At 45.8% G+C, this 71,848-nt stretch overlaps 1 protein-coding gene across 2 annotated transcripts; it reads right to left on the bottom strand.

Moving 5' to 3' along the window:
- Positions 1-27,398: 27,398 nt before the first annotated feature.
- Positions 27,399-57,531, bottom strand: PXDC1 (PX domain containing 1). Of its 2 annotated transcripts, XM_058733155.1 has the most exons (5): positions 56,249-56,617; positions 41,507-41,598; positions 40,687-40,804; positions 32,669-32,780; positions 27,399-28,626 (listed from the first exon to the last, which is right to left on the bottom strand). In XM_058733155.1, exons 1-5 carry the CDS (start codon positions 56,502-56,504, stop codon positions 28,509-28,511), a joined length of 696 nt encoding a protein of 231 aa, XP_058589138.1. In that variant the 5' UTR covers positions 56,505-56,617; the 3' UTR covers positions 27,399-28,508. The 2 variants fall into 2 exon arrangements, 1 of the variants encoding a protein (XP_058589138.1); XR_009262848.1 differs by lacking the exons at positions 27,399-28,626; positions 32,669-32,780; positions 40,687-40,804; positions 41,507-41,598 and adding an exon at positions 42,537-42,644 and having other exon boundaries at positions 56,249-57,531.
- Positions 57,532-71,848: the final 14,317 nt, after the last annotated feature.

The raw sequence follows: 71,848 nt of genomic DNA, 5'->3' as shown, positions 1-71,848 counted from the left end.
GTTGTATCTACCTAATATTCAAACATCAAATTGTGGCCTACGTGTCTTTCTCTACCTCCAGCAGAAAACCCCAAAGGTTAAGGACCTTTTCCTTTTTTTAAATTTTTAAATGTTTTTTTTTTAATTTATTTTTTAGACAGAGACAGAGCATGAGCAGGGAAGGGGCATAGAGAGAGGGATACACAGTTTCTGAAGCAGGCTCCAGGCTCTGAGCTGTAAACACAGAGCTTGACGTGGGGCTCGAACTCACGGACAGTGAGATCATGATCTGAGCCAAAGTTGAATGCTTAATCTACTGAGCCACCCAGGTGTCCCTATTTTTTAACTATTTTTCACATTCATCATTTAATATCAGAAATTTTTAAACTTCTTTAGCAGCAGGTAGTGGGCTGAATATATGTCCAGTCCACATCCTAATTGCCAGAATGAGTGAATGTGATTTTATTTGGAAAGAGACTTTACTAAAGAGTCTTTCCAGCTATTATTAAATTAATTAATTAAACTACATTAAACTGATCTTTTTAAAAATATATTTATTGTTAAATTGGCTAACATACAGTGTGTACACAAAAATAAACTCAAAATGGATGAAATACCTAAATGTGAGAAAGGAAACCATCAAAACCCTAGAGGAGAAAGCAGACAACAACCTCTTTGATGTCAGCCACAGCAATTTCTTGCTCAACGCATGTCCAAAGGTAAGGGAATTAAAAGCAAAAATGAACTATTGGGACTTCATCAATATAAAAAGCTTCCGCACTGCAAAGGAAACAATCAACAAAACTAAAAGGCAACTGATGGAATTGGAAAAGATATTTGCAAATGATATATTGGATAAAGGGTTATCCAAAGTCTATAAAGAACTTACCAAACTCAACACCCTAGAAACAAATAATCCAGTGAAGAAATGGGCAGAAGACTGAATAGACACTTTTCCAAAGAAGAATCCACATGGCCAAGAGACACATGAAAAGCTGCTCAACGTCACTCATCATCAGGGAAATGCAAATCAATACCACACTGAGATACCACCTCACACCAGTCAGAGTGGCTAAAATTAACAACTCAGGAAACAACAGATGCTGGCCAGGATTTGGAGAAAAAGAAACCTTCTTGCACTTTTGGTGGTAATGCAAACTGGCCCAGCCACTATGGAAAATAGTGTGGAGGTTCCTCAAAAAATTAAAAGTAGAACTACCCTACAACCCAGCAATAGCACTACTAGGAATTTATCCAAAGGATACAGGAGTGCTGATTCATAGGGGCACATGTACCCCAATGTTTATAGCAGTGCTTTCAACAGTAGTCAAATTGTGGAAAGAGCCTAAATGTCCATCAAATGATGAATAGATAAAGAAGATGTGATTTTTACATACAATGGAATACTACTTGGCAATGAGAAAGAATGAAATCATGCCATTTGCAGCAATGTAGATGGAACTGGAAGGTATTATACCAAATGAAATAAGTCAGTCAGAGAAAGACAGAGATCCTATGTGGACCTTGAGAAACTTAACAAAAGACCATGGGGGAAGGAAGGAGGAAAAATAGTTACAAACAGACAGGGAGGGAAGCAAACCATAAGAGACTCTTAAATAGACAACAAACTGAGGATTGATGGGGGTGGGGGAGAGGGGAAAATGGGTGATGGACATTGAGGAGGGCATTTGTTTGGATGAGCACTGGGTGTTGTATGGAAGCAATGAATCCCAGGAATATACCCCAAATACTAAGAGCATACTTCTTCCATAATTTTTAAAGTTAAACACTCAATTTCTATTCTTCTTTTGATTATCTTATTTTTGATATGAATTTATAATTTATATTTTAAAAAGGCAAAAAGCTAATCAATATGTTTGTCTTATTCTTCAAAAAGTCAAGGACATCTAACCTTTCTTCCATTTCCTACATTATTATTATCTAGTATTAAAGCTTCAGCATGTTTTTAATTGTCTCTCCAGAGTAAGTTATGATTAAAATTTTAAGAGCTACTTTTTTCTAGTTCTACCAGCAGGTCATTCTAATATTTTTGCTCAACATTGCTTCCTGCATCCTACTCTAGTTCACTTTTCTTCTTGCTAAAGCACTGCCTTCATGGGTCTTTGAGCAAGAGACCAGTAGATAGTAAAATCTCTTAGATGTTGTTCATCAGAAAATGTATTTATTTTAGTTTCTCACTTGAATGAGAGATTTGCTAATCATAAAAATCTAGGTTTTCAGTTATTCTTTTCTATCACTTTGAAGATATCATTCTGTGGTCTTCTGACATTTGTCACTGTTAATGAGGAATCTGAATACTATTCCTTTGTAGATAATCTGTACTTTTCCTTCAGTAATCTGTATTGCCTGCAGTAATTTTTAAGATATTTCTTTGCCTTGGTTTTGTGTTATTTTTTTTGTAAATTCATCTATTTTTTTTATATTTGTTTTCCTTGAGATATGGCACAGTTTCAATATAAAAAGTCATCCAAATTACATTATTAGAGATAATCTGATGAACCTGGAGTTGCAAAATCATAGAATTAAGTTGTCTAAGCACATAAATTTAGAGGCATGTTTTAAAAAACATAAACACACAGCTACAAAAAGATAGCCTATAACAGAGAGCAGAATCCTGAGCAGATAGGAGAGTTTGCTGTCCATTTAATCATGAAAAAGATTCTGCTCTTTACCTTTCTATGATTTTGTTTGCTCATGCTGAAGGGTGCAAAGAAGAGGACAGAGGTAATCTTGTGGTTGCAAAGGAAATGGCTAGATATATATTTAATTAATACAAAGCTGCTGAACAGGAAGGATCAGTTATAATGATAATTTTTAGAGGGTTACAAATAAGGAAAATGACAAGGCAAGAATAAACCCTCTAGTGCCGGATTTATAGGAAGTATCATTAGGAACTCATGGTTTTCAATATAAAGGTAGATAGGTAGGTAGGTAGGTAGATAGATAATAGAACTCATGATCTTCAATATAAAGATAGATAATAGATGATGATGATAGATGATAGATAGATACAAATATGTGTCTATGTATGGGTTAGTATAAAAAATACATTTATTTTCTAGTCCTGTTTGCTTAAAGGGTCTAGAAACTATGATACACCAATAGCAATGAACGCACATAGTGCCCAGATCTTCATTTCTAAATACCAGTCTTCAGTAAAAGGAACCAAAGATCCATGAAGGACTGACTGATTCCAGGGCTAGGATAGGATAAACGCAATAAAAAGTGCCAAGGACATATTGCAGTACCAGAAAGTGAGGAAATGTTCAAAAAGGGTGGAGCTTGTCAAAAGGGCATGGAGAAACCAATTGCCAAAGCTGACACAATTTTAGCAACAAAATAAATAGCAAGAGCATTAGTTATAACCTACAGAATAAAGCCAATATTTATGAGTCCATATTAATAAATATGTAGTTGAGTAAATAAATATTATGGGGAGAAAAGACAGCTCTTCCTTACAGAAAAATTCTAATTAGTAAAGGTACAAAGAATGAAGAAAGTAGAAAATGGCCATTAGAAATCACAGAAATAGTTATTGCAGACAAGATCCTCTGATGGGTGTCAACATTAGTGAGCCAAAGTTTGAGGAGAAATGGGACATTTGCATAGTCTCAAAGTATCTCCCCCAAGATAGTATTAATTATAAACGGAAAGATAGTAACTTTAGAGTGGAGAAACCCAACTGACATTACTTTAACCAAGTGCTCAAGGTCAACAGCAGTAGTAAGAGATAGCGACATAATTTTTCCCTTGATATCATGCGCTGAGGAGGGCACATCACTTTTATGATATTCTTACCAAAAAGGTAAAACCTTAATCTAATTATCAGACAACACCAACCTGAGGGGATATGCGACAAAAATAACTGACTGGTATTCTTCAAAGTGAAAGATTATGAAAGATAAGGAAAGACTGAGGAATCACCAGAGATTGGAGGAGACCAAGGAGCCATGATGTCTAACACAAGGGGAGCCTGAGCTAAGTGATTTGGGGCAGCTCTTCAAAGGTGGAGGAAGGTAGGAAGATAAAGGCATACTTGAGAAAATATGATTAAACCACTTGGTAATTCTTCAATTATGTATAATAATGTAGGATGTTTGAGGTAACTGTCCGTATTTTAGCATTCAGTTTTTTTTTTAAAAAATCCTGCTCTAAAATGAATTCTATATTTTTATTTAACAGCATAAAATGTTCATGTTTCATTATTGCACTAAAACCTTCTGCTTTTAGTTTATAATAAAAATATGATTGAACTGAAAAGCACATGAGGCTTAGTTAACTGTCCCTCCTTGATGAGCCACGGCCTCCTCACCATTCACCTGGCGGGGGCTTATCCTAACATCTGGCAAAACATCACAGAAAATGAGCCATTATATGCAGGTGTGTGTTCTTTTTTTTAAGTTTATTTATTTATTTTGAAAGAGAAAGATCAAGCAAGCAGGGGAGAGTCAGAGAGAGCCAGAGAGATAGAATCCCAAGCAGGCTCCGCACTGGCAGTGCAGAGCTCGATGCGGAGCCCAGATTCACAAACCATGAGATCATGACCCAAGCTGAGATCTAGAGTCAAATGCTTAACCAACTGAGCCATGCAGGTGCCCAGATGCAGGTTGGTTTTGTAAACCTGCAGCTTTAAAAAGGCATCCAACAGTACAGACCAGAAGCCTGAGCAGAAAAGAGTTTGCTGTTTATGTAGTCAAGGAAAAAATTTCTGCTCTTCCCTCTCTACAATTTTGTTTGTTCACACTGAGGGTAGCAGAATCCTGAGGAAAGAAGCAGCAGAGAGTTCAATCATATCTTAAGAGCATTAGCAGCCTGAGAGGATGAGGCCTCACCTAGAATTTCCCTACTTTACCAAGGATTCTTGGGGCAGGCTCTTCAACCCCCTGAAATCCTATAGAAGATCTCCTCCCAAAGTAAGACATGTATACATGTAGACAGCAGGTCCTCTTCATGATTCCAGAAAAGAATGGTCCCTCCACCCAATGGAGAGAGCTCCCAAGGACAGAAAAAATGTCTCTTTTTTTTTTTTCATAGAAATGTCTCATAGACATTGTTTGTAGAAATGTCTCATCTTTTTTCCCCTAGAATAAAATAAGTAATTCATGGGTCCGTGAGATGCAGATAGTCTTCTGGTGACTTTGGAAGAGTGGAATCTTATGAGAAAAACCTTGTAGTCCTTCATCCATCAAGGTTTAAGTACTGCCTGTGCCATGCCCAGCACTGAGACAACTTCTTAAGAGAGTAACTAGATAGTTTTGTTCACCAGAAATACTGAGTAAGAATTTCTTAGAGGAAAGTTTTCAGTGTTAATGAAGGCCAATGCGCAAGAAAGCCAGCAGCAGAATTCCTGAGGGGACCCTGCAGTAGGGGTGAGTTGAAGGCAGGATGGAAGAAAAACAGGAAGTGGGTGGGGAAGCAGCATGGCAGTGTGAAACCAGGAGATGGGAGAAGGAGAAAGATCTAGTGGCTGCTCCCAGTATGGAACTTTGGAGGGGAATAACATATAAGGTTTCTGAGAGGCTTACTCTATGGTACACTCTGGTACACTGTTTAAACCCCTAGAAGGAGCCTCATTAAAACAACAAGTCTACTGCATTTCTTTATTATTCCTCTGGGCTAAAGTTCTTTGTTTTTTGTTTTTGTTTTTTACATATATATATATATATTTTTTTTTTCTTTTTTTGGAGACAAAGAGAGAGACAGAGAGAGTGTGAGTGGGGGAGGGACAGAGAGAGAGGCAAACACAGAATCAGAAGCAGGCTCCAGGCTCTGAGCTGTCAGCACAGAGCCTGATGTGAGGCTTGAACCCATGAACCGTGAGATCACCACCTGATCTGAAGTAGGACACTTAACTGACTGAGCCACCCAGGTGTCCCTGGGCTTATGGTTTTTAGTTGCAATCCATATGGAGACTGGGCCTGGGTGTCCCTGGCAATTTACTATGGCTCCAAATGATGGATTCTGAGATTTCTTCCAAATCTAATAGTCAATTATTGTATGCTTTCTAGAAAACAAAGCTAAGACCGCACAAGCAGACAAAGTGAAGAACGAAGACTTTATCTGAATATTAAAATCACTCAAATTCTGCTCTGAAAGGGGGGGGGGTGCATTCAACAGTCTGGATTAGAACAGTAGCGCAACTCTACATCATGATGTCATCAGTCTCTCACTTTGTTCTTTTGCTATTTTTATGAATAGACATTATATATATTTTTTCCTTTGGCTTGGCCGTTAGCAGGAGACGATGGAAGCTTGTGAACTGAGCCTTTAAGGCATCTGTCAGGTCCTCCTAGGGAACCTGGATTCCTTCCTGCAGAGGCTTTCCTCCCCCCCACCATGTCTATTGACGCTTAGTAGGAACCAGACCTTGTCTCCCCATTTCCCTGTCCAATGGGCTATGGCACTTCTCCCTTCTTTTTTTTTTTTCTTCTTTTTCTTTTGTTGAAAATCACTTCTCAGGCTGTTAAACATGAGAGAGACTAATCTTTCCACTTTTTGTATTTTTGGCTATTTTCCCTCAACTTAGAGATAAGTTCACACCCCGTACTGTGATTACATGCTGAGTCATTCATTCCTGCCACCCTCTCCTTCCCAGACTTCATAAGATTCATGTTGCAGAGGAACATCATGGAGCCAGAGTAGGCTGGATGAGTTCATAAACCTTCCCAGCAATGTTTTCCCAGAAGTTGCTTCAATGAAATGTGAGAAATGCTGAAAACATTTAAGGCCGCAGAGCAGGCAGACTTTCTGCAATCCGGTCCCCATATAACTTTCTAATCTTATTCCCCACTACACATCCACTTTGTCAATATCTATTAAGCCATTGTAGGTGCTGGGAATTGAGCTACATGCTGAGGCTATAGGGGAACAAGAACTAAATCCCTGCCTTCATGAGGCTCATAGTCTAGTGGGAGAAAGGAATATTCAACACTGAATTGCACAAATAATCCATTTTAGCTGGGAAAAGTGCTGTAGCTATTGTCGGTACAATGAAAAACTGTATCTGGTTTTTGTCTCAGTTCCTGGCACAGAGTTGCAGAAAGCTTTAGTATTTCCTGGGTGACAGGAGTGTCCTTGTTATACTAGTGAGGTAACCTTGGTGGCTCCTAGAGAGCTTCAGGATGGGACCGGTCACCAGAAAGACCAACCACGTGATTTGGAAGTTGGAATGTTTAGCTGCCCAACCCTCAGGGAAGGCAATGGGGCTGCACATTGAGTTCAGTTGCCTGGCCAAAGATTTAATCAGCAATACCCATGTAATGACACCCCAATGGACGTGAAGGCAGCGAAGCTCAGTGGAGCTTCCTGGTTGGTGAATACACTGATGTGCTTTGAGAGTGATATGCCCGGATTCCACAGAGAGGGCATGGAAGTTCTGTGTTCCCTCCTTCCCCCATCCTTGCCCTGTGCTGGTCCTGATTTGTATCCCTTACAATAAAATCATAATCATAAAGATAGCACTTTCCTGAGTTTTGTGGGTCTCTCTAGGAAATTATCAAACCTAAAGGGAGGTGTGGGAACCCCTGAATTTGTAGTCAAGCCAGAAAAAAAGAATGTATGTGGCCTGGGAACCCCCAAAGTGCAGCTCCCATGTAAAGTGAGGATAGTCCTGACGAGACTGTGCCTTTTGATGTGTGCAATTTGATGCTGACACCAGGTAGTTAAACTGAGCTGCAGGACACCCACTTGGCATTGGAGAATTGGCATCAGAATACAGCAGCACGTGACAAGAGGAATGGGCCTGCTGAAAGGGTCCAGGAATGCTTGAGTCATGGCACTTAAGCTGAGAGCCATGGATGTGTTGAAGAGGTGAGGGGAATACTTAGTCTTTGATGCTCACTCATTTGGCTCTTGCATCTGGAATTCCTCCTCCCCCGTCCCTCCAGATCTGACTCAGAGTCACCTTCCATATGCTTCTCCCTGCCCCGCTTGAGTCCCAAAGCTCCCACCCTCATGTCAGCTACCACAGCCCTCCTTGTCTGCTTCACACCTTTGGGACTGATGGGATGTTGTTCCTTTGCTGATGTGTCTGTTTTGTTCAGAGTCTAAGCAACTTGGATTCAACGGCCATGCTCTCCACACAGTAATAATGATAATGATTAGGGGGGTCTGGATAGTTCAGTCAACTGAGTGTCCGACTTCAGCTCATGTCATGATCTCGTGGCTCATGGGTTCCATCCCTGGGTTGGGCTCTGTGCTGACAGCTCACAGCCTGGAGCCTGCTTCAGATTCTGTGTCTCCCTCTCTCTCAGCTCTTCCTCCACTCATGCTCTATCTCTCTCTCCTTCAAAAATAAATAAACATTAAAAAAAATTTTAAATAATAATATATGTATGTATAGTCCTATACATTGCTAACGTATATTGAGTAGGTAATTTGTACCAGCCTCTATACTAAACCCTCCCCAGGAATGCCTCATTTAAACAGCATAACAAATTTATGAGGTAGACATTAGTGTTCCCATTTCAGAAATAAGGAAACTGAGGCTGGAAGAGGCTGAATGATGTGACCAGGTTTCCATAGCTAGTAAGAAGAGAGCTGAGCTACTAAGACCTCTGCACACTTGTCTCATCCTTGCAGTACTTTTCTTGATGATAATAAAACCTGCGTGAAGGCAGTTGATGAAAATCTAAAACTTTTGATAATTGTGGTAATTGCTACAAGATGGTAATTATGGGGTGCTAATGCAAGAGCTCCTTAGCCTATATGGTGCCTTCGTGTGAATTAAAAAGATGTGTCCCTCTAAGTGGGCCCAGGGCTTGACTGGCAGGACTTGTGGAGTGAAGAGGCACCTTACCTTTGGGAGGCGCCTGCCTCTGCTCACCAGGCCATAGAATGCTGAATGTTAGTCTCAGTCAGGCACTCGGCTGCCTGCCTTGGAGCAGAGCATTGGTTCTCCAGAGCATGGAGGCATCTCCAGCCCAGACAAGCCAAAGTGTGGGGGCGGGGACAGCAGAGTGAAGGAGCCAATAGCATGTCTCTAGGATCGGAGCTAGGCTCAGAGCCAAATCTCATTCCCTGTGTGACCTGGAGTGAACCAATTCACTACTGAGCTCATTTTCTTCATCTAAAAATTAAAAGGAAGGAAAAAATGGTGATGATGGTGATGATAATGATGGTGGTGGTGATGATGATGAGATAGCTTTATTTTGATGATTAAATGAGAAAATGCTTGTAAAGCCCATGGCACAGGACACACTCTTAATAAACGTGAGTTCTTCTTATTTTCAATAAGCCAAGACCTGAAGGATCAATGACACCTGAAGGATCCCTAGGAGAAGAATGGGACAGTGCAAAAGGGACTCTAAGGAGCTGAGTGTGGACTGCTCTCACCCACATGTTTGCTATAAGCTGTCCCTGGATCTGGTACATGGTCTGCTGGCACTTCTGGGAGCTGCTTGCCCCGTCCAGACACCAGCTCTTCCAGGAGAGGATGGAGCTACAGCACTGTTGTCCTGTCTTCCAGCAACTGCTGGGAAATTCATCCCTCTCCCTCTCCACCCCAACACGAGGACAGCCAGTGAATTCTGAGGTCTGCAGTGGATGGATTAAGTGCCATGGATTAATGGATTAAGCTGGTTGAGCTCAACTGTCTGCTAGTGGCCAAAATGGCAGGGACTAAGTAGTAACAAGGAAAGCCTGCTCCCAACCACCTGGCCGGTTCCTCTGGCCATAGTCAGAACTCTGTCCAGGCTCCTGAATTAAAACAAAGACAAAGAGAGACTTCAATAACACATCTGCTGAGTGTGTGTGTGTGTGTATGTGTGTGTGTGTGTGTGTGTATGTGAGTTTGTGTGTGTGTGTGTGTATGTGTGTGTGCATGTTAAAAGAAATGGCAAGGTCAGAGGTGAGGTGGGAGCCATTTATTTAGTCACATTCTCCCCCAGCTGTTTCAGGAGCTACCACCTCTGGAGAAATAGTGCACTCACAACCCAGCATGCAGGGTGACTGCAGCCCATAGCTGAATTAGCCCTTCAGATTCTCCCATTTCTCCTTTCATGCACATGGTTATGGAAACAGAATCTATAAGTAACTGCTCCTTAAGGATTTCTCTATGCCACCTGGAGGACTAAAGCCCCAGGAGACCTAGCCTCTCAGATCAAGAGAATGTGAGTTTGGAAGTATATATAGAACCCTGGGTTGAAAACTTGATTTTATTCAGATACAACAATCCATAGGTTCCCAGAGAAGAAAAATCTGCTCTATTACAGCTTCTTTTTTTTTTAGTTTATTTATTTATGTTGAGAGAGAGAGAGCACATGTACACGCAAGGGAAGGGCAGAGAGAGAGGGAGAGAGAATCCCAAGCAGGCTCTGTGCTCACAGCACAGAGCCTGACACTGGGCTTGATCTCATGAACCATGAAATCATGACCTGAACCGAAATCAAGAGCCAGATGCTTAACCGACTGAGCCACTCAGGTGCCCCTGCTTTATTACAGTTTGTGAGACCAGGATGGATCTTAGAACTTCACTTCCCTCTCTGGAATCATGACAGACTTCTGCCATGATTTGAGGAGGTGTTGTCGATGTTTGCCCTTTATGAGATGCAGTGAGCAGATTGCTATAGTTGTCTGGAAAAGAGATGGTGGTGAATGGGACTAGCCAGTGGCAGGTGGCAGTGGAAAAGAAGAGAGGTGAATGCATGTGAAATCTAATTTGGAAGTAGAATCTACAGGATTTCTTGATGGCATGAGTGTGGGGTAGGAAAATTTTGGGGCTGTGTCAAGAATGGTTCCCAAGTTTCTGGATGGGTAGATGAAAGTGCCATTCACCAAGATGGAGATTGCTTGGGGGAAAGTAGGTTTGGAGAAAGAATAAAGAAAGAGAGAAAGGAGAAATAAATAAAGAAAGAAGGAGAGAAAGAAAGAAAGAAAGAAAGAAAGAAAGAAAAGAAAGAAAGGAAGGAAGGAAGGAAGAATGGAGAGATAAGTTGCTTTGGACATGTTAACCAGAAGAATATGAAAGGAGGATTTTTTTTTTTGTGGTAGTAAACACTACACCATATCTGCACCCAGTAGATAGAGAGGTTGAAGAGGATATAAGAGGAAACAGCAAGGGAGTAAGATTCTTGAAAGATTGAGAATGGATGGGATCAGGAATTCCATGTTGAGAGACTCTGGCCCACAAAGAATAAAGAAGAGGAGAGTAGATGCAAATAGGTCTGTGGATTTGGCAGCAGGAGCTCCCATCTGATGGCTTTTTTTTTTCCATTGGAGTGTGAAGCAAGGTCATCAGCTGAGAAAGAATGTGGAGAGGTGAGGTTTTGGAAAACATGAAGGTAAGAAATAATCGTTTTGGAGAGTGGAAAGTTCAGCTTAGCAGAAAAAATAGTAAGACTACAGGGCAGTGCTAGGTATTCATTTGGGAGAATGATTATGAATTTATAGTGATGTGAGTCTGCTCTGCTGTCTCCAGAAACATCTTACTGAAGTAAGAGGACTGAATGAGTTAATTCACATAAAGTGCTTAGAACTGTGTGTGGCTCACAGTGAGCACTCAGTGTGTGTTTGGCTGTTATTATTGTAATATTCACAGCAGCAGCGGTGGCGATCAGAATAGTAGTAGTGCATCAGTTCAGGCAGGGAGAAGGCAGATGGTTGGGCACCCAAGCTTACGTGAAGAGGAGAGGGAGAAGCCAGGGAGTTGAGAATGTTTGCAAGAAACCAGTGATAATGATGGGCCATGGAAGAGGGACTGAATGAAAGCGTTGATAGACTGGAAGAGCTCCAAAGTAAAAAAAAAATTCACAAATAGAAAAATTCATCTTAAAATTTATATGGAATCTTAAGGGACCCTGAATAGTAAAGATAATATTGAAGAACAAAAGAAAAAAGAAAAAAAGTAGAAGGTTCATACTTCCTAATTTCAAAATTTGCACAACTACAATAACCAAAATAATATGGTGCTGGCATAGAGACAGACACATAGATTAATGGAAAGGAGAGTCCAGGAATAAACCTCACATATATGGCCAAATGACTTTTGGCAAGTGTACCAAGACCATCCAATGGGGAAAGGACAATTTTTCCAACAAATAGGTCTGAGACAACTAGATATTCACATGCAAAAGAATGAGGTTGAGCCCTTACCTTATACCATATATAAAAATCAACTCAAAATATTTCAGTGATCTAAACATAAGAGGTAAACTCTAAAACTCTAAAACTCATAGAGCAAAAGCTTCAGGACATTGGATCTGGCAATCATTTCTTGGGTATGACACTAAAAGCACAGGCAACTAAAGTAAACAGGTAAGTTGGACTTGATCAAAATTTTAAAACTTTGTGCATCAAGGAACACAGTCAACAGAATGAAGAGGCAACCCACAAAAGGGGCAAAAATATTTGCAGATCATATATCTGATGAGGGATTCATATCCAGAATATGTATGTTTAAAAACCATACAACCCAACAACAAAACAACCTGCCTGAAAAATTGGCAAAGGACTTGAATAGATATTTCTCCAAAGAATGTATACAAACAAATGGCCCGTAAACACATAAAGACATAGATGTTCAGCGTCATTGGCCAGTAGGGAAATGCAAATCAAAACCGTAATGAGAGACTGCTTCACACCCATGAGGGTGGCTATTATAAACAAACAAACATGTAAGTAAGTAAATAAGTAAGTAAAGAAATAAACAAAAATAACAAGTGCTTGTGAGGATGTGGAGAAACTGAAATTCTCGTGCATTAGTGGTAGGAATGTAAAATGGTACAGCAGTTATGGGAAACATTTTGGTAGCTCTTCAAAAAGCCAAACTATATGACCCAGCAGTGCCATCTTTGGATATATGCCCAAAATAACTGAAAGCAGGGACTCAAAAAGGTATTTGTATAGTCATGTTCATAGCAGCATCATTCACAGTAGCCAAAAAGGTAGAAACAACCCATCAACATATGATGGATGATCATATCCATCAACATGTGAATGGATAAACAAAATGTGGTCCAAACACGTAGTAGAATATGATTGAGTCCTAAAAAGGAAAGACAGTCTGACAAGTGCTACGACACAGAGGAATCTTAACGACATTGTGCTGAGTGAACTAAGCCAGTCAAAAAAGGACAAATACTGTATGACTGCACCTATAGAATAGTCAAACTCACAAAGAGAGGAAATAAGATGGTGTGTGCCAGGGGCTAGGAGGAGGGGGTGGGAATAGGGAGATAGTATTCAATGGGGACAGAGTTTCAGAAGATGAAAAAGTTGTGGAGATGGATGTGGTGATTGGATGCACTACAATGTGACTGTACTTAGCGCCATAGCACTGTGCACCTGAAATGGTTTAAGTGGTAAATTTTACGTTGTGTATGTTTTACCACAAATTTTTTTTAAAATGAGAATCAGTGAGCCAGCGAGCTAGAAAGAACAGGAAGTTGTGGCCAGAGACTGACGTGTTTGGTTTTATTATTTTGGAGCTGGTAATTATATCATTAAAGTCTAGAGTGTGGCCATGACAGTGGGTGGCTTAGGGGGAGCAGGATGAGATGTTACTGGGAGGAAAGAGATCAAGGAGCTAAGGCTGCAAAGTCACCATCCCTGTGAGTGAGGAGAGGGACTTTGAACAGTGCTGCCCCCTGGAGGTCAGGCATGACTGGGGGTAGAGAGGCACCAGCCTCCTTCATAAGGGGAGGGAGCTTTTGATCAGCCTGGGATAAGATGCAAAGTTTGGAATGACCGGGCTGTAGGAAAATGAGCATTCTCCACTGCAGTGGGTGCAGGGAAAGGGGTCCTGGGGCAGAACCAGGGCTCTGCTGCATGAGGTGAAGTCAGGCAGGGAAGGGGCGCAGGGGTCCTGAGAGGCTGCTCTGGCCATCTGGATGGGGTATCTCGGAAAATCTCAGCCACCTCATCAGCAGTAAGAGTCCATATCTGTCTTAGGATTGAGCTCCATGTCCTTGGCTCTGTTGGTTTCCAATTTCATGCACTCCAGGCTGGGAGGAGAATTTGTGCCAAAGATCTGTTTCATGAACACATTTTACAACAAACGATCAAGAATGCAAACACATAAGAAATCTTGGCAGAGCTATCACCAGTTGAAGATCAAATATAATCTGGCCCCAGGAGCCATGGCCCAGAGACAGGGTCTAAGCACATTTCTCCTCCCTGTCCAGAAAGTATAGGCAAAGTTGCTTTTCACACCAGCAGACAGCTGCATCCTGAAGTCAGCATAAGTCATCACTGAATAAACCCTTCTTTCCATACACGAATGAAATCATCAAGAGGCCTTGTCTCCCCTGCCAAACGCTGTTCACATAGCCTCTTGTTTACTAGTAAACCCGCACTGCACACGCCAATTCGTCGTCTTCAATAATTAATCCAGCACATATGAATAATTAAGGCTCAGTTGAGACCTATAGCTGAGAAATCCTACGGTCATTAGGCTTTCTCACGCAGTGTAATGGAAGGAACCAAGAATTCTTTGACAAAGGTACAGTGACAGAGTAGGAAATACTCATGCAGGTGGCCAGTCCCACAGGGAGCCAGATGAGGCATCAACCACCTGCTGCCCAGCCCTGAGGCAAAGTTACACAGTCTCACCCCCTTATCATTTTACAGCCCAGTCCTTCTGGAGCTGGTGTTTCCTTGTGCTGTGTGAGACTTCCGGGCTTCCTCGATCCCTGTGGTGGCAAAATTTTCTAAACTCCAGAACATTCACTTTTCGTGAGGGGAAAAAATTGTACTAGCATTTTAATAATAAGAATATGGTACCCCCCCCCCCCTCCCCACCTGCCGGTGGCTCAGTCGGTTAAGCATCCAACTGTTGATCTTGGGCCAGGTGCTGATCTCACAGTTCATTAGATCAAGTCCTGTGTTGGGCTCTGCACTGACAGGGTGGAGCCTCCTTGGGATTCTCTCTTTCTCTTTCTCCCTGCCCCTCCCTAATTCTCTATCTCTCTCAAAATGACTAAATAAACATTTTTTAAAAATAAGGAGAAGATAGGCATTCACAGTTCTTAGAAAAAAGAGAGTACTGGGGGAAAGGCAGCCAGTCCCACAGGGTAGCGGGCCAACACTGTGCAAGACACTTCATATTCACCGTAGCCTTTCACTTGTCCTCTTGAACAATTTTGGGGAAAAGCTGGTAAACAAAAGTGTGCCCAAACACTCAGGGTCAAGATCCTTCCTACTCAGGGGCTGTGGTCTTACCATTCCCTCTCTGGAGCTGTTCTTTCCTACCACCACCCCCTCACTAATCTTCCCTCTTCATTTCAGTTTACCTGTCACTCCCTCAGGAAAGCCCACTCAGACCCTTGTGCCACACCAGCTTCCTCGATTTACATAAGCTCCTGCTCAACTCTGCTTCCCTGTTGTGATTAAACACTGCCTGATGTGTCCCCGTGTCGCTGTTCCTCCTGCTAGAATGCAAGCTATCTCAGGATGAGGGTCTTCTTCTGTCCTTTTATGCTTGCAGCCCCGGGGCCTGGTCCAGCTGAAATGCCCTTCACATACTTACAGGATGACTCAGCCCAGGTAGGAATGAAGATTTAAACATGCATGGCTCGGATTCCAAAGCTCAGGTGCTTTTGACCACACCAAATGGCAGCAGAAGCGGGGGAGGGGAGGAAGGACTTTAGTGCTCATGATCACAGCTATAATATGTAAGTGGCTTAATATAAACTAAAATCGTAGTGTCCTCCTGAACACTTGTAGAAGCTGCCAGCTGGAGGTGGCAGTGGTAGAGCAAGGGCTTGCCTAACGCGCTTGCCCCAGGGTCAAGTCCAGTCATTGGGGAATATGGCTCCTCACAGTCCTGAGGCAACACCTGGCACTTCATCACAGTGTGCTAAGACAATTCAGGGTCCATGCCCAACACTATTTCAGTGTCCGCCTCTGGGTGTTATTGTGATACTGAATCCCCTATTCGTCCCTTGTGCACAGAGACCAAGCCCTGAAGTCCCACCCTCTATCTGCCCTTTGGTTTGAGATTTTGATCCCCTGGTAAAACTTTTAATACCCAGAGGAGGGATGACTCCCTATACTTTAGTCAAGCTTTGGTGCTCCAGGAGAAATAAGCAGTCTGGGAGCTGTGAGAGGCTGTATGTGAGGACATGTGGGGGGGACTCAGGGCCAGACAACAGATACATGATTGACATGGGGAGAGAGATTGCAGATCTACATGGCGCCTAACACCTTTCCTCTCTGAGTTTGCATAGTGATAACAAAAGATGGTCAAAGCACAATACAGAGTCCTTCACCCTTTGTCTTCACCCTATTTTCCTCTTGTTCCTTGAGCATATTCCTCAGATGCATGCTGAGTGTTTTCAGCCGAATTATCCATGAAAACATCAGACATGAGTCCGTTGGATGATCTGTCCAGTTCACAGTCACCAGCATGGAGCATGAGATGCCCACGAGAAGGCAGCATTTGTACCAACCTCAAAGCCAACAGGTCCCTGTGCCCACTTCCTCAGTTTCCCCCTGCCACAGCTGTAGATATGCAAACTGCAAGTCACTTAATCCTTCTGGTACTCACTTAGAAATAGAAATTTGTATATATAAATATGAACAGTGTGCTTCATCTTTAAGAAAGCAAACAGAAGTTGTTCTAGACCAAATTCCAATATACATTGCTTCCAAAATAGATGCATAGAGCAGAATCTATCATCTATTGCCCACATATTATTTCCTAGACTCTAGAGTTTCACATTCCTTATTTCATTAAAATTATTTAACAAATCTATGAAGAAATTACCATTGTCCATGTTTCCAGCTGAGTAAACTCAGACTCAGAGAGGTCATGCAGCCAGGTGAATTTATGGCCATTCAGTGGTGTGGTGAGATTTGAACCAGGTCTATCTGGTTCCAAGGACTGTACTACAACTATGATGTTATACTGCTGGCTTTGTAAGTTATCACAGCAACTTTGAACCTTGTCCTTAATACATAACTATAAAAGAAGAATTATAGTTACTATTTCCCCACTAAAGGGTAACAATTATGAACTACGATGACCTAACAAGAGACTGGCACTTGAACCCAGTCTACTTAGGATAATCAGAGAGGGAAAGTAATAAATTATGGTTTACAGAAAAGGTTTGGTGGAAAAAGCCAGGTCATAGGAAGAAGAGGTGATACCTACCACCAACAATCAGGCCACCCCAAACCCACCGACACCAACCTAATCTTGGCCCTGCTTGTATTGATTTTCAAAATTAATTTTTCTAAGTTTATTTATTTATTTTGAAAGAGAGAGAGAGAGCATATGTGCGAGTGAGGGAGGGACAGAGAGAGAGTGAGAGAGAAAGAATCCCAAGCAGGCTTCCCACTGTCAAGCCCATGAACTGTGAGATCATGACCTGAGCCAAAATCCGACTGAGCCACCCTGATGCCCCAAAATTAATTTTCAAGCTGATAATAAACCGTGAAATCTAATCAAGCTCTTAGATTTTTAGAAAATATTGGAGAAAATAAAACTTCTTAGGAGTTCTCCATTTAATTCATCATCGAAACTCATTTTTATCTCACTGTGACAGAGCCAGCAACACAGAATGGATTGTGTGGGTTCTAGGCAGTGTATTTGGGGGTTTTGGGGGGGAAGGTTTAAAATTTTTTTTTATCGTTTTATTTATTTTTGAGACAGAGAGAGACAGAGCATGAACAGGGGAGGGGCAGAGAGAGAGGGAGACACAGAATCGGAAGCAGGCTCCAGGCTCTGAGCCATCAGCCCAGAGCCCGACGCGGGGCTCGAACTCACGGACCGCGAGATCGTGACCTGAGCCGAAGTCGGCCGCTTAACCGACTGAGCCACGCAGGCGCCCCAATGGCGGGGGGGGGGGGGGGAGGTTTTAAACAAAACATGCCAAGTGATAAATCTACTGGAAGTCAGAAGCCCCACTCATGGTGGTGCAAGGCTCTGCTGTTGGCGGATGATGGGATGGTGGACCGTGGGCCACAGGGTTGTGGCCACAGCTGAACTGCAGAAGCAGGGTGCCTTGGCAGGTGATGGGCAGGCTGTCAGAGCTCCACACAGAACAAATTGGATTCAGGAAAGGCCCCACCCCTCAGGCACCTGGATACTTCAGCAAACCCAGACTAAAGTCCTGCCTTTCCAGCGAGCAGATGCGTCAGGGGCTGGATCAAAGGCAGCAGCTCCTGAGCACCCAGACCACAGCCCACCTGCTGGTGGGGAGTAGTTTGGACTACCCAGCTGCTACCTGCTGTAAGAGCTGGGACCTTTGGAATCCAAACTTGTATGTTGCTTCTAGTGATCCAAGCAGCTAAGTAACCCATCATCCACAGCCCAGGAGAGCACACCCAGGGTCTTTGTCATCCTCAGGTGCCAGTCACAAGGATTTTCCCATAGCAGATAAGCCAGACACAGAGAAAGTATGGTTTATGCTTCCTCATTCTTTCTTCTTATTTTCTTTGTGGTGAGCAAGAGGAGAAATCCCTTCTGGTGAGGGACACGTACAAGCCAGGGCCCATGCTCCCACCCCCACCAGGACTACTGAAGATCAAGTTGAACCAGATTCCCAGAGAGAATAAATAACTCCCCAGGGCACTGTGGGTGTTTGGGGAAAAAGTATTAACCCATTCCGGCCATAATGACATGCTCTCACGACATGCCACCACTTAGTGCCTCCCTGTGTGCAAGGCATCTTTCTAGGGCTGGGATGATGAGGTGAGCAAGACACACTGGGTCGCCGGTCTCACTCAATCAGATCCCAGGCACCCTGAAGGAATTCCCGAGATTTTCAAAGTGCTCGGCTCTTGTCTGCATGCCGATCTCATACCAGCGGAGTCTAGTTCTAAAGAAAGAAGTTCCTGGGCTTGTGACTCTAACTCGCAAATCCTAGCTCAGAGTGCAGACCAGACTCAAGCATAAAGACCACACAGGCTGTGGACACTGTGCACCCGGCCCCACACTCAGAGGTAGATTGAAAGCTCAAACTGTTCTGTGAGTTGACTAGTATCTTGAAACTAAGCAGAGGTTGAAGGAGTCGGGGCCCATCTACAATGGTTAAAGAGCACCTTCAAATGCCCTACCAGGCAGTTAGTCAGTACACACCTTCTCACTATCCTTGCTTTTCTGGAATTCTTTTTCTTTCTTGTTTTTCTTCTTACTTATCTCCTCCTTCTTCTCCCTTTCCTCCTTCCTACTATGTTTTGTTTCATGTTTTCACAGGCTAGCTGCTGTCAACTCGAGACTTAGCATCTTAGACACCTCTGGACACTTAATGTGTTGAGCAGTGCCTGAGACATAATAGATGCTCAACAAATGTTCCTTCTCTTCCTCCTCTTCCCACTCCCTGTCAAGGGCCTTCCGTGGTTTCCCAGGCCTGGATGTGGATGACAACAGTCATGTCACACCAACCCTCATGCCTCAGGGGTTGGGAAGTCATTGTCAGCTGTTGGCCTAAATTCTCAGAGGACTAATTTCATGGATTTTATTGCATGCTTCTCTCTCCCAAACAGGAGGCTCCTGGACTGACTTAATCAAGTCAACACCACTCACAATATGAAAAGAAATAAATTGGGTGGAGAAGTGTCAATCAGACTATTCTCAATGAGTCAAAATTTCAAGTCACTGGGGAACTTTTAATCTAATCATCCAGCCATTCCAGTCCATTTCTGAAAGCCCTAGCATGAATGTTGTTTCCATTTCAACACATTATCAGCTGAAATCAGCAAAATCTTGCTGGGTTGCATGGGATGTCTGAGGGATACCTGATCATTAAGCTCCTTTTGAGTGAAGGAAAACAAACTGTTCATAAAATAAAACTTTATTTTCAAAACCACAAAAATGAGGTGCATCCCACATTGGGTAGCAGCCTTCCTCCCTGGGTCTCACTCCCACTAAATCTATGTCTTTTCAGAAGAAATAAACTCCAGAGCAAAAAAGCTCATATTCTAGACCTGAAACTGCTTTAGAGTCCAGGGCTTGGAGACCATAACTCATGTGTCTTCCACCCTAGCACAGTACCTGGCTTTATCGATAATAGGGACAAGACTGACCCCAAGTACTTAAAACAGAGAATTAAGATTGGGCCTTTAAAGGATATAGTGGATTCATTGCAGTAATGGCTCCAACTTTTTCAAACCTCCTTGTACCCATATTGTTGGTAGTGTCTTTCCACATGGATCTGAGTCCATGGACCTGAGGCTTAAGCCAATGGACCGTAACAAATGTTATGGAAACAGCCTTGAAAAACATTTGCACCTTGGGGCTTCCCTTCTTTCTGCCTATGGAATCCTGAGTTCCCATGTGAAAAAGCTTGACTTGACCAGCTGGAGGAGGAGAGAACACATGGAGCAGGAATGATGAGCCATCCCAGGAGCTCTCCTACACCAGCTGTCCTGCAGAGAGCCCAGCCAAGATTGGCCAAGAGGGGTCCCAACCAGCAGAACTACCCAGTGAATCCCAGGACATGGTGCTGATCCACAGAACTGGAAGCTAAATAAATAGCAGTTCAATCACTAAGTGTGGAGCTTGTGTTATGCAGCAAAAGCTAAGTGATACAAAGGCTAATTTCCTTCATTGAAAAATGAAACAAACAAAAAACTCCTACACATCTTTCACATGTAAAAATACTTCTACAGCCAATAAGGCTTTATTCAACAAATACATTCATTCTTATTCGTGAGAAATTTTATATGCTCAGGTATACTTTTGCTTCTTACTGTGGCAATGGCAAAATTTTTGAAGCAATCTCACTTTCCATCAATAGAGGCCTAGTTATATTCACATGAATTGTTGGTGGGTGTACAAACTGGTCTAGCTCCTGAGGAAGACGATTTGACAATGTCTACCAAATTATAAATTAATGTACCCTGTAACCCAGATCTCTTGCTTTGGAGGGATTACTCTACAGATATATCTAGATGTGTATTGTAAAAAGGTTCTTCTCTGCAATATTGTTTGTAATAACTGAAGATTATTGGAAACAATGCACACATCTGTCTGGGGACAACTGGTTAGATAGAGTACTTCCACAATGAAATGTTGTGCAGATGCCAGCCAAGGATGAAGAAGCTCTTTCAGAATTGATAGATAAAGACGCTCAGGGTATCTTTTTTTTTTTTTTTTTTTAATTTTTTTTTCAACGTTTTTTAAATTTATTTTTGGGACAGAGAGAGACAGAGCATGAACGGGGGAGGGGCAGAGAGAGAGGGAGACACAGAATCGGAAACAGGCTCCAGGCTCCGAGCCATCAGCCCAGAGCCTGACGCGGGGCTCGAACTCATGGACCGCGAGATCGTGACCTGGCTGAAGTCGGACACTTAACCGACTGCGCCACCCATGCGCCCCTCAGGGTATCTTTTTAAGTAAAAAAGCAAGATATAGAGAAGTGTGCATAGTATGCTACCTTTTGTGTAAAAAAAGTGGAGAGTACAAAAAAAATGGGTAAATGTATGCTTATATTCATATAAAAACTCTTGGTCGACAGATGAGGAACAATGAAAGTGGTTACCCAGCTGGGGGTAGAGGGTTGGGGGAAATGGTATATGGGGGAGACAGGAAGGAAAATTTTCATTGGTTATATTTTTATTCCAATCAGGTTTTTTTCCCTCATTATTCCACCAAAACTGCTCTTGTTAAGGTCAACAATGACTTCCACTATGCTAAAATCCAATATTCTTTTCTCCATTGTCACCATACTTAGTTATCAGGAGCATTGAACACACTTGATCTGTTTCTTTTCCTGAAATACCATCTCTGCTTAGCTTCTGGACTCCACATTCTCTCAGTTTCTCTCTTACCTCACTGGCCCTTCTGATTCTTGTTTTCTCTTTTCTTCTTTTCTCTCAGTGTTGAAGGGCCCCAGGGAATAATCTTCGGAACTCTTTTCTGTCTACACCCACTCTTATGGTGATCAAATCCAGTCCCATGGCTTTAAATAGTTTGTCTTTTATTTTGGTAATTCCCAAATATCCACCCTCAGATCTGCTCTCTTTCCTGAACTTCAAAGCCAAGTAATAGTGATAGTCATTTCAAATTTAACATGTCCAAATTATTTCCTGCTCTTCCTTTCCAAAACCTGCTCTGCCTTTGGCATTTCAGTTGAGGGAAACCAAATGATCTGGTGCTTGGGCTCAAAATCTTGTAGTTACCCTCTCATACCCAGTGACCAACCCAACCACGGTTCCTTACTTCCAGTGTTACCACCATGGTCTACAATCATCTCCTCCTGGATTACTGAAACACCTCCTGACTAATCTCCCTACTTCTACTCTGCCCCCTCAGTCCTATTCTCTACCCAGCAGCCAGAATGACCCTTATATACATCATATCTTATTACTCCTCCTTTCAAATTCTCCATGGGGTTCAATCACACAGTAAAGCCAATGCCTTACTGTGGCCTATAAGATCACCCCCAATATGTGCATATGTTAAAGAGCCAGGTGAATACATTAAAATGTATATACATTCATATATACTTCTGGAGTATACCCAAGAAACTGGTCATAATCATTGTCCCTAGGGTAGCTAGGGCATAAGGACGAGCAGGAACTTGCTTTTCAAAGAGCACCACTTTGTATTATTTTGAATTTTGTATCATGTGCATACAATATCTACTCAGAACATAAAGTCAAATAAGATTGCCATTGAGAGTTACATTCCAAAATTAACACTTAATTGATTAGAATTAAGATATGCGAATTCTCCTTTAATGGGAAGAATGGATCCCAAGACTTGACTGCAAGACATGTCTGAATATATTCAAGTGTCTCAAGAAAGAATGTGTCTCAGAGAAGAAGTGCATTGCAGAAGCAAATCTGTTCAGTGCCTACCAAGCACCATCCATTGGAAAAATCTTGATCCACCCAACCAACTCTGAGTTTTTGGTCCAGTAGGAAGCCATAATTGTTCCATCCAAAAGAACATAAAGGATGAAAATTTATATGCCCCCACCTCCCACCAACAAACTCTTCCTGGAGAAGTGTTTCCCTGCTGAGCAAGGATGCTGCAGGGCCAAGAAGAGGGTCTACCCTCCCATAATCCTCATCTGAATATTTGAGTCAGATAGGCAAGGCCATCCTCACTTTGGAGATGTTACTGCTTGTAACATTGGTGAGGTCATCTCTATTGTCTTTTCATTCAACTCTTGGGTTTCCAATAATTCATTGCTTGTCCATGACAAATTTTCACTTGCCTGCAGAGAGATGAGAAAAAAAACATAGTCACTTTTAAAAACTGTGAATCTGTTGACTCTGTGTGGTGTGAAAATGCCTTCCATAAAACTCTAGAGTCTAGGGGCGCCTGGGTGGCGCAGTCGGTTAAGCGTCCGACTTCAGCCAGGTCACGATCTCGCGGTCCGTGAGTTCGAGCCCCGCGTCAGGCTCTGGGCTGATGGCTCAGAGCCTGGAGCCTGTTTCCGCTTCTGTGCCTCCCTCTCTCTCTGCCCCTCCCCCGTTCATGCTCTGTCTCTCTCTGTCCCAAAAATAAATAAAAAACGTTGAAAAAAAAATTAAAAAAAAAAAAAAAAAAACTCTAGAGTCTTGGTATCACTGCTATTTCTAGTGGCATTTAATATAATTAATCTCTCTTCTAATTTCCATATTCATGAACAAGCTTTAGATCATTATTCAACTTTTCTCACTTGCCAGAAGTGAAGGCACTGGCCAGCCATAACTTCTAAGGATTCTGGTTCCTGGATCAGTTGTCTCTGATGTAAATAAGTAAATGACCAGGCCCTTTGGTGTTTAGACATCTGTCTCAAGATTGTTTAACGTGAATATGCCCACAGAAAAAATTTGCTCTTGGGATTTACTGTCTTAACCAAGGGCAGCCCCTAGCTTATGGCAAATTCACATTCATCTGTCAATTCCTACCACTCCTATCCTCACCCCCACCCCCAAAACAGACAGGAGCAAATAAGAGAAATGCTAACACTGTGCCCAACAATCTAATAAAATTAAGCATGTCTAAGATTTGATACACTGCACACCTGCCAAGTCAGTTAGCTGTTCACACTCTCTGATTAGGAGCAAAATTTATCAAGTTTGAGCAGACTATTGAATTCTGAGGTGCTTCAAGACACATTGTTATTGACCATGAATGCTAAGTTATATAGACTTAAGAAGACTTCTTTAGTTATTGTCTAAAAAAATAGGTATATTCATATTTGTTTGGTATTTTCATAAGGAAATATTAGAAGCCTGACCTAGAAACTAATCAGTATTAGGGAAGATAGGATAGAGGCAGGAATAGGAATGATACTTTCTGTGCAAAACCCTTTAAATCATTTTGAATTTTGTACCACAAGAATATATTACCTATTCAAATGAAGAAAAAGTAACATCTATGGGGTGCCTGGGTGGCTCAGTTGGTTGAGCATATGACTTTTGATTTCAGCTCAGGTCATGATCTCACGGTCATGAGATCAAGCTCTGTATTGGGCTCTGTGCTGATGACACGGAGCCTGCTTGGGATTCTCTGTCTCCCTCTCTCTCTGCCCTTTCCCTGCTCATTCTCTCTCTCTCTCCCTCTCTATCTCTCAGAATAAATAAATAAGTTTAAAAAAAGATTTAAGAAAAAGTAATGTCTATATCTATATGGAGACCTGTACCTGTTGGAAGATTTTTGCCTGAGGCACAATGTCATGCCGCAAGTTTGATTTTCTCTGTGTCCTCATCAGGGGATAAAATCAGATCCCTCTGTAGACCAAGGACTCATAGGGATTAATATGTGTAAAACAGCATCTTCTAGTTTCTGTATTTGATGCTTAGACATCTTGAGGTCTTGCTCATATTGGAGGGGCTTTCCCTCCACGGATTAGCCAAGTCCTAGAGATAGTGAACAACTTGCCTTTGAGTATATGAAAACCAACCAATGCAGAGTCCACACCCTCATCACCTCCTTTATGGGCTTTCATACTTTGGGTCACTGTCCACCTGCCATAATCTCCTCAAGGCCAGGGACAGCCCTGTGCCCCAGAGCCCACTGAAATTATTCAACCTAGCCAATCCTAAAGCTGCTTACCCTGCTTCTGTTTCTGTCTGTAGAAATAACGAAAAGGCTCTTGCCCCCAGGCCCTCCCTTCTCTGTCTCCTGACCAGCTCTAGTGTCTCTCCATGTGGTCCTACATAGTGTTGTGCCTCCCTCCTTTTGGGATCTGTGAGTAACAAACTATCTTTTCAATGGGAATCATCTGATCTGGTGGCCTGGCCATACCTGTATAACCATAAAATCTACATTTTAATTTTTTTCTTTTCTTTTTTTTTTTGAGAGAGAGAGAGAGAGAGAGAGCAGGGAAGGGGCAGAAAGAGTATCCTACACCAGCAGCACTGAGCCTGATGCGGAGCTCAAACCCATGAACCTTGAGATCATGACCTGAGCCAAAACCAAGAGTTCCACTCTTAACCAACTGAGCCACCCATGCACCTTCCCTTCCCCTCTCCCCCTGCTGTAAAATCTACATTTTAAAACAGTAGGACCCTAGAGTAGAATACTGATCTGCAGCAGACACATTAGTGCACCCGACATGGGTCAGAAACTTCACCTGCAATAAAAATGCTTGTAATTTGACAGAATGCCCTCTTAAATGAAGACCAAGAGTGCATTCTATCCCCAGCAGGAGAATGCAGCCAAGATTAGGACACATTGCTCAGGGCAGTTTGGCTGCCAACACCCCTGCATATATTGCTATTAATGAATGTTCTATCTGTGAGAACTGTGTGGTTATTAATCACCCCCCAGCCTGCTCAATTACCAGGTAGCTTGTGCTTGTCTGCTGTCCCACAGCAAGGACGTGTCCTGCTCAGCATGTCAACTCTGCAGGCTCATCAGAGGGCAGACCTAGATCATGTCCTCATTGTGCATCTTCCCTTCAAGCAAACCTCCTCCATGAAATACAGCATCTATTTACGACACAAAGAGCAGATGACCACCCCCACCCCCACCCCCCCATCCCCTGCCTATAAATAGCCTTTGCTGAAGGTTCCTATTGAATAGGAAACTTAGGCAACTTTCATTTGATTTGCTAAGAAATTGTTTTAACTGCATACCCCTTCGCAGGGGCCTCTCTAGCAGAGTAAATGAACTTCTTGACAGTAGTCCTCAGGATTCAGTAATAAAGGGCAGTATCCAGGCCACCCCTGCCAAGGGCCTCCTGGCTACCAGGGCAGCACAAGGGACATGTCACAGAAGAAATAAGATGAGAAGCAGGTTGTTCTAAAAGCATTCTCTGGAGAAACATGTGAGGGCAAGAGTGCAAACTTCCCACATGAACTTGAACTCCTCTGGTGTTGATTCTCTGAACTGATGGTTTAGAAGCTCAAAGTTCCTTATTCTTTTACTTGGAAAAGTTTCTCATCGCTGTTGTTTTTTGTAGCCCTTCAAAACTGGAATATTTCATATGAAAAGTCCCAATTTCCAGCTCCTACTGAAAAACTGGGAGAACTGGCCACACTGGGCTCACACTACTGGCTGGAACAGTCCGCTAAACTGAGCGGTGGGAATGGGTCCCTTTCTACAGTGCACAAGCTGTGCATTTGCTCCAGTCCCCACTGCTCCACACTGACCTTCCCACAGTGAGGTTGAGTGCCAGCAACCAGTTACCATGCCACTTAAAGAACTATTTATCTGTACTTCTGACTGTTTCAAATGTGGGAACATGAAGAATGAGCCTACATTGTGTTTTTTCAGGGAGGGGGAAGGAAACCAGAGAATATTCTGATGTGCTTCATAGAAAAACAAATATGCCAACAGCTGACTCTTAGTTGAGAAATCTTACGGTGTGTTGACTGGAAATAGTGAAGCTTCTTCAGTGAAGGCAGATAGGGAGCTTCTGGAACCAACCTTGGGACCTGATGGGAAAATACAGTCCAAGTCAGCTGAGAACCACAGGCAGCTGCCTGACAGTGGCTGGACAGAAAGGAGAAGCACTTCTGGGTAACAGGGATAATGAGGATCAACAACCGAAATCTAGGTGGTGATTAACTAAATGTGGTGATTGATTTCCAGTCTTAACTGCCAGGCAAGCAGCCCTATCCTTGGAAAGAATGCACTTCACCCTGCAAGATAAGAAAGGCAACTGGTCAACCGCCATCAGCCACCCAACAGCCTATCTGAAAGCAGGGTGTATTAAACCAAATGCAGCTGGAAGGCAGAAGGGAAATGTAGGTGCCATGGAAATCCCATATGCTATGCACTTGGGTCACGGAGGAGGTTTCCTGGGACTGCCAAAAGGAACATGGAGAAGGTGGACAACCTGAAGTAAACAAAGAAATAAAAAAAACAAACACACACACACACACACACACACACACACACACACACACACACAAAACACAAGCTGTTTGCTCACATTTCAGTTTGGACAGATTATTCCTAGGGTGAGAACTGAACACATTTCCTGCAGAACAATGAGACCAGAGTGCCCCATGGCCAGAGTGCCCCGTGGTGCACGGAATAAAAAGAGCCATACCTTGACACACCAAACATCTTAAATCCACGAGTAGAGTAATACACTTTATTTAATTAAAATAGATTAAAAAACAGACTGTGTAAAAGAATTAGGATTCTCAATAATTTACTAGTATTTACATTAGCAAATGTTGGTCGTTAGTAGACACCATGAGGAGAGGAGCACACAGAACCCAGACCCGCCCGCCCAGGGGCAAAGGGGAGACTAAGCGCTTTCCTGTTGATCCCCCCCTGCAGGTCAATACGGCATGACATCACTGAGAGCTTGGTATACAGCAGGAGAGGTGAACCTCCCACGGTCCACAGTCCAGGGGTTACGGCACTGTTACCCCACACTGAAGGGCTGAAGAGGGGCTGGCAGGCCAGGCAGGAACTCTCTTCCTCTTGAGGAGAATCAGCACTTCTCAGTATCCGCTCACGGGCACCTGCTCAGCAACGGCTTCCCCTGTCTCCACAGCCAATATGCGCCATTCACAATGACTCTTCTGTGAAGAGCCCCTTTGGCTGACACAAAACCCACAGTTTCCAGATAGAAGATGAAAAACAGAAACGAAAGCCACACATCCTGGTTCCCAGGGAAATCCTGGATTACCTAACATTCCCTGTGTATGTCGTCCAGAACTTGGCAACCCAACACAATCTCACAGGCAATGTTTTGTGCGCTTGTTGTATGAAGGAATGGTGGGGAGTGAGGGTGGCCGGGTGGCCTTGGGCCCCCAGCACCCAGAGGAAGGCTCCTCTCCAGGAAGCAGTCATGGAGAAAGGAGGAACCTGGCCGGGCCCTGGGTGTCTACCCTGGCACCCACATGTCCTGCAGGCACTTGTGGGTCTCCCACACGAGGGTGAGGAGCGAGTCCCAGGGATGCAGAGACAGGCTGGTGGTGTCGGGTGCAGAGAGAAGAGCCCTCAGAAGCAGCAGGCTGTGCGGGACTCTGGTGACCTGGCTGACCTGCGAGTCAGCCCTCACTCCAGAAAACCCTGCTGCTACACTGGCAGGACACCTGGGCCTCCCGGGCACCATCCCCACAGAGGCACCACCTGGCCCAGGCCTGGGGCAGCGGCTCTGCCCACTGCAGCCAGTGCCGAACCAGCAGTCAAGGGTTGGGGAGCAGTGGGGCCCAATAGAGACTCAGTCCAAAATGTCCGTCTCAAAGGGGACCAGGTGGTAATAGGATAGGTTGGTGACATAAGCTGCTGGGTCATCGCCATCCTCCAGCTCTGAGGTAAACTCACTGCCATTCTCAAACCTGAAATGGAAAAGTCCAGAGGTGAGGGCTGGGGCTGGCTCACTGACTCCCCACCACCACTGAAGAGGAGAAATAAAGGACAGAAGGTCATTGGCAAGAGGGCGCTTCAGGGTCAATGCCAAACACTGTGAGAGGGCCTGTCCACAATGCTCTTCAGGATACACAGGTGCATCAGACCAACAGGCACAGTCCTTTCAATGCATGAAGTATGGGGAAGAACCATGATTACAAATTAATTAGGTGAAATGGACCCTTCTCTAAAGACTGTGATAGCTCTGCTTTTTACTGCCTTAGAGACTGCTATCTGTATTCATTAGCCAATATTTACTGAGGCATTCATTCATTCACAGAGTGATTATTTTTCTCTATCTAGGGATCCATTCTGTGTCTGGGGACACAGCACTTAGCCAGGCAGGGAGTGGGTCTGTGGGTCTGTGGGAACGCAGACAACAGCAAAGATGAGTGAGAGAAGCCACTGTGGTCACAAGCTCACAACCTAACCACATCCCTGGGACACGTGCACAGGGGACTACGGGGACTGAGAGCAGCGGTCCAGAGAGGTGTGGGCAGGGCAGGGGGCAGGGGAGGTTCATGGAGGGAGGGCTCCTCCTAGAGGGGGCCTTCATCTGACTGGGGGGTGTACCTGGGGGGAGGGGAGGCAGGTGAATATGTACCCCAAATGTAAGGTGACTAACACCTTCCTGACATTCCCCCATGAATTGAAACCATTTCTAATCCCTGTCTAACCCAGACAAGGCCTCCTAAGCTAGAAAAAAAAGACTCCAAATTAAAAAAAAAAATGCCTAAAAGAGAAAGAAGCACCTGAAGGACACTCCCCAGGAAGGGAAACAGAGAAGTTCCTTGGGCTGTTTCCACTTTCCTAGGCTAAGGATCAGTTCCAAAAAGCGGGGCAGGGCAGAGGTGGGCTGATGCAGGCTCCCCCTCGGCTCTCCCGGGAAAGCGGAGGCCACAGTGCACACTGTGTCCCTATGCTGATTCCCGGCACTAAGCAGTACAGCTGTAAGAGCTCTGCTGTACCTGGAAAGGTTTGGCCTAACCAGGAAGGGTACGAACCGAGCAAACGAGACGGCAAGGGGAGTCTGCTTGGCTGCACTGGGGTGCAGAGAAGAAGCCCAGCCCATGCCTGCAGAGCACACTGGGCAGAATCCCGCAGATTCAGAGGTGGGGCTCCCAGGGAAGCAGGCTTCCTCTCAGTGGAAGCTGAAATTTAAAAGTGTTGGAGGAGGTTCGAAATTGGACAGAAAAGGCCACAGAAGCATGTCTTCCTTTAATTCCAGAGTGAGGGGTGTGTGTGGATGCGTGGGGCCTCCCCACACCTGCAGGGGAAGGGCTGGGGGCTCAGCTACTCCTCCCCACACTGCCCGCCCAGGTGGTAGCTCCAGGCTGCGGAGAAAGAGATGTAGCATGGACACAAGTGTGCGCAGCCAGCCAGGCAGCATGTCTGGTGGAGGGAAGACCAACTCTCCAACTTTATTACAGGATGTGAAGTCTCTTCCGGAAAACCAGCATTGGAATGAATTAAAAGAGGACTTGGGTGTAGGGGAAGGCTCAAGCCAGGGGAGGGACAGGACCAAGATACAGCCCTGTGGGGACAACTTCTCACCCTTCCTACACGCCTGCCCTCAGATCAGGTGACCCTGAAAACCCAGGCAGGGAGGGGAGGCTGGGAGGCTGGGGAAGGTGAGTGACCAGGAGCAGATACCTCTGCTCCTATCCTGTGAGGACAGGGTGGGGGCTGCCTCAGCCCTGAGTGAGTTTCCTGGGAGCCCGGGCACCACTCCAGCCAGCTAGGATGGTCACCAGGCAGAGGCCCCACTGTCACGCTGACTCACATCTCTGCTAGGCATACCCCATCCCCCGTTCCCTGAGTGCAGTGGGGTCTCTGTCCTATCTGCTTGGCTTTACAGCACTGGTCCTACTGGCAGGCTCAACAGCACCAAATTCCCAGTGTCAGGGCCAAATGGTAACTCCCGGGTACCACTGAGGACAGCTGTGGCAGGGAAGCACAGCCTTGTTACTCAAACGTCATCTCTGCAACCTCCTGTCCCATCATCACCCCCCTCCCCTGCTGCAGCTCTGTGCAGTGTTAAAACAGGCTGCTCTTGAGAGACTCCAGCAGCAGACCGTTAGTTCAGCTGTGCTGCTCTACATTAGGCACCTAGAGAAAATCCTGGCAAGCCCGAGTCAGGAATTTCCTCTAAATGCTCCCCTGAGCCATTTGGAGGCAGACGTTTCTTTGTTAAGCTTTTCTGGGATCACAGAGGTTTTTCTTGCTGGCTTCCTGCCAGCTGGGCATCCTGGAGCCAGGGGGCCACATACTGGGGGTGTGTCATGCTTGTCCATGCAAAGCCACGGGGGGGGGGGGGGGTGTCACGTGACCACCCTTGCTTTCTCTCTGCGTGCCTCTCCTCGGCAAAACTATCCACAGGTTCAACTTGCTTGTCAAATCTGGCCAGGTGCAGAGATGGCATCCTGAGGCCTCCTGACAATGGAAATGGTCCCCCCTGGGAATACTGTGGGGCCAGAGCCAGGGCCCTGCAGGGTGATGAGGGAGGGTCTCCACCTGTTTCTCCTCCACCAAGACAAGCTCTCTCCAGAAGCTCCTCCTGTGAAGGTAAAGGGCCTCTCCTTCCTGTCACCCACTTAATGCACAGCCATCTTGTTCCCCCATGATGCCAGCCCCATGCCAGCACGGAGGACCGTTGGGTCAAGAACTAATGAGCTACCTATATACACATACAGTGGGTGCGATGCCATGTGGTGTCATAGCAAGGCATGCAGAAGAGACAATGGCACTTCAGAGAAGGGCCACCCCTCACAGCCTCACCAGCATATCCTTTTAAACAAGTATTTCATGACATCACCATTGTGAGGGATCCCTGTGCCATCCACCTAAGAGACACCTGGGAAAGTGGGCGCTGCTGGCCAGAGCCAGTTCCATGGGCTGGACAGGGCTCCTGCTGTGCTCCGCCACACAGGAAGAGTCCAGTAGAGGAGGCTCCAGTCGCTTGTACATCCTGGGGTCATGCTCTGTTCTGCATTCAGCTGGTCTGGGTGTGTCTCAGCACATGAGTTTTCCTAGTTCATTTTTATTTGCAGCTCAGTTGGGTGGGGCAGGATGTAGGACCCCAAGGCCCCTTGATCCTGGGATGAGCTGCCCATGTACCCACAGGGAGACCCTGAGCACCCAGAGCTGCCTTCAGGGGCTCCTGGGCCAAATGTCTCACAGTCACCATCTGAGATCTTTCAGTGACCCTGTGAGAGCATAGTGGGCCCCACTTTGAAGAAAAGAAGCCAGAAGAGGTTAAATAGCTTTCTGAAGTTCACACAACCAGGAAGAGCCCTGGGATTGGCCTTGACAGTCAACAGAAGCCAAGTTGTGATGTCCCCTCAAGCTGCCTCCCAAGGACTCCCAAGGACATGACCTGGAAGTGAACCAACGATGAAGGTGCCCCTCAGAGACCCCAGGGTTGGGCTTTCCTAGAGCACTTATCATGGTCAAAGTTCCCCATTATTAGGGGAAAGAAGAACAGGGAAGGCAGTGGTGTCTTTGGTGGTCCCACCTTCACTAATCAGACTCCATTAATCAGCAGGCCCAGCAGGGCCAGGCCTTAGCCTGTGAGCCACACAGAGGCCACCTCAGAGTCAGGAGAACCTCTAGCCCTGCGATGTAAGACCATGCAGGTGACACTTCTTCCCATCCCAGGAGACCAGACCCTTTGAATGAAGAGGCTTATGGACCCTATAGCCCCAGCTATAGATCTGAGCCTGGCAACTTATCCTCAATGCCCCCTCACAACCAGCCACTTGGTCCCACAAAGTTTATGAATCAAGCTCTCACCATCCTCTAGAAGAGGCAAACACTTAGGATAAGTATCCAAATACAGATAGGATGGCTCAATGTTTCTGGCCACATCTACTTCCTCTAGAGCTCTGTCTGGGGAGAGAAATCCAGTCCCTGGCACCAGCTGACCATTCAGGCAGCCCTTCTATAAAACTATATTCAAATCAATGTACTTACAAATGCTCTGTGGGATCCACACCCAGGTGTTGGTCTTTTCCGTTTGGTATACTGTGGTCAATAACAATTGTTTCTGTATTTGCTAAGCAAAATCCATTGGACCTCATGATTTCTGAAAAATGAAAGCAACAAAGTAAATATTCAGGAGAGGCCAGAGTTTGAAGTTTTGGGCTTATACCAATCTCCCTATTTCCCCCTCCATCTACTGCCCCAGATTCTCCCCCATGCTCTGAGAGAACGTTCTGTACCCCAGAGGCCCATTCTGGAGCTCTACCACACAGATTCAGGAGCTGATGCCAGAGGTTGGCATCAGCTCCACAGAAACCACACCTGTGGACCCCATGCAAGCCAAAAGCCACATCACTCCCCCGAGAAAGATGCTCTGGTTGCACAGCACTCTCCCCAAATGCCTACCCCATTGGTTTACAGCTGGGGTAGAAAGACTACTGAGCTCATATCTATTGGTCTGGCACACACTGCCATGAGGCTCTGCACAGGGTATCCAGTCTCCCCCGTGCCTGAGATGGGGATAACACTGTCTACCACCCTGGGTTGCTGGGAGGGTCAAATGAGATCAGTATGCATTTTATTTATCTACATATATTTTTTTAAGTTGATTTATTTATTTTGAGAGAGAGAGAGAGAGAGAGAGCGCGTGCACAGGGTAAGGGCAGAGAGAGGGCGGAGAGAGAGAATCCCAAGTAGGCTCCACACTGTCAGCACAGAACCCAACGTGGGGCCCAAATTCACTAACCATGAGGTCATGACCTGAACCAAAATCAAGAGTTGGATGCTTAACTGACTGAGCCACCCAGGTGCCCTGAGATCAGTATGCACTTTAAACCAATGGGCAAATTCAGTTTTTTACTTTATATAATTCTATAAACAAACTGATTTTTTTTTTTTTAACCTCTAAGCACAAATCTTGGTAATTTAAAAAGGCCAACAAAGAATACGTCTTCATATGCCTATGTTGGCTGTATGGGGACAGCTTCCAAGGATGGAAGGCTGGTGGTTACCCAGCACTGGGAGAGGAAAGAAAAGGGATGCATGAATGTGTGGTAGCTGAAACAGCACTGGCTTGGGGCCTGGACACTGCACCTCAGCCCAACAATGAGTTCCATGGTCTTGGGACTCAGTATCCTCAACTGGAAAGTTTCAGAATACTGCTGGGTGATCTCCAAGGATCCTTTCTGCTCTGAACTCCCATGAACTTCCAGATTCCATCATGTCATCTGGTCCATTTAAGTATGAGGAGCCAATGTGGCTTGATTCACTTGTAATATCTGGCGTAGCTTTTATTTACCTTTCCCCAGGAATGTGTTTCTTGTCACTTCAGTAGATTAAACATACTCCAAGAATATATCTGGTAGCCATTACCAGTTCTCCTTGTTGTTGTAGTTCTCCATCTCTCTGTGAGGCTGGCTTAGCCCCTAACCTCAGCTCTTAGCTAAGCTCCATGTTTATGGCCCTTGTCTGTCTTCTCAAATCAGGCCCTCTATTTACCTCATCTTAAAAAACATGCTTAAGAGGTGTCTGGGTGGCTCACTTGGTTAAGCGTCCAACTCTTAACAGCAAAGCTCAGGTCATGATTTCACAGTTCGTGAGTTCGAGCCCATGGCGGGCTCTGTGCTGACAGTGTGGAGCCTGCTTGGGATTCTGTCTCCCTCTCTCTCTGCCCCATCCCTGCTTGTGCTCTATCTCTCTCTCTCAAAATAAATAAAAATAAACTTAAAAAAAAGGCTTAAAATAGACTCCAAATTTCTGGGGCATTCTCAAATTCAAAGGATTATCCTCTCCCCATTCAAGGTCTAACACATAGAAACACACACAGCTCTAAATAGCTTTCCTCTCCTACTGGCCCAGCCCAGCCAACAAGAACATTCCTCACTATCCACAGTCTCAGTGGGCATCTGATGCAATTGTTTGGGGGATTGTTTCCTTATATTTTTTTCTTATATCTTGTTGTAATTTAGGTTATTTTATTCCCATGTGTGGATTTGCTTTTTTCATAAGTATAATTACAACTTCCTGTTTATTTTTAATCTTTCTAGGTATTTGGTTCACAGTTCTTCAAAGTTTTCTCCATACAAAGAGAATTAGGGAAACCACACAAAAATGAACAAAGAAAAACAGAAGATTTCCTCCTTACCCCACAGGACTAAAATGACTCTTCCTCAACCAGATTTGCCAAGTAATTGCTAAAATTTCCTCCTGACTTTCTGCAGAAGTGACAGGTCCAGTGCCTTTGGTCTTTTGAAACACCAGCCCAGTTAATCACACTCTGGGTGACATCAGCACATTGCTCTTCCTGCCCACCCCACCCCTCTGGATTGAAGCCCACCTGCCTTCCCTGTGCAAGAACAAGCATGGAGAGCCTAAGTCATGAGAAGGAGCACCAAAACCCTAGGAGAAGTCAGTGCTTGGAGCCTCTGGGAACAACAGCATTTCTATGTGAGAGAAGATGTTTACCAAAGTCTCAGTGAACAGACTCTGAAGATGACTAACTCTTAACAGGAAAGATTAAGATTCCCTCGCCGCTCAAATAAAAATCTATGGCAGCACAGAACCACTTTCTTTACTGTGTTTTCCTGACTCAAATCTGTCTCAGAAGCACATAAAACCTCAGCCAGCTAATAGTTTCCAGCCCCTCTCCCGCCCCTTTGCTAAGGGAATTTGGAGGGGAAAACCCTACAAGTGAAAACGAATGTATATGCAGCAAAACATTTCTGAACATGTTTCTGAAGAGTTACCTTGCATGGGAAATTTTGAACTTCCTAATTTTTCTTAAATATGAAATTTGGAACTCTAAAACATGGAATGTTTGCCAGCCCCCCAAAACAGATTTGTAACAAATCATCCCTTAACTGCTTATGCAAAGAAACCTCTGTACATAGTCATGTGGTTTAATTTTTTACAAGGCAAGCTGGAAACTAGTTCTGCTACTTGTGCATGAGGAGCAGGTTACTTCTTGCTCGGTTTCTTCATCTGCAAAATGGGAATAATGGTGCCCATCCTAAAAGACCTAGGTGGAGATGACATGAGATGGTATTTGTAAAGAATCTAACAAATGTGGAGGGCTTGAAAAACGGTAATGATGGTATCATTATTGCTAATGTCAAGCAAATAAAAAGAACCAAAGAAAATATTATTACAGAAAAGTGCTAACCTCTGAAGGCTATCTTCAAACATACTTAAAATGTGAATTTCTTAGAAGTCAGCTTAGTACCTATAGCAAAAATCACTGGCCAATGTAATTGCCTTAATCACATACATGACTGATTCCACGAAGCCGTTCACTTTCAAGCTACTTTTCTGCATTCATATTTTTTTTTCACATGAAGAATTCTGCTTTGCCATTTAACTTTTTATTTTGAGATAATTTTAGAATTACAGAAAAGTTACAAGAATAGTACAGAGTTCTCACGGAGCTCCCCCCAGCTTCTCCTGATGTTAATATTCTACATAACTATGGTGCTGTGAAGAAAGCTGGATATAACTAAATACTTCCCCTACTTGAGTGTCACAGGCTTTTTCACTAATGTCCCTCTTTTTTTTTTCTGTTCCAGACCCAATCCAGGATCCCTTATTGCCTTGAGTTGCTGTGTCCCAGTTTTGTATGACCTCTGATGGTCCCTCGATCTCTCCTCTCATCTCTCATGAAAGTAACACGTTGGGCAGGACTGGTGAGGTATTTTATCGAAGGTCCCCGGATTTGCCTGATGCTTTTGCAATGTGACCCAGGTGGTGCGTTCCAGGCAGGAATCCTGCAGGGTGACCCTGTGTCCCCTCCATGCATCCTGCCAGGGGGTGTCTGATGTCAACAGGCCTTTTTTCCAGGATGTTCATCAGGATCACTTGCATAAGAAGTTTCTGCCACATTTACTCTTTCTCTTTGTAGTTAATAAATATCTCAGGGGAGATGCATTGAGAGTGTGTAAAACCTTAAACTTTGCCCTACTATCTTAACAGGAAGGATAGGGTCTTTACTGCAACAATTATACTTGACCCTTGAATGATACAAATTTGAACTACATGGGTCCACTAACATGTGGATTTGGTTTTGGATAAATATAGTACAGTACTGTACATGTATTTTCCTTATGATTTACTTATTAATGTTTTCTTTCCTCTAGTTTACTTTTATAAGAATATAGCTTGTAATACATATAACATACAAAATATATGCTATCAACTGTTTATGTTATTGGTAAGGCTTCTGGTCAACAATGGGCTACCAGTAATTAAGTTTTGGGGGAGTCAAAGTTATACATGGATTTTCAACTGTGGGGAGTGGGTGCCCCAACCCCCATGTTGGTCAAGGGTCAACTGTACTACTGTGGTGTTTGCCCAGTGGCAACTTCTCTATCTTTTTATCTGTAGCCATGTTTTCATATGCCCCCTAGGCCATCATTCCTTCAGTTCAGTAATTCATACATTCCTTTTTTTCAGCAGACATTAGCTCAGTCTTGAAAGCATTCATAGCGTAGCCACCCTCCATCTAAATCCTCTCTCCCGTTATATTTTCAGTGTAGTCCAGCAATAGAACAAAATCCAAAGCACCACCTTTTTATTAATTGGCTAATCGGACTAACCTTTTAAGGTAAAAGTTAGAGTTGAGATTGTACAGATGTTTGGTTAATGAAATATGAAATTATAGGTCATTTCCAGGCCCCCCAAACCTGAATAATTAGATTTTTATGGCTTATGTTGATGAATCCAAGTAGCCAGATCTCAGCTGGGGTTTATGCTTAAAAGCACAGACACAGCCACAGTGTAGAAAAGAACATTTAGGGTTTTTTTTATTCCATAAACATTTAGATTAACACAGGATGAAGAATGTTTAAGTCTGTACTGGCCCAAAGCATTGCTGAAGGGGCCACAGAGTTTCCTGACTGCCTTGCCTGGGCCCCAGGATGTGGCGTGGTTCCCACACTGCTAGCGCCTGGCGCCATCTAGTGGAGCCCCGACCACAAGGCGGTCTCAATAGGAGAAAGAAGAGGCTGTGTGCCTGCCTACCTAAAGGGAAGCAAGCCTCTGACAGCCTAGGTCAAGTGCCTGTCCTCCATGGTGCCACCTCCATAAATGCCACATCCACAGCATAAAAAGACATTAAGAAATGAGACAGGAGAGGAGGAGGAAGGGTGCAGTGAGTCGCAGGAGGCAAGGACGTTTTCACGACTGAGTGCAATTTAGTGGGTTTTTACCACTGAATGGAATTTAGCAGGATGTGACAGACAGGCAGAGTTTGTGTGAACAGAGGGAAGACAGGGGCCCACAGCCCTGCAAAGTCCCACTGAGGGGAGGCTGAGGGTCTGGAGCAAAGGGTTCTATGGTGACAGGATCAGACTCCGGCATGCCTGGAATGACTAGGGCACTTGGCCTTTACCATGAGTGTAAGGTCGTGAGAAAATGGGTGAGCCCAGGAAGTCAGAGTTATGACCGACCTCAGTATTCAGGGTGTGTCCTGGGGCATGTTCCCAGGCTGGCCATGCTCTCTGGAGCCTGAGGCTCCCCGAATCCATAAACACCCACACAGGGGAACCAGCCAGCATAATATGGCTTGCCCCTGTGCAGACTTGTTCCCAAAAGGGCTGTTTGTGTTACTGTAAGTAGAAGTTTCACTGAAAAGTATTTTTGAATTTACTATAGTTCATTGTCTTACTGGATTGGTTTCCTCCCTCTGTGAATAATGAAAGTACATCTTACTTCCTGGGGAATGCCCCCTCACTGCCTGCACATGTACACACTAATTTATGGTGAGAAGCACTCACTCAGACAGAGTGAGGACTGGCTACTCCTGGAGCAAAGATGGGAAGCCTGGGAAGCTTCCAAGGGAGAAGCCCCAGACTTGGTGCCCAATAAATCAGAGCTGATGAACAGGATAAAATCCCCAGGAGTCAGAGAATCTTAGCCCTGGAGGGGTGGAGAGGCTTCTCACAGCCTGCTAACCCTGAGAGAGATGCCTCTGATAGGCCCCCTGGCCTTTGCACGGAGTGTAAGTCTTTCAGCACAGATTTACAATAGATGTTTACAGACTTCATTGTTAGGCAGGCACAGTTGTTACAAAGCATTCTGTGTGGAGCCAAAATTGTTCCAGTTTCTTCCACCTACTGCCGTGTCCCTGCAGGCTGAAACCTGTCCTGAGTCCTCGCAAATAGACCCAGAGAATGTAGTTCAAATCTCACCTGGGACACTACAGTTACCCCTGTTAATTTTCACCTCATTACTCTCAGCCCTTTAGGGTAAACATGGGTCCTGTGTTTATCCAAGCCACAGGTACAAACAGGACATGGAGACAAAGGGAGTGTTCCAGCTTGCTGCACTCCAGGAATGAATCAGAAGCAACTCCATACAGCTCAGCCACCAACACAAGGTCTGAAAGGGTTCTGTGGCTCTCTGTTGTCCTATTTGCTCAAAACAGAAAGAAATAAGGCAAAACAGAGACACCAGTTCTGGGACTTTTCTGCTCAGGGCTAAAGAACAGACACTTGCCCACAGTCCCGGTGACAGCAAGTAAAGCCCAACATGACTGACAGGTTCCCGGAGTCCTGGTTGTGCCCTGCAGGACTGGGGTCCGTAGACACCCAACCAAGATAAGTGACTGCCATTTCTCTTATAAAGGAGTTTCTGGGTGCCAGGTGCCAGCTAAGGAGAGATGCCCAAACAACCCTGCTCTTTTAAGAACACACAGGAAGACATCAAAAGCACCAGACCCCAACAAACCCAGGCCTAACAGCCATCCTGCTTACATGTAGCCATATCCAAATGTGTTTTCCACTCCAGGGCCCCAGGACTTGTCCATCCTGTCCACACCACCACTGCACACAACTAGGAATCTCAACCCTGCTGTGTGACACATAGCTCAGTAAGGACACTTTTCTACCAAAGATATTGGCTGCCACCATCCTGATTTGTCCTATGTCTCCCCATCACCATGAACCCCCCATGCCTTCTTATGAGCCAGCTCTGGGCTCAGATGTGCTCTCATCTGTGGACTCTTCTTCATCAACTTCCTGAGCCTTCCTCCTCCACTGCTCCTTCTTCTCTCCTCCCTCCTCCATTCAGAAATAGATCCACTGCCTGGGGGAGCCCCGTAGCTGAGGCTCCCAGGACAGAGCTCTTTTCCCCACAAAATGCCCCTCAGCAGCCTTCACCACAATCGTACTGCAAAAATAAAAGTCTACTGTCCTAGCAACATGTGTGACCTAGATTCAGAAAGCTACCCAACAGGGTGAAGTCCAGGCCTGCCCTCCCTTTCCATCCACCCCACAGCTGAGCCAGCCAGCAGCTCCTCCCAGCTGACCATTCGCTCTTCCTGCTGCTGGGACATCTGCCTGTTCGGCGCTAGAAGGCATGGCCCGGCATCAAGACTGGTGATACCCAAACTGGCTTCCCTGTTTGTCCTGGGTGCCCTAAAACCAAATTCATTGCCACCTTACAGAAACTATCTTATTTTAGCACGCTAGACTCCCGATTACAGTAGTTCGCTTCAAAAAGCCTTATTAATGTTTTCATCATATCTTTTTTTTTTTTTAAGTTTCTTTATTTTGATAGAAAGAGAGAGTGAGTAAGTAGGGGAGGGGCAGAGACAGGGAGAGAGAGAATCCCAAGCAGGCTCTGCACTCTCAGTGTGGAGGCTGACTCGGGGCTCAAACCCATGAACCGTGAGATCATAACCTGATCCGAAACCAGGAGTCAGACACTTAACCAGCTGAGCCACCCTCTCAGGCCTCTCGTTATGCTATTTCTTAGGTAAGTTCCAATTTACATGCCATGTTACTCACTTTGGAAACAGGAAAAGTGTAAATGCAGGTCAGTAGGTAGAAAACGCAGTGTGTCATGAAAATCAGGCCACAGCGTATACCCACTATCTTCCCCCTTCTGCTGCACTGTCTTTCTGGATCCCCTAGAAGGGGATGCCCACCACACAGACACTGAACTGGAAGGGCTTCTGGGAAACCGCACCCATCAACAGCAGCACTTGCCCCCCGCCATGCCTTCCCTGTAGCTCTTACCTGATATTTTCACTGGGCTTTGAAAGCTGGGTTGAATTTTATGGACATTGTCATTTTTTAACACCTGATCCAAAGGAGATCTTTCAAAGAAGGTGAGCACAACTTCTGACCTAGAATACTGGGAGTAAGTACATTAATTACTAAAACTTCATCCTCCGTCATGGCAGCCTCACCTGATGTTAACGTCCCCGCACTGTTCAGACGCTCTGCGGGACTGACCACACTGATGAGGCTTCAATAATGGCACACTCTTCATTTACTTTGGGCCCCACGTGGCAAAACTGCAAGGCCCCAGGGACAGATAGGATGGGGTTAATGGAAACGCTGGTGAGTTTTTCTGAGCGCTTGGTATGTGCCAGTGTTCCGCACACAGGTCCCTTCACTGTACAATAAACTGCGGTGTGTCGACTTTCCCTGTTCACAGGTGAGGAAACGGATGCTATGGTAGTCAAGTGGTGACTGCCTGACTAGAGTCCAGGTTCTTCCTCACGACCCCACATGAAGCTTGCAAACTTCATCTACTAACACTCTTTTTGGCTCCCATACACCCTCTTTCAAAACACCCGCTGCAAGACGAGTGGGCTTCTGAGTGGAGGCAAGAGAGCAAAGACCACGGCAATGGAAGGACCTTGCCTCTTCCTACTCAATGCCTCCTCGGCCCTTCATTCCCGCTTCTTCCCCAAGGAGAACAATGGAGTCATAACACCCCACAAAAGTCTTCCTTTCCCCTGGCTATTCCTACCCCCCCCCCCCAAGGAGGGGGCAGCTGGCCGGATGTGTCCTGACCTCCCACCTCCAGCCCAGCCCAGGTGCTACTTACTTTGCACGGCATGCTTATGATGGTTTTCAGCAACTTCTCCACTTCATTGAGCCTGGTCTCTATATCATGCGCATCCTTTATGGCGACCAGTCCTAGAGTTGAGACAGAAATGCCTTAAAGCCAAAAAGTCAGACCAAGAACTGTGCCCCTAAGTTAAATACAGAACAACAGGCATCCCATGACAAGGATGCCCTGTGCCATCCCCCATAAAAGATGTCTGGGATTATTTCCTTAGTCCTACCCTGAAAGCCCTCCTCTAAACCTCATTTTGAGTTTCAGTGACCCATTGAATGATTTACACATGTGCCGAAGTGGACAATGTCAATCCAAAAGAAGTCAGGCAGGCTGGGGACAGTGGAATGAGTGGGGAAGAAAGTGTAAGCCACATATCAAAGTCTCCTCTGAATGGGACAGTCTGGGCCAGCCCTGTAAACACCCTGGAGAAGGCCACAGCTTGGCTGGGGACCACTCAGCCCCTGCCAGCGTGGTGGCCACAGCCAGGGGAGGCTCCCCAGGACCTGCCTACCCCCAACCACACAGTGGAAGGGCTTGCCCTGCCAGCCTCAGCTGACCTCACTGCAGGGCATATGTAAATGGAGCCCATATTTAGGCAAGTCATTTAAATGCTGGGTTTGGAAGGGGAAAAATCAGACCTTTAACCAGAAAAACCCAAAGTGGGTATGACTCACAGCACTTTTCAGGAATCTGAACATCTATCCTTGTTACACTTACCAGAAGTCCCAAGGGGCTGTTAGAAAGTATAGTCCTTTGGGGCGCCTGGGTGGCGCAGTCGGTTAAGCGTCCGACTTCAGCCAGGTCACGATCTCGCGGTCCGTGAGTTCGAGCCCCGCGTCAGGCTCTGGGCTGATGGCTCAGAGCCTGGAGCCTGTTTCCGATTCTGTGTCTCCCTCTCTCTCTGCCCCTCCCCCGTTCATGCTCTGTCTCTGTCTGTCCCAAAAATAAATAAAAAACGTTGAAAAAAAAATTTAAAAAAAAAAAAAAAAAAAAAAAAGAAAGTATAGTCCTTTGTTTGTAAAATACTACAGCTGGCAGCCTGGAGGTCTGGGGTACGTTTCCCTCTCCCCAGGAACAGTAAAGGACACAAACCTTCCCCTTTCAGTTTCTCCACATCGGGGTCCTAGAGACAGGGGAATAGGAGATTCCCATGGGCACTGGCCTCTTCTCCATACTTCGTGTGACCCAGCATGACTGTCCCTGAGTCATGACCAAACCAGACGCCAGAACCCCAGAACTGTTGTCACTTGCTGAATCTAAGTTTTTCATTTCTGGTTTGGTTTTGCTTTGCAGGAGACAGGTTCTTTTTTTTTTTTGTTTTGCTTTGTTTTTTAATTTTTTAAGTTTATTCATTTTGAAAGAGTGAGTGGGGGAGGGGCAGAGAGAGAGGGAGAAAGAATCCCAATCAGGCTCTTTGCCGTGTGGGGCTCGAACTCACGAACCACGAGATCATGACCTGAGCCAAAACCCAAGAGTCAAGCGCTTAACCAACTGAGCCAACTGAGCCACCCAGGTGCCCCAAAAGTGTTGTTTGTTTTTCAGGCAAGTCATTGACTAAGACTACATCATGATAAAATTAATTGCCTGAACTATATGATTAAAATAAGACAACCAGAACATATATTTCTTGGAGCCAGGGACACCCCCAAACATGAGTGAGGACATTTCTAAAAGCCTGGGTGGTAGCAGGGGGATCCCTCACATCAGCCTGAGTCAGGGACAACTTGTAGTCAAGGCTGAGAATTGTTCTCTCAACTTCCTTAAGTACAGGCCACCTTGGGTATCAGAGGGGCCGTCTGGCCCTGCCTACCTCCTCAACCATGCAGGCCCAGGTGGCCAGCCTGTAGCTGTTCAGGGAGGAGTCCCAGAGGTGGGTGGGCTGTGACTCACCTGCTGAGAAACCTACAGCCTCTGTCCACTCGAACACACACCCCAGTATGACATCCCAGCAGTCACTAGAGAAAGGGACCGGGCCTTCTCCCCTTCTCCTTGGGTTACCAGGCCCTACCACACCACCCTTCATATTGTGGGAAGCAGGGAAAAGAAAGAAAATAGTGCCAGATTCTCAGGATGCTTCTCCCCTAGGCCCTAAATTCCCTGCTTAGAAACACACACACACACACACACACACACTGTGCCGCCACCCTTGGTACCAAAATGCTTTCATCTTCTGCTTACCACATGGGAGGTTACACAGGAAAAGAGGGCCAATGCAAAACCCACTGCAAAACTGTTTTTAAAGAGAGGACAATTAAATAAATCATCTCCACTGAATGCGTCTGTATCCTAAGATAATCAAAACTATTACTAAATTACAACTTTGATTACCTCTGGAACATAAGTTTTAAATCAATCAAGTTTATGACACAGTAGCTGTATTTTAATATTCTGTATGTACATTTGTAGGAAGATTAGCCTCTCATATAATCAATGCATGCAACATACTCAAACCCATTTTATAGAATATAAATCATAATTTAACAATCTTAAGTTAGCACAGAGGTTTATAATTCTTGCATTTTTGCCTTAATGACATAGTTTTGGTTACATCTTTGATTTCATTAATGTTCAGCTCCTGGTTGGGTCTATGACCTCAAAGGGTAAGATTTAGTCAGATAAATACATTCTTTTCTATACTGATTTTTTTAAGCATGGTCGGGTTTAGCAAATAAAACATGGGACACTAGTTAAATAGGAATTTCAGATAAGCAGTGAATAATACAATAGTATGGATAGACTTCTACTGAAAAATTATTGGCTGTTTATCTGAAATTCAAAGTTAACTGGGGGTTCTGTATTTTATCTGGCAATGCTCTCTTCCTGGTAGAGTATTCCATTTTCCAGAATGAAGTGGAGAAAGGCAGGAAATACCAGAAGAGGCCTCTGGAAGTATCTGATGAAGAACCTGAGGAAGATACTGGAAAAAGTATGGGTATCTGAGCTCAATGCACAGACCCTCCATGACCAACCCCACCCCACCTGCCCAACTCTGTGCCCTGCCATCCCCATACTCTCATACCCATCGAGAAGGTCCATGCTACCCAAACCCCTTGACCTTCCCCCACCACAGTATTTGCTACTTGGCACTGTGACTGCTCCTCGACCTCTGGGTCTCCCCAAGCCCACTGTGCAAAACTGAGGGTAGGACGTGCCTGTGGCTCATCTCACCTTTATCATCACTGAGCACAGGGCCTGACACAAGCAGGGGATCCATGTTTGTTAGCCATTTGCTGACTGAGTAAAGTTGCATAAGAGAGCACAGAAGTCTAGTATTAGCGAACACAAGTCAAGCATGTGTTATCTTCCAAGCGTGTGCTCTGTCTTGCCCACGGGGCAGTGACCCTAATTCCTGCTTCTCAGCACCACACTCAGCCAGACCCCAGCTAGAACCTCCTGCCAGCTGGCTCTAGGTCACAGGCCTCACAGGAGAGCTGCCTGAGAGCAAAGGGGCATACCGTGTGAGTCACCGGCCAGTCTGGCTCGATTTTATTTGTGAAAGTGTGTGGAACCACACTGCTTCCTTTGACCCGTCTTTATGTTTCCGAATGGCGGCCAGATGGTCCTCCTTGGAAATGTAAACATGTTTCCAAACAAAAGGAGGCTGAGGAAATTTAACCAGGGAAAGGAAGATGCTGGAATCCCTCACTGCAAGAACAGAAAGGACAGATGATTACTTTTTAAACTCTGGGCCTTTTGCTGGGGGCACATTTTATCATTTGCTTCTCTCTCAGGGCTTCCCGGAGACAATCACGCTGGCAATCTGGATCAGCTTCCTCAAGGTGCCGTTCCCCTCTCTCTGAAGAAATGTATCCACGGGGTGACAACTAGCACTGGCCTCTTCCCCAGCAGGGGCCTCAGCTAATAAAAGGCAGAAATTTATGAAATGATGGATCTAGCAGAATGTGGTGAAAGCCGTCTAACAGCCACCACCAGAGCTAAGAGCACAGCAAGTCTCCCAACACCCCAAATGCAGGCATGAAGGAGTCACCACTCTCCAAGCAGCCCCTGGCTGCCTGGCCAGACATCTGCATTTTCCTTCTGTCCTGGGCCCTGGACATCACCCTTCTGGACTGCTTTAAAAGTGCCTCCCGGGGCGCCTGGGTGGCGCAGTCGGTTAAGCGTCCGACTTCAGCCAGGTCACGATCTCGCGGTCCGTGAGTTTGAGCCCCGCATCAGGCTTTGGGCTGATGGCTCGGAGCCTGGAGCCTGTTTCCGATTCTGTGTCTCCCTCTCTCTGCCCCTCCCCCGTTCATGTTCTGTCTGTCTCTCTCTGTCCCAAAAATAAATAAAAACCGTTGGGAAAAAAAAAAATTTAAAAAAAAAAAAAAAAAAAAAAAAAAAAGTGCCTCCCATTGAACAATGGGTACCTGAAATGCTTTAGGAAAATATTTTTAAGAAGACATACCCCAAACGGCCACAGTGCAAAAATGAAATAAGTATTTATTTTTAAATTTCTAATTGTTGGGGTACCTGGGTGGCCCATTCGGTTAAGCATATGACTCCTGGTTTCAGCTTGGGTCATGATCTCACGGTTTCGTGAGTTTGAACCCACAACAGGTTCCACACTGACAGTGCAGAGCCTGCTTGGGATTCTCTCTCTCCCTCTCTCTCTCAAAATAAATAAATTAATTTTAAAAAATTTAAAATTTCTAATTGTTTCATACTCACTGGTTTCCTTTCAGGTTTGTTTCGTAACTGGTGGAAACCTTAGACACCTGCTGGCGACACTCAAAATTATTATAAACTCTCAAAATGCTACAAGCGCTGATGAGTGAAGTAGTGAAGAGAACCCACATGTGGGTCATTGCATTACTTTTCTGTGGCAGGTGGCCAAGAACTGAGCCCATCCCAAACAGACTAATTCTATGCATTGGGGTTGTTTTCTACCCTAACAGTTGTGTTTTTCCTTTGTGACGCAACAGCTTTGGTTTTTAATGGCTGCTAAAGCTTCTCCAGATAGCAACTGTTTACAGTGAATAACAATTTTAAAACTTATTTCAAAAATATGTTTAAATACAACAATGTAAATACTTTTAGGTTTTTATTCCAAATATTGTGGATGAAATGATAATTCTGTGGAGATATTGTTTGGCTCCGTTGTACTGAGATGGTGATAACAAAAACTGCAGGCGGGCCAACGGCTGTGATTTTGCACAGCCGGATGGAAAAACTTTATTATCTATTGGTACTGAGGATGTCATTCCAGAACTGGCCAGCAGAGGGGGCCAGCACTCTGTGGAACCCACGAGATTTAATCCAGTGAGGATAGAAAGATAATCGTCCACCTGCATGTTTTAGTTGTTAGGAAGTTGACTCAGAAAACTTCACGGCCCCTGGCAATTTTTCTAATTTCTGATAAAGCATAATCACTTAATATAACCTCAATTTGTAAAATTACAATCTACACAGTTTGTGACGTGGAGATTTTAACCAGATTATCCTAAAATAGAGATTTGAATCTGAAAGACTGATAATATGATTATATGTAAATTACAGTGCGCCAATTTAACATACATTTGGTGGCCAAAAATCAGCCTAGAGCAGCCAGGGTGCCCTTTATTTCTAAACTAGTTTGGCACTGAAAATTGAGAACAGAAAATGTGATTCTGTCACCTTTCAGGATTAACCTCTTCATGCAATCATAAACACCTGACTTATTCTTGGAACCCAAACTGAACATTTCAGGGTCAGCACAAAGACTTATCAGTAAGAGCTAATGTAAACAAACCAGTTTCCTAACCTCAGAAACGTGGGTCCAAAGTCCCACTGTTTCAGTAAGTGGAGGCTTTGGGATGAACTCCTCTGATAACTGAGCCAGGCTTCCCCGGGGGGCTGGGCTTCAGAGGTCGGAATCTAACCTGAGTGCCGTCTTCCATCATTCCAGAAATAAAGACAAGGTGCCTGTTGGGTCAATTGGGAAGGAAGAACGTCCTTTTCAAAGCACATTAAGAAGTGCTCATTACCCTAAGAACACAAGTCTCTTAGAGGAGATTCTCAGAATACAGCCCTACGGAAATTTTCTGTAAAGTGACCTTTCAAACTGACTCAAATAATAAATTACATTTAAAGAGGTCCTTTTCCATTTAAAAAAATGTGTCCATGAACACACTGTACAGCAAGGCAGATTGCTCGGGTGAGGTAAGGAATGCAGAGTCATCCTGGGAGCATAGGAGTAGGTATTCTTTAAAGGTTGCGTATGAGTTTTAGAAGCAAAATATTATAAATCTTCTAAGGGAAATTTTCAGTGCTCATTTCCTAAGTGCCTGTTTTCTAGGTAGGTACTCAACATTCAAGAAGTGGCAAGTAAATAATGATTTGCTTGACAGTATGACCCAGCTGGTTATTCTGTGCGTACTTAAGCATCTCAGTGGAAGTTCTAATTCCCTGGGAGCCCGTGGTTACTCTATGCAGGTCTCCTTGTTCCCATGTGTGGGGTATTGCACAGCATTTCTGGAAGGACAGAAACCCTGTCTGTCCCTCGCTCCCAGCTGACGGTGGTACCTACCCTCCCTCTTATAGGCTGCTCTAGTTCAATGATGCTCACACCTGCTGTAAGAGTGGGAATCCTGATGGGCATTAATTTCTTCCCTGCATCTTTCCAAGAATGAAAAGCAGGGGACAGAAAGGAGGAGGAGGACACAGAGAGGCAGAGAAGAAATAGCACTTCCCTGAGGATCGAAGAAGGGGCTGAGAGAAGAAGACCCTCCTTCCTTTGCTTCTTCTTGCACCTGGGAGGTGCTCCCTTGAGTGACACATCCTTTTGCCAGCACAAGAGAGTGAGTGCTTGACTTAAACGTACTGGTCTCTACTGTGCCCTTTCCCAATCCCTCCTTCCCTGGGCCTCTTCATTATTCTCCCCCAATAAAAGCACAGTTCCCTTCCTGAACTTCACACTTCATGAGTTTAAGATTCACTCACTTGGCCAGTCTGTCTTCAACCAACAAAGGTATTCAGGGCACCCCATCCCATGCCACACTCACAAAACAGGAAGCATGTATTTACCCACACATGCTGAAGTACTGACTGGCCAGGCACCCTGTCAGGTGGGGGTGCCGTGGCACCCCTAGATCCCCAGAAATTTCCTGAGAGCCAGGAGAACGGAGCTGTGGCAAACACTGGACACAAAGAGTAGGGTGTCACATGGGGGGGCTGGGAAGACTCCCAGCAGGGAGACCACCCTCTCTAGGCAAGGAAGCCTGAAGGGTGAGCAGATACAGGAGGCAGGGAGGCAGGACAGGAACACGGAACAGGGTCAGGAAGTGTAGAGGCCCTAAGGAGGCTGGAAGGTGAGGACTGAGACAAGTAGGCCGTTACAAACTGCATTAAGGGTTTGCCCTGTGGCAGGCAATGGGGAGCCGTGGCCTCCTATGCAGGCTCTGGTCCCAACTCTACCCACTTGGCAGTTCTATTTCTTACGGTTAATACATATACCTGCCCTAGGAGTCCACCCTAATCTGCCCCCTGTAAAACCGCCCCCTGGAGCACAGTCCCCAAGCATGACCCATGTCAAACACCAAATTCTAGTTTCTGGATAAGCAAAGCCACAGACCTGGTCTGTAAGCATCCCACTGAGGTAATTTCGGTGACCCCCTTTGTGGGCTCTCTTTAGCCTAGGCAGGGGCTATCACCATCCCTGCCTCCTAGGGACATGAGGACGAAGAGCCACACCTGGAGAGGACGCTGTCAGGGGCAGCAGACCGGGCAATGATACTCGCACTTGCCCATCTGGTTGACTCTCAGTGAGGGAAGGCTGTGTGTTCGAGAGCAAAGGGCAGAAGCTTCAGGGACACATGGTCCTGAATCCAAAGCAGCTCTCCAGTGTCCACCAAGGTGCTGGGTACTTTGTGCCTGTCACTGCTTCGGTACTCCAGCAGCCTGCCTGTGGATATCATTACTGCTCTTTCATCAGTCAGGCATTGGGGCTTGAGGAACCAAGCAGCTTGCCTGAAGTCATCCAGCAAGTAGCAGGTGACAGAGCCAGAGTCTGAATCTTCACCCATCTGGTTCCAAAGCCAATGCCTTCAACCACTCAGCCTGATCCTCTTCCACGGTGACACTGCTGTATCCATAGGTGAGTCACTATGACCCTGACCTCTCCCACCTGGACCCTCTGTCCCCAGGTGGGTCCTCAATCTTGCAGGGCCTTGGGGATTTTCTCCTGAAGGACACAGGAGGGGCTTCTGGTGGGATTCAGATTCTCTAGGTAAAAGCTTTAATCACATGTTATTCCTTCCCTCCTCCCTCTCTACCCTCTGTCCAATTGCCGTGCATCATATTTTTCCTGCTGATTCTAAGTTACGTACCTGCAAAGGGTGATTAAGATGTTTTGTTCTTAAGACAAATATGAAAACTTGCCAGTGTAAATCAGCCAAAGAGCTAAGTGGCTCTGTCCACAGTCATGACTCAGTTTAGGGGGTGGGGTGAGGAGGGTGGACCGGAGGAGTCTGTCTGGAGAATACGATCATCCTCGCACATGGGTCTGTGCCGGGCGTGACACATCTGTGCTCTCACCATTTAAGGGAGGCTGCAGCCTGGCCAGGAAAGGATGGGGCATGGACACCTTCACCCCCACGTCGTCCCTGCCCCACCCATCAATCAAAGAGAGGATGCAGATGAAGCGGCCCCGGGGAGCTTCCCAGACCCGTTCCAGGACACGGGGTCCATGTTTCAGTGATGACGACCAAAAGTGTCCAGTAGATGCCTACTGTCACCCAAAAAAGTAAACGTGAACACAAACACCAATAAAAAGCTATTTCCATGGATTCAGTGGACCAGCAACCAACTACTGATGAGGACTCACTTCAGTTTACTGTCTCTCCCACTCCTTCCCAAGGACACACAAAGAGTGGGCCATGGCCAACGTCTGTCGGGGAGGCCATGAGGGTAAAATGCATATTGGGTTCATACTCCTAGCCTGTCCTCACTCTCCCGAATCCCACCCCCCTCCACACGGAGCTTCACTGAGAAGTGGCAAACTGATCAAATTATTATTTTTTTTATTTTTTAAATATTTATTTTGAGAGAGAGAGAGACAGAGACAGAGTGTGAGTGGGGGAGGGGCAGAGAGCGAGGGAGACCACAGAATCCAAAGCAGGCTCCAGGCTCTGAGCTGTCAATATAGAGCCCAACATGGGGCTCGAACTCATGAGCTGTGAGATCATGACCCAAGCTGAAGTCAGATGCTTAACCAACTGAGCCACCCAGGCACCCCAATCAAATGCCCATTATTTCAGTAACTTTGCGTGGCACTGTCACCATCCACTAGCACTTTGAATCTTCCTTTTACTTGACTCTTCACAATACAGAAACATCTTTCACCATTTGGATAAGTGTCTGTAAAAACAGACAGCAGAGACACAGGAGGCCCAGACTTGTTTTAAAAGGGAAGGGGACCTGTGTCTCCAGGGGGCTAGTTCAAGGGCAGCCAAGATGCCACCAGTAGGTTCACAATGCTGTCTGCTCAAGAAGCAGGCCAAATTTCTCCCTGGAAATTGGGCGGAAAGTCACCGTGACCTAGAAGCAAGCTACCTAACCACCTGTGTAAGTTTCTGGCTGGCTCCTTCTCCAGCTGAGAGGTTAGGTCAGGTCACCAGGGGCCCACAGCACAGTCTGAGATCTGATGGGATAAGATCACAGGACCAAGAACCAAATTCAGCCACGTGGCCACTTAAAGAGAAAGGAGAGGGCCCTGGAGCACTGGAAAAGGAAATCACAGCAGAGGCTGGGTGGTAGCAGGGTGCACATTTGGGGAAGAAAGAGAAAACAGAAGGCAGAGAGGAGAGAACAAGTTACAAGGAGGCGGAGGTCCTGGTGCTGGGCTAGGGCGGCACAGCATACCCCGGGGGCCTGGGAAAAGCACACCAGCCCCGGCGCCCTATACATAGAAGAGATTCAAAAATACATCTGTGAATCAAAAACACCCCAAATCCCTGTGAGAAGTGAAGTTGCCCCAGTCAGAAGGGGCAGGATGCCCTAAAGTGAAGCCATGCATGGGGCCTGGGGAGCTGTGTCAGACCCACACCACTGAGAACCACGCTGCAAGGGTCCACTGGGCTAGGCAGAGGTGGGCTTTCTGTCTCTGGTCTGCTGCCTGGGACCTGTGTGGCCTCTAACCTTTTTTCAGCCACTTTCACTAAGAAAGTAAAGTCAGTGGCTTTGCCCCTGCATCAGGTGGTGATCTCCCCTTTAGTTTCAGGGTAGCACAGACCTTTGCCCCCGCAGTCCACATGAGAATAAGCATGCAGGCTTAGGGCCTGGGGGCACAGTCAGGCTTGTGCGAGCTGGGCAAGTGGATCCATGGCCAGCCCTTTCTGCTGCTGTCCTGGATGCCTTAACTCCATTCCTCAGATCTCAAACTGAAGAATAGACCGTCTGTGATATGCAGGTAGATTAACGTCCTTGGTGATACAAGTGAATACGGGCCTGTATGCTAGCAGCACAGCCAGGCCCTCAATGATGGGCTTTATTTAGAGAAAATGCTCAAATACCACACTCAAGCTGGGTCCCAACACCAGCCCTCCTGCAGGCTCCCCCATTCCAGGAAATGGCTATTCTACTTCTCACACTGAACGCTGTGGTGTGGCCCTGACCCTCCCGTACCCCCCACCTCTGGTCTCTCAGTAAATCTCATATCTCTCCCTTCCACACACATCAGTGTTTGACCACTTCTTACACCTGCTCTGCTGCACCTGGCAGGATGCCCTAGCACCTGTCTCCCATCTCCTTGACTCTCCCTTGCCCACCTCCAGTCTTTCTCAGCGGCCAGAGTATTCCCAGATCTCCCCATTCCCTCCTCTCTGGTCACCTACTCTCCATATCCTACTCTCCACTCCAGCCATGAGGGCTGCCTCTTCACTTCTTGAAGCCATCAGGCATATGCTGGCCTCAGGGCCTTTGCACTTCTCACCTCTGTCTGGAATGCTTTCTTCCCCAGGTATTGACAAAATGGCTTGTTCCCTCCCTTCCTTCAGGTCTCGACTCAAAGTTCATTTCCTTTGAGATTTTCTGGAGAACCTTATCTGAAAGTTAACTCTTCCCCTTAGAGGTCATAGGCCCTTTTCTTGCTTTTTTCTTCTGAATACTTATTACTCTAACATATTATTTATTTGTCTTTCTTGTTTATTATTAGATTTATCCCAACAAGAGAATGAGAGTCATGAAGGCAGGGAATTTTTTTTTTTTTTTGTCTCTTTTGATCACTGCTGTGTCCCCACCACCTAGACAAATTCCTGGCACATGGTAGGTACTCAGCGGATACTCACTGAATGGATGAATGTGAAATCAAAATGTTGACTTCACAGTAGTCAGGAATCAAAGATCACCTGACTATTTTGGAAATAGAATTTCTTGCTGCAGTGGTGACCAGATGACTTCACAAAGCCTGATATTGGTGCTATTAAAAAAACAAAAATCAGAATAGTCCAAGAGCCCCAAATGGTCAATCAGAGATTCTACAAGCTGATGCTTGAACATGTTAAACCTTCCCAGATGTAAGGGATGTAATAGGCAGGAAACCTTGGCCACGGTCAGGAAACTCTGAACCACACAAGTATTATGCAGAGGGAATTCAACTTAAAGACCCAGCCCCACTGGGTAGAAGGTGTAGAAAAGGCAAAAGGAACCCCTTGGTCACCCAGAGATAATATCTACAGGAAGCAGATGTCTCCATCTTCTCAGGCTGGGGCCCAAGAAAGGACGGGGTGGTCAGCCCTGCCCAGAGAGGAGGCCAGGAAGGTAAATTAGTAAGCACTGTGCCTCTACCCATGCAGGGCTTTAAGTATCTCTGCGCATGTGTCTCTGTGAAATATTCAAGGCCCACGGACGGTTGCCGAGCTTAACACCACAGTGCATGTGCACAAGGGAGAAAAAAGCACACTCTCTCCACATAAACATTTTCCTCCACTGCAGTACTTGGGGGACTAAGAAAAAGGGCTCAACATCCCTTTAATTGCATGCAGATTCAAAAATGCAAGTAGGGGCCAAGGCTTTCACACCCCGTGAGGGTGTTCAGTCAGACATTTATAAGAGCTACCAGCCGGCTGCCAGCGTGAGCTCTGAAACCCAGATTTCCTCACAAAGCTTTTTAATAAAAGTAGAGAGCCCAGATCTAGCCCAGCCCAGAACTATTTCAATAAATTTCAAGCGAGGGAATCTGATGGGGAATTATACTGAGAAAACCTGGCATTTCCAATAGAATACATGCACCTGGTTACCTTTTGTATTTACAGTTTGTATATCCAGACAATGTTTTTATGCAAATAATAAACCTGTATAGAAATAAGGTAGAATCTTCTCTTACATTACTGTTATGTGTTTTACTCCGTGAACAATTTCCCTGGACTTAAAAGGATCTAAGAAAGGAAAAGGGGTTCCCCTGGGATTGCGCCCCAAAACTCAGGTAGTGCAGGAGGGGTCAGTACCAGCTTGCCCCCAGGCAGAGAATCTAGGACCGGAACAAAGAATTAAGGTCACGCCTTCCTCTGGTCCCAGTGCCCCATCTCCTCCCCTCCAGGGGGTGCCAGCCCAGCCCTGGCAGGAGGTCTCCACTGGACAGGACTCTAGCCCAGGAGGTAGTGCCAACAGTTCCAGTACAAAGCCAACCACTGGTCCCCGTCCTGATCACCCCCACCGCCCCTACCTCTACCAGCAGCCTGGCTAACACCCAGTTCTAGTCCCCCTCAGATACCTGAGCAGCCATCCTGTCCCTCTGGATCTTCTTTTCTCCCTGATAATCACTTTCTTCCTAAACCTTTCTCACTTGTAGATGCTCCATCTTCAGACGCATGCTACGTGTCTCCGCATCACGAACCCAGAACGGATCCAGAGCGTGAGCACAGAGAGGACAGAGCCTGGCTGCGTGTGCAAAGTAAGTCTGGTGCCTCACACTCACCCCCGCCTCTGCTCCAGGCAAGGTGTTTTCACTACCATATCCTGGGGCCTCTCAGCTGGCTACAACCCTTGCCAGAAGTGCTGACGCTGAGGGTAACAGTAACAACTAGAGTATAGGAAGGACTAACTATTGCTGGACACTATACTATGCATTGTAATTCTCACCAAAAAAAAAAAAAAAAAAGGAAAAGAAAAAGACAAGAATAGGAAAAGTACTATGCTACGGGGCGGGGTGGGGGTGGGGGGACAATTCCAGCCAATCTACCTGCTTGGGGTCACACACCTGAGCTGTGTCACCTGACCGGAGTGAGACCTAGAGCAGGGGTGGAGGGGGTGTGTGTGGGAGGGAGCACAGAGGGGAGGGCCAGCTCTCTGGGGCTCTCATGGTCAGCCTTGTTCCCGCAAGGACGTAAGTCAACAATAAACTGCTGTTCCTGCATCAAAGCTTTCCTGATTCAGGCATTCATTTGGTAAATCAAAAAATACAACAACATCCACACCCAAATAGCAAATCCAAGGAAAACTCTGCCATGCTGAAACAATACAAAGCTATCTCCATATCCGAAATCAATGTGAGAATCTGGGGGGCAAAGAGAAGCCTGAAAGGCAGGCCGTCTGGCTCAGGGCCTTCAAACTTGCTGGCTTTGGGAGCCTTTCCAAAGGATGTGTCATGAGAACTGAGCTAATTATCCATATAATTCACACACTGGGGCGGGGGGCAGGGGGGATCGACCTGGGGAAGTAGAGGTTATCATAAGACCTCAGGCAGACCAGCAGCTAAGGAGACTCGTCCCGGCCACCCTCTGCTTCAGTAAAGTGCCCCCAAAGGAGCCCCCAGGTATGTTTAGAAGACTGTGGACAGGACGGCCTCTGGGTGACGTGTGACCATTCTCAGCGCTGCAGGTGGTCACAAGCCGTGGTGGAGGAAGGTTGCTCAGAGCCCTACAGCCTTCCCTGGCCCCCTCTCTCCCAGCCCCTCCTACTTCTAGGCTCGCCTCGCTCAGGCGCTTCCTTCCCTCTGGCGGCCGGCCGCCTCTCCTGCTGCCTCCCAAGTGCAGCCCCTGGAAGGGCGTCAGCCTGGCAGAAGGAAGCCGCGGCAGTTCTCTGAGAACTCAAATCTCCAAGGGCCAGGGCAGTCACAAGGCCAGGGAGGAGGCTGCCGCGGTTAATCAAACCCAAATGTTGGACCCACCCCTGGGGTGGGGACCGGGCTCTCCCTAGTAGTCGCCAGAAGGGAGGCCCCTCCGGAGGAGTGACAGAAGGCTGCGTGGCAACTCGCACCCAGGCTCCTCCGTCACCGGAGGAGACCGGAGACACAGCCCCTTCCAGCGGAGCCCTCGGAGGGGCGGCTGCCAGAGCCCACGCGACCCCAGCCGGACACTGTGGTTAACTCTTCCCAAATGTTTCACCGACTCTCTCCTGTCCCCTTCCGGGCGAGGCGGGGGTCGCAGCCCGCCCTCCCGGGGGTTGGGAGGTGGGGACGGAGCAGGGGCTGGGTTCACCCCAACACTGGCCGCTGCACTGGTACTGGTCAGTGACTCGTCCCTGGGGACAGTCAGGGCGTCTGTCTTGCCAATCTCGGCCCGGAGGCCCCAGGGCTCCACGGGCTGACTCCTTGTCCTCCGACCACTGCCGCCTCGGGAGCCCTTCATTTGGGAGCGGAGGATCTGAGCGTCCCCTGTCCCGTGCCAGGGATGGAGGGGAAAGCCGCAATCTCGGTTTAAGTAACTTCCCCTCCTCCCTTCATTGCGCTGTAAGACGACCATGCAACCACATCTCCGGCTAAGATCCCATCCGAGGCGCCCCCCGGCCCCACCTCGGTGCCCGCGGCCCCCGAACCTTGTCGCAGCGGCGCGCGCGCTAGCTCGGGCCGGTCCTCGGGGAAGGCGTCGCGGAGGCGCTGCCAGAGGCGGCCCAGGTCTGCGAAGCTGCGGTGCAGGTAGAGCACGCTGCGGTCCGACCACTCGGTGCGGATCTCGAAGAACTCCTCCTCGTCGCCGCGCCGGCTGACGATGAGCCTGCGGATGCCGTTCACCCAGCAGCCGCGCACGAACATGTTCACGAGCGAGGTGCCCTCAAACACCGCCGAGGCCATGCCGCGGGCCGCTCATGCCCCCGCCTCCGGGGGCGCCCTCGGCCCCCGCCCGCCCGCCCGCCTGCCGGGCCGGGGTCGGTCCGAGGTCTCCGGAGCCGGGATCGGGCCGCCGTGTGCCTGCGGTCTGCCCGGGATTGAGGTCTATCCGGGGCCAGGGTCCGTCCGATGTCTGTCCGGAGCTGGGATCGGGCCGGGGTCTGCCTGTGGTCCGCTCGGACCCGGGATGGGGCCGGAGTCCGCCGGCCGTCCGAGGTCTGTCCGGAGCCGCGGTCCGCCTGGCGGCTGTCAAGGGCCGGAGTCCGTCGTAACCCCGGTCTGTCTGGGGTCAGCCCCCGGCCTCTGCGCGCACTCCAAGGGAAGCGCGGCGGCGAGTCGGTCGGGCCCGGCCGAGTTGCGGCTTTATAAGGCACTTCCCATCGCGGGCGGCGCGGTCGTCGACGTCGAGGCCGCCGCCGCCTTCCTCCCGCCTCCGGGTGAGCGGACGCGCCGCGGGCCGCGGGCCGCGAGCGGAGGGGGCGGCCTGGCCCGCCGCGCACCGCGCCGCCCACGCGAAGCCCGTGCTGCTGGGGCCGCCGACACCCTGGCGGCCGGGAGCCCGGCCGAAACCCGAGCGCCGGGCCCCTCCCCCGCGCCCCCCGCCCGGGCCCGGACCCGGACCGCCCCCGCCGCTTCCTTCCCCTCCCGGCCCCTGAGCCGCCGGCCGGTGACTGGATGAGAAGCTGGGAAGGGAGGGCGGGGGCGGGCCTGCACTCCCGGGGCTCGCGGTGCAGACTTTCTTCTCTTCCGTTTCTCGGTCCTGGGGAACTCGTGGGTGGGGGGCTGCGCGCCCCACCCGGCCGGCGACCGGGAAGGAAACTGCACGTGTGCCGGGGCCGGGACGAGGGCTGGGCGGAGCGCGGGCGAGGCTGCGGTGCCAGAGGTCCGGTCGCGCCGGGCGTCGGGACTGTTGGCTTCGCCCTAGTCCCTGAGCCGTCGCCCATCCACCCCAGGCAGGGCCGGGAGCCGAGGTCTAGGGCAGAGACCCGCCTGCCCCGCGTTCTCTCCGCGCCCGGCGTCCCCTCCCCGTGCCCAGCGTCTCCACCCCCCCCCCCCCCCCCCCCGCCGCGTCCGCTCCCCGCCCCGCGTCCCCCCGCGCATTCCAGTCGTGCTGCAGCAGCCCGGACGCCTGCTGTAGACCAGGACGCGCCGGGATGGACAGACTGAGAAGGGGCGTCTCTTAAGATCTCGTCCGGCCAGCCAGCCAAGCGGTCGCCCCCAAAAGGAAAAGAAGACCCCAAATCTTTTTAAGAAGTGGGACAAACCGGTGGTGGGAAAGGCGTCTCCTCTGAAAGAGCCTCCCCCGGAGCCTGGTAGCCCTTTGTGAGACTGGGATTTCGGAAGTCTAAATGGGTTAACTGCCCACATTGAAAACTGGGATCTATAGCAGCCTTGATTTCTTAGGCTGTTCCTCATTGGTAGATAATTTCAAGCGATAGTTTAAGAATTGGAAATTGGGTCCTGAAGTGTCTCAAGTGACTTCACATCGCTCTAGGCAGGGGTGGGAGAGACCGGGTTGGCTCTTCACACTTTGCAGAGTTCTAGAAAGTATCGAAAGGCCAGCTAGTGCACAAAAACTTTAGAGGTTGAGGGCGGGTTGCTGGTCACTTGACTGACTCCAGACCCAGACGTGTCCTCCTTCCCACCCCCATCACCCCGTCACCACCACCAGGTTTTATTCAGACTGCTCCAGTGACTTGTAGGTATCCTATCTTCATGGTTCACCATCTAGGTTTGTCTTAAACCACCCCCCACCCCCGCCCGGTCCCCCGTGCTGGTCATAGTCCCCGTTTGCTGTGCAAACTGGGAGGAGAAGGGGTTTTCCACAATTTGGCATGGCCTCCTGGCACTGTGGTGGCAATCAGTAAGTGTGGTGTGATTGATAGGCTGACCCCAGGGAGTCTGCTCTGTGCACCCAGGGGCCTGAGGGCAGAGGCTGAAGGAGTGGAGCAGGGCTGAGTTTGACCTCCCTCAACAAAGCCCCACTGAGCCGCCCAGTTCTCCCCCCGCCTCCCCCCTACGGTCACCCTCCCAGGACACACACCCTTTTTCTCTTACTGCCACTGGGCTGAACAGCCATCCCTAGTACTTTAAAGGCCAGAATTAAGGTGCTTTTAAGCATTCTGTAAAATCTTGCCTAGGAACAATCAGGTCTTTGGACCCCTGTTGCTAGGGAGACCTAACTTTGTAAAGTTGCCCCTCAGTCTGTGGCGAGCATTCCTGGTCACTAAAGAGAAGAAAGTGTTTTCCTATCAGTGATATTTGTTTCAAGAGACCTGGAAGGAGAGAAACCAGGGCTAACTAAAAAGTAATGACTGCCCCAAAGCCACTATTAATTACAGAACTTCAGATTGAAACACAATGAACTACCATTTTTTAATACATTGCATTGATACAGATTTCTAAAAATCTGTTAAGAAACTTATCCAATATCTAGAAAGGCCAAGAGAATAGTCACCCTCTCAATCTATGTCCTTTCATAGTTATTGGGCATTGTTTCAAAGCCCAAGGATTACTTAATTTTCTAGCAGAATGCACCATTGTTTGATGTTGCTATTTACTATTAATGAAAGGCTAAGACTCTGCAAAGTTATATATTAACTTGTAGATTTGTGCTTGGTAGAGATGCAGATAATTTTCGCCCCAGAGAAAAGATAACTTCACAGGTTATAATTTATTGCCCTGTAGGACATTAACCATTTTTTAAAATTTTATTTATTTGAGACACGCAGAGAGAGAGCATGCACGTGTGCATGCGAATGCAGGGTAGGGGCAGAGAGAGAGAGGGAAAGAATTGCAAGCAGGCTCCGTGCTGACAGAGTTCACGTGGGGCTTAATCAGGCTTGATCCCAGCAACCATGAGATCATGAACTGAGCAGAAATTAAGAGTCGGCTGAACAGAAATCAAGAGTCCGATGCTTAACCTATTGAGTCAACCAGGCACCCTGGACATTAACCATCTTTATGTCTAGTCTAGCAATATTGTTTTAATATATTTTAAGGATTGTATAAACCTGTTTCTTCAAATGGTCTTTGAATCAACTTTTTCATCTTACAAATTTTCTCATTAATTGATGAAGTAAAAAAAAATTTGACATATGTGCATGCCATATTTGTAGAAACATTTGAGAGTTGTATTTAACTTTTGAAAAGTATACTTGGACACGTCTGACAGTAAGGATTTTTGCAAGATTATGGACAGACACGTACCCTCATACACTGATTTGGTTGCATCAGATGGGACAGGCTCTTTGGAAGGCACTTTAGCAGTAGTTGTTAAAATTAAAAATGTGTGTAACTTTTCATCCAACAACACCTAGGATTCTATCCTAAAGAAGTATTTACACGTGGACAGCAAAAGAAAGGTACAAAGACACTCATTGTTGCAGTGTTTGTCACAGTAAGAAATTGGAAAGGGCTTCAACATTCATCAAAAGTGGAATGAATAAATTAGTGACACGTGATAGAATACAATACAGCTCCAAAAAAAATGGATCAGTTATAAAAGTATGATAGATCCCAGAAACAAAATGTCAGTGGAAACGGCTGATGGGTATAGTGTAGTAATAAAGATATGTATGACAAAGCAATTCTAAATTTAGAAAGATACTGCCAAATTCATAAAGCTGCCTTTGGGGTGGTGAATGAGTCCAGATAGGAGGGTGTCAGAGGGATATTGGCTTTATACTGTTCTTATGTATATTTCTGAATTAGAGGAATTCACATACCATGTAATTTTTTTTAAATGTTTATTTATTTATTTATTTTTTTTTGAAGGGGAGGAGGGGCAGAGAGATAGGAGACACAGAATCCCAAGTAGGCTCCAGACTCCGGGCTGTCAGCACAGAGCCTGACGCAGGGCTCGAGCTCATGAACTGTGAGATCATGACCTGAGCCGAAGTCAGATGCTCAACTGATTGAGCCACACAGGCACCCCATATACTGTGTAATTTTTAAAAAGGCTAGGGTGCTGTGGGAGGCTGGTAGTACATAGCCAGAGCATTCCCCAGTGCTAGCGTCTCGGTGGTGGGAATAATTGCTAATGAGATTTCCGTCTTAGTATTTTTTTGTGACTTAAATATCATCATCTGATGGTGGTGAATGGATCTCTGAAATAAGTACTAGCACTTCTGAGTTCTGGTCCTGTCGAGCCACTGACTGATTCCAGCTGTTTTACCTCAAACCCACCTAAACTTTCTTGGCCTGGATATGCCTTTCTGTGAATTAGGAATTGTAAACAAGAATTTGGAAAAGCCCATGCCTGTTACTAGGACAGATAACATGGTAGGTGGCAGAAAGTGAGCCGTGAACACCTTTGAGGCCCGTAGTATATAAATGTTAGGACCAGATACACAAGAGGTAGGGTGGTTTCAGGCTGTAAATCAAGCTGATTAGCTAGCTCAGTGCCTGAGCCTGCATAATAGCGTGTGAAAGTGGAGAACAAAGAGGAGCTCTCTGGCTCACCTTGTCCATCTTTCAAGCCCGGTGCAGAGTTACACAGGTGCAACGCAGGAAGAGCCCTGCTCTGGGTAAGAGCCATGGAAACCAGATACTTCAATCGGATTCATGATAGCAAATGAGCTTCAAGGCCTTTACTTTTGAAGGGAGGTTGGTTTCTCTGTTTTTCTTCTCTTGTTGTTTTGTTTTGGCTTTGTCGTTGTTAGTGGTGTTTTGTTTTGCTTTGTTTTAAGTTCTACCCTTTCTCTCCAGGCCTCACATTTAAGAGGAAGACAGTGCAAAGGTTGGTAGTCACTTCTCCAGGTCACCCTGTGTCCCCCCTCCTGTGTCTGACAACACAACACTATAGGAAGCAGGGGGCTGATGCCAGGCAGTGAGCCGGGGATGGGGGAGGTAGTCCTGGCCCCAGGGGCAGCCCTAACCTCACAGCTTCCACCATTTGTAACCCCTCTCCTAACACTCTACCTCCACCAATATGCAGAATGACTACCTGTGCTTAGTATGCATTTCATAAACTATTTGTATGAGCACCAGGAATTACTTTTGAGTCCCACCTCACCAGTTCCAGACATGGTAAGGTAATTCAGTGAGCATCCTGGAAACCACAGCTCTTCGTTTTTCTTCCAAAGAAGAGCAGTGAGAGGCCCACAGCTGTGAACACCTGTAGCACATTAACGAATCTGAGCCTCCCAACAGCCCCTGGGGATGGGGAATGGGGCGGAGGATGATTGTCCCTTGGCAGGTGAGGACACTGAAGGCTCCAAGAGGATCTAAAGTGGTTCCAACCCATGGCAAGCCCCAGACTGAGGGCCTCCCTGCTCATCCCACCAGCCCCATCTGGTCTTGCTCCAGCCACACTGGCCTGTCTCCACTGTCTCCAGGTGGCAGGCATCTCCACCCAGAGCCCACTTATGGGCTTGACAGGCCTTCCCCATTCTCTCCACCACTTGCCATGGACTGCTGATTCCCACTCATACTTTAGACCAGTGCCCCTCAAACCCTCATGTGCTTGTGGGTCCCCAGGAAGCTTGGTGAACAGCAGACTGTGTTTCATTAGGTCTGGATGGGCCTGAGAGTCTGTATCTCTGACAGGTTCCTAGGAGATGTTGATGCTCATGGCCTGCAGTCCACTCTGGGTAGCAACAACCAGAGAAAGTGACTCTGGAATATGTCAAGAGACACCATTGTACAATCTCATAATGCCTGCATTCATTCATAATTGTACCTAAGTGTTAATCGTGTTTTCCTGGAGAGAAATGTAATCTCCATGAGGTCAGGGACTAACTATACCTGTCTTGTTCATATTTGTATGCCTCATGCCCAACACAGGGCCTGGCACCTGATGAATGCTCACTGAATAACTGCGGAATGGCTGAATGAGCCAGAGAGCCAACACTGTTCTCCTGCCAAAATGACATCCCTTGATTTCCAACAATTAGACATTGGGGAAGTTTCATAATTTATCATCCAACCCCAGGCATTGAACCATTTTAAAAAGGGACAGACTAAAATGTTCATGATGACTATTTCTCAGTGATGGGTTTTTATTTTCTTTTGTGCACTTTTGTATTTTCCAGATTTCATGCAATAATCAGGCATGACTGCAGTAAATCGAAGGTAATTTAAAAGTTCAAGTTCATCTAAGCAGATTCTTTCTCATACTGTCTACATGGTCACTTCTCCTTTGTCACTAAGGATATTCAGCTAGCTGTGTAGTCAATCACTTGTGCTCCTAATGTCTCTGTTTCCTGACTACTAAGTAAGATCAGGCTGTAGATGACCACTGAGACTCACTCACGCATCAATTCTCCCTGAATCTGTCTTTTTATCCATATAATCCCTCTCGTCCTTCTTATCCCCAAGGGATCCTAACCCTATTCCTATTGTGGGAAAGAAAAAATTCTTCCTCTATCTTTTGAATTCTTCTAGCTGGATAAAGAATTAAATTTACATAAGACAAATTGGCAGGAGAAAAAACCCAAAGTTTTATTAAATGTGATGAAGGCCCAACAGTGAAATTAAGAACCAAGGAAATGACCAAACAGGCAGTTTTCATACTTTTTAGACAAAGAGACCGTAAATCTACAGGGAGTTGACAGAACGAATAAAACTTAACTTTGAGAGCTTCATTCAGTAAGAAATTCTAGGGGCACCTGGATGGCTCAGTCTGTTAAACATCCAACTTCAGCTCAGGTCACGATCTCATCATGGTTCCTGAGTTCAAGCCTTGCGTCCTGCTCTGTGCTGACAGTGTGGAGCCTGCTGGGGATTCTCTCTGTCTCCCCCTCTCGTTCTGTCCCTCCCCGCCTCTCTCTCTCTCTCTCTCTCAAAATAAATAAATAAAACTTAAAAAAAAAATTCTAAACAGAATTTGGGCTGGGTGGTAAATTAGTAAAAAGTAGCAAAGGTTGTTTATACGGCCTTCTAAGCTCTGAATTCCCTCTATCTGGTGGTAAGGATATCTCTTTACCTCCTGGTACAAGGAGGGTCCCTTTTCCATGTGAGATTTATATCCTGCTTCTAGGGGAAGGGAGGACAGTCTGAAAGTCCTTCTTGCACTGCTGTATCTTAGGTAACTTTTATTTGAAATCATCAGTATGCCAAAGTGGCACATGTTGAGGTGACCTGCCCTCAGCCCCTGCACCGCCAATCTCACCTTTGCTTCTGCCAAACTGAGTATTGTTTCACACTCTCCCTTTTCTGAGGATGGAATTTCGTTACTTAAGGCCTAGATAATAGATAGACTTCACCCTCCGCTGCAGCCAAGGTGTTTGCCTAAATTTATGTTGCCATTTTTTAGCATGACACTCTGAAAATTCAATGAAAACCCAGGACTGTTTGAGACTATCAGCATTAGTCACAGCCCTAAAAATCCCACTGGGAAAGGCTGATGGTGTTCACACTGTTTAGTTACTGGAATTCTATATATATTCTTCAATGTATAACCTGTGTGAGGTGAGTCAGCAAACAGCCTGTGGACAGACACAATATTTGTAGTTCTTCCCCGCACCCATTCCATTTCCTCTAATGGTACAAATGCATGAATATATGAGGTGATTTAACATAATTTTCTGGTTTCAAGATAAACATTTTTTTCACATTTATTAGCTCATCAAAACATCCAGTCAAGCTGTTTTCTATTGGCCACCATGAGCAGAATTAGTAAGCTTGTTTGTGGAAACTATACAGGAAAAATAAGGAAACTTTAAAGATCAAAGTTGAAATACTTTTAATTTTTTTTTCATTTAATTTATTTTAGAGAGAGAGAGAGCACACATGCAGGGGAGAAGGGCGGAGGGAGAGAGACAGAGAATCCCAAGCAGGCCCTATGCTCAGCACAGAGCCCAGCATAGGGCTCTAACTCAAGAACCATATCATGACCTGAACTGAAACCAAGAGTTGGACACTCAACCAACTGAGCCACCCAGGCACCCCGAGACCAAAGTTGAAATATTAAGGAATTGGCATTGTAGCTTGAGACACAGTGACTGTCCATAATATTCATATGAGGGATATCTATTATATTAGGACAGATATCAGTCCTCTTTGAATAGTTAGATTAAATAAAGGATCATGGTTACTACTAGGATTCTGAATTTCCTTATTCTGAATCAAAATAAAATTTCCATGTCTGAACTTGGTTGTTAGTGTTTTGAGCTAACATAGCGGCTCATATTAACCAGAAATGTTAGGCCAAAACAGGTAATATAATTTAAAATTTTTTTACTGCTTAGATAGATAGATTTAGAGATACAGATATGTCTTGTTTGATTCCACAAAAGATTTCAGGTGACTTTCCAAATTATACATGCAATAAAAAATGCATAATTTACAACTGAAAGTCTAAAACAATACAGGGGATGAGAAAGAGGAGCAAAGGAAATTTACTACATAGATAAGCAGGCCACAGACCTGCATTCAGGTACTAAATGCAGATTGTAAATGGCTTCCCATCTCAGAGTTAAACTCCCAAATCCAGCCTGTCCTCCAAGACTTTTACATGACCTGCTGTGTCACCCTCTCTCCCCAGCCCTCCCAGGCCTGCAGCTTATCCCCTACCATTCTTCCATTCCCTCAGTCTACTCCCCTGCAGATACGTCAGGCAGACCCACCCCAGGCCTTCACAGCTACTTTGCCTGGGCTGAAAGCTGCCCGGTGTCCTACCGGATGGCAGGATGGCTCCCGCCCTCCCTGGTCTCTACTCAAATCCACCACTTCACAAGAGAGTCACTCCCAACCCCCTACCAAAGAGCATGATGCTTCCACCCATCACTATCTCCTTCCCGTGTTTTCTTTTCCTTCAGAGGACTAGGCATGATCTGTCCCCTCACTGGCAGGGAAACTCTGTGAGATACCAAATGGCTAAGGCTTTGACTCTGGCCAGGGGAGAGTGCAGGCATTTTTGCATTAAAGAACTCCATCCTGCTGTCTGAATGCTCAGCTGGTGTTTTTTTGTTTTTTTGTTATTTTGTTTTTCTGGTTTTTTTTTTTTTTTTTTTAAAGAGCATAGATATGCTCTCAATCACTAGGACAGGATTCTTGTCTGGATCTGATTAATCCTCATAACTGCGATGTCTGAGGAACATCCAGCACATATGGTTGTAGGGCAAGGAAGATCTACACCTAAAACTGCCCATAGCCCAGGAGCTGCTTTCCTGCCTGAACAAAACAACAGTCGAGGCCCTGGTATTGTCCACCCTCAAGATGGTCCATGGTGATCTGCGTCTAGGAAAAGGTCAGAGTAACATTTAGTAATTGGTTGCCACATGCCTATGCACATAGACAGATAACCAACTTAGATTACTGGTGATCCCACCAGGCTAACTTCATTGTCAAATAAAATATGCCTTCAAGTAACTGAGTTTGGAGTACATTTACTAGAAATGAGAATCTGCATATTACAACAGTCTCAAATCTCATAAGTCATGCTTTCTGCCAATAGAGGAAACCAAGTGTTGAGAAGTCACACCTAGTACATCAAAGTAAATCTATTAATCAGCATAAAGAATAATTTTTATTATTGGAAAAGACGATGAACAAGATATTAAATGGCATTTCAGAATTTTTTTTATTTTCATAAGTGTAATAATGATATTTTGTACTGAAAATGTCCTTGTTTTTAGGCTTTGCATGCCAAAGTCCTTAGTAATGACATGCCATAATGTTAAACATTAGCTTTCAATTGGCCTCACAATAAATAAATAGATAGATAGGTGAGGTGATTATAGCAAAATGTTAATAATTGTGGAATCCAAGGAAAGTGTTGCAGTCCCTTATTACTATTTTATTCTTTCAACTTTTGAATATTTGAAAATTTTTGAAAGAAAATATTGGAGAGGGAGAATATATTTTTATTTCTACTCCTTTATAGTATGCAGATAATCTAAATGTGATTTCAAATCAGTAAGTCATAAATCAGCAAGAAGAGAGGGGAAAAGTCCTGTTTTCTGCCTTGAGAAGCCATTTATTTCTGCTGATAGTCTTAAAGTGGTATTAAGGCTCAGATTCTGTATAAGCATCAGTGGGCAAGGATTTCTATTGAGCATGTTAAAATTCGTCCCAGAGGAATTCCTATTCACTGAGTTAAAAGTCAAGGAAAAAGCTAAATCAAACAATACTGCTTCTTGTGTGTAACTTGTAGCTGTGCACAAGGCAATAAAGAGTGTGGGGACAGCTATATTTCAAGGGTCCTTGGTCCTGAGATACCCAGGTTTATTGCACACCACCATCACTGTAGGACACGAGAACCCCCCTCCCCCAAATTAAGTCCAGGACATTGCATTTTATACCCAATTTCCCCAAGTTAGATATTCAACTAAAGTTTAATAGAATCATTTCGCCTGCTAGCTAGATGGGACTTTAATGATCATTTCACTGTAGTCAATGTTGGTTGTACAATTATTAATGCTCCTGAAGGTACAGCTATTTCCCTGAATGTACCTGCATTAGTTGCATGATATAACAGAGGGACTCTAGATTAGTACCAGGCAAACGTTTTCTTCTATGAGTGAATGAAAAGGAGAGTGAGGCACTTCAGGCTTCTTTAGGAAATTATGGGGAAACATTTGGGTCATGTTTACTCCATTTGATATCTGCTCATATCTGTATACCCCAAATATTGTCCATTTAGTGCCTTCTCAAACTAACACATCACCCATCAGCCATATAGGTGAGGTGAACAAGGGCTCCTAGTCAAGAAGACCAAGGTTACTTCCAGGACCCCTCTCTTTATGGAGAAGATATGCTTCTGAAAAGATATGGATTGACTCAATTTCCATAAATTTGATTAGAATGAGCAGGGATTTGTAATGGGAGCTATATTTTTCCACTCAATCTCACCCACACGGTTGAGGGCCTTGGATTTGTCTCCAACAGTGTGACTGAGTAGCAAAGACCCACTCTACTTTGGGGGGAATTCTGTTTAGGCCATTCAAGGGAGGAAACAAGAGGCAGTTCTAGGGCTCAGCAGATGTTTGGAGAAATGAGCACCCTGTCCATTGGCAGTGGGCAGGCAGGTGTCCATGAGGGTCCTGCCCGATGAGGACAGGTAGAACAGCTCTTCACCACTCACAATGTCAGGATCTGCCTGTGTGATTTGTCTTCCAGGCAGCAGCCTGTGCTGCCTGCCAGATGGTCCTCTTCTCTCTCAATTTTCTTCCCACCCACTGCCAACAGCACCTTTGCTGCCATGTTCCCTGCCATACACCCCATGTGACTTGGGTTCTTCCTTTCCTCTCCTTCCAGGACATAATCTCTTATTTCCTGCACCACTGTGGCTTTCCTTTTGGAATCTCAAGATAACCATTCTAGGGTGGAACACTCTTGTTTTTTTCTCTTTGCCTTTTTGACACATACATTCTAGCTCTTCTTGAGGGTCAGTCTAAGAAAATAAGGGAAAATTTACATCAAGATAATGTTTGAAGATAGCTTACTGCAAATCAAGAGAATTTTAGAGAGTCTTGGGTGACCTTCCTTTCTAAGGTAAATCGTCACATGCTGATTTTCTTTTTGGCTTTTGTGCCTATTTGTATTTTCATCCCCAGATATGTTCAATGCAGATATGTCCATGTTAATGAAAGCTTCTACTTTTACCCCTCTCTCCTTCTCTCTAGTTGGCCTGAATATGTTTTTTTTTTAAGTAGCATCCCAAATTACTTGTCTGCACAGCCCAAGTATTTCAGCTAATTGTCAAAGTTCTGCTATATGTTATCTCGTGACTATGCAGACCTCACCAATGGGGCTTAAATTCTTTCCAGGCATAAAGGGCTCAGTGAACTGAAATCAGAAAAAAAGCTCAGGACAATGGAACAAATACCAGTGTCTTGGTTCAAGGAGTTGACTTTCATAGAAGTAAGTACATTTGTATTAGTTGTTATGATGAATTGTTCTGACACTTATCCAGACAGGAAAATAATTGAAGTTTCTTTTCCCAAGGGCTGTTTAACTCAAACATTCAAAATGACCTGGCTTCAGTAAGCCCAGAGCAGAAGTCATAAGCCTGAAAAAACATGTAAATATATTTTTAAAGGGATGGACAAAACACTGCTTTCCAAAAACCTCCTGTTCGGGCCAGTGATGGAAGAGGAGCTGAGAATAACTGGAAAGTTTGCTTCCTCCTTACTGAAGTTTTTGTTAAATTGTTATGACATTTACATTAAACTTCCAAATGAGAAGATCATGTATGTGTGGGAAGTTTACTATTGAGGGACTATCCACCATCAGACCCCCAAATTAAGTATGTTCCAAGGAACCAAGGCTAGTTCTGAAGACCAATTTTGGGCTGCAGCTATAGTCCAGAAGCTAAGCCATTGCAGACTACTCTGGTAGGTTTTGCTTTTTGTTACTAACCTATTTTAAAGTTTAGCAGACCGGGATCTCCTTTGATTCTGACTATACTCCTGAATCTCCAAGTTCAGTGTCAGCAGATGACAGTGTGATGGTAAGTGAGATCGTTTCCCTGGTTTGCTGATGCACGGCATTTGAGAAACAGACTCATCACCAAAGCAGCTGCTGTGGCAGAGCCCACATGGCTCCTTCTCAGACCATGCTGTAAGAGGGCCTTACTTAAAGGCAGTCTCTCTGAGAGAGCTGGCCAACCAGGGGTGGCTGTGTGGGCATGCTTTGGGCAAACATTCAAGGTTTACATGATAGCCCCATATTTCACACCCACAACCACACCCTCTTGAAATTTAAGCACAGTCTAGTCTTCAGGGCCTTTATGCAGTTTTATATTCAATGATAATAGCTCTTGGTGATTAATTTTGCTGCTTCTGGTCACCTTCAGGAAACAGATTTTGACATGTACTCAGTATTTTTTAAATTGAGAGAAAATGAAATCGAGGAGGGTGTTTTCAAATTAATTCCAAGGATTTTAAGTCCCATGTTAGGAGAAATGTAGTTATTCCTCGAATTGCAACCACACACACACTGTTCAATTATTTATTATAACTGTTTCATTCTGAAAAGGGTTTGAAGTGACTTCCAACACAATGAACAAAAGAATTATTTTAATAGCTAAGAATATTAGGCAGAAACTGAGCATATCCAAATTATTTCACTTCCCTATTGCTCTGGCCGTTCATTTCAGTTCATGAGGTATAAGGGTGATTGTCCTGGGAAAAATGACTCTGAATCTGGGAATACCCTGTTCCAGTTAGAGGCTTCAAAAGCAAACGGGACTAAGTGTATCATTCAGGCCATTTTTTATACCATTTAGCTGTCACATACAAACATGGAATTAAAATCATCTTAATAAGGTGGGTAAAAATATTTATGCATATTCCAAATTATCCCAAATTAGATAATGCCTTTGTATAGGAAGTCTGCACTGTCTTCTTGCAGCCTGAATACCTCCTGCCTGGAAGGCTTAATCCTGAATCGGTAGACTTCTTCTCTGAACAGGCTCCTAGCTGGGAGGCACTTCGAGGAACTCTTATATCAAAGAAAGGACTAATACAAAATTCTTTTAGTGGAGGGAGTGAGCAGGATAGGGGTAAAAGTGGGAATGTCCTCTTGATCCACTATATGACGGTCTTCTGGATCCTTCAGTGGAACAACAGAATGGCAGGAAAATACTTAAGAAAAGTTTCTATGGCGTGGTGCCTGGGTGGCTCAGCTGGTTAAGCATTTGACTCAATTTCGGCTTAGGTCATGATCTCACAGTTCCTGGGTTTGAGCCCCGCGTTGGACTCTATGCTGGCAGTGTGGAGTCTGTTTTCAATTCTCTCTCAGCCCTTCTCCCCTTCACGCTGTCTCTGTCTCTCTCAAAATAAATAAACTTAAAAAAAAAAGTTTTTACGTCAGTGTGGTATGAATGAGCACACTTCCTAAGGAAATGAAACTCCGAAATGCCTCTGTAACTTTATTGGTGATCTCAAGAAGTTTTTTTGTTTGTTTGTTTGTTTCCTTACTTTTCAGTTTGCTGCTTATAAACCCAGGTTTAAAACCTATGACTATTTACTCAATTAACCAGTTATTTTTCTTACATGTGTAAATTCTTTTCACTCCTCCAATTTAATGTATTTTTTTTAAAGCTTATTTATTTGTTTTGAGAGAGAGAAAGTGAGCAGGAGAGAGAGAGAGAGAGAGAGTCCCAAGCAGGCTCCGCACTGTCAAGCACAGAGCCTGATGTGGGGCTTGAATTCACAAACCATGAGATCATGACCTGAACTGAAATAAAGAGTCGGACACTTAACCGACCAAGCCACCCAGGTACAACCTCCAATTCAATTTCACAAAATGTAGCCACCCAACCCTTTCCTCTCCCTGTGAAAGGCCCTCTTTGTCCACATTTCCATTCTTTTACCACTCATTCATTCCTTCAATGCACAGATTTTGTACTGCTGGCTGGTAAACCAGGTCAGAAGAGCACCAAGACAAGTGTGGAATCTTCTGTTTTCAGCTGCTTCCTTGTGAAACATAACCAGGTCCTCTGGGCCCTGAGAAGTCAGGGCTTTCGTTTATCTTTTTAAAATTTGCATTTGTTAGCCTAAGAGATCATGAATTACTGGCTCTTGGGGTCTGGGAGAAGGAAAGATGATATTCTAGAAGCCGATCATCTGGTGCCTCTGGTATATTCATATATCAGCTTTTCATTCCACCATGGCTTAATTTTCAGGAGGAAGAAATCTGTGGCATATTGTAAGCAATATCTGCCTCACCCTTGACTATAATCAATGGGAACTCTTTATTCTTTTTTTATTTTTATTTTTAAATTTCATTTTCTTTGTTTAGAGAGAGATTGTGAGTGGGGGAGAGGGACAGAGGGTGGGGGAGGGAGAGAGAGAGAGAGAGAGAGAGAGAGAGAGAGAGAGAGAGAGAATCTTAAACCAGCTCCATGCTTAGAGTGAAGCTGGACACAAGGATGGATCCCATGACCCTGGGATCATGTCCTGTGCAGAAATCAAGAGTTGGACACTCAATCAACTGAGCCACCCAGGCACCCCAATGGGAGATCTTTAGAATGCTGTTTTGGATTTAGTAGGTAGCCATGCTATCTGTACCTTCTGTAGACTGCTACCTGGATAATAAAGTTTGGAATTTTTTTTTTCTATACTGCCTCTCCACCACTCCTCCCCCCCCCACCCCTGCAGACATCAGACCATTAACTTCTGAACCAATTTTGTCACTCATTTAAAGGGACACTTTCTCTGTGGTAATGAGCTCACTTACAGATTGAGTACATATTGAGAGGCCCCCGTGCTGGACCTCTCTAGTAAATTTAAAACAGCACATTAGATTAGTCAGAGCAAATTATCTCAATTTCTCTTTATCACATTCACATACACATTTCCTGTCCTGGATTTAGTTAGCTTGTGGACTAGGGAGGAAACTCATCAAGGAGAGATGCT

Source organism: Neofelis nebulosa, chromosome 6 (assembly GCF_028018385.1).
Source record: "Neofelis nebulosa isolate mNeoNeb1 chromosome 6, mNeoNeb1.pri, whole genome shotgun sequence".
In the NCBI taxonomy this organism is placed as follows: Eukaryota; Metazoa; Chordata; class Mammalia; order Carnivora; family Felidae; genus Neofelis; species Neofelis nebulosa.
Note: the sequence above shows the minus strand (reverse complement) of the source record. Positions and strands in the feature narration are given on the sequence as shown.

Bases quoted from the DNA above. Each gene is read 5' to 3' on its own strand.
- PXDC1 (XM_058733155.1), bottom strand. From the start codon at position 56,504: ATGGCCTCGGCGGTGTTTGAGGGCACCTCGCTCGTGAACATGTTCGTG. The intron at 40,805-41,506 runs GTAAGTAGCACC...ACTTACTCCCAG, and splicing joins TCATAAGCATGCCGTGCAAA to TATTCTAGGTCAGAAGTTGT. The intron at 28,627-32,668 runs GTAAGTACATTG...TTTCCATTTCAG, and splicing joins GTGGATCCCACAGAGCATTT to GTTTGAGAATGGCAGTGAGT.